This window comes from Schistocerca gregaria, chromosome 3 (genome assembly GCF_023897955.1).
Source record: "Schistocerca gregaria isolate iqSchGreg1 chromosome 3, iqSchGreg1.2, whole genome shotgun sequence".
NCBI lineage: Eukaryota > Metazoa > Arthropoda > Insecta > Orthoptera > Acrididae > Schistocerca > Schistocerca gregaria.
In genome coordinates this window covers 351,061,825-351,133,913 of record NC_064922.1, presented here as the reverse complement: position 1 = coordinate 351,133,913, position 72,089 = coordinate 351,061,825, and positions in this window count along the sequence as shown.

The following is a 72,089-nucleotide window of genomic DNA, read 5'->3' as shown; positions in this document are numbered from 1 at the left end:
TAGGGGTAACATTGCAACATCGCTTTGTACTTCAGTTATTGGCCGATGACCACATCGGCGGACGCTGCCTTGGTGCAGTCAGTGTCCCACAGGTAGTTTGTCAGGTGCATACCTCGGGATCCCGAGGCAGTGCAAAAGCAGACGGCAGCTCCAGCGCCGTTGCTGAGCGAGTCCCATCGTAAGACCAGATCCATGGGGTGGGTGCATCGCCCGCCGCTTGTTGCGGATATACGTAAGCGTGTAGTCTGAGCTAAGCTCAGGATCCATGGAGACAGTCTGGTGAGTGAGGCGATGGCAGCCACTAAATGGCCTTGTACCAGCAGATGTTACAAAGCACCGAATGAAAAGTATGCAGAGCAGGAGCACTGGACACTACTGTTCGGCGTAGGCTAGTGTTGACTAACTGTGCAGTTGACCAATCACTGGCCAGGGAACAACGCCGGTACAAGGAAAAGAAAAAAGAACGCCGTCCGAACAGGCCTAGAAGGCCCAACGGTACTGAACCGCCGGCCGCAGGTTCGAATCCTGCCTCGAGCATGGATGTGTGCGATGTCCTTAGGTTAGTTCGGTTTAAGTAGTTCTAAGTTGTAGGGGACTGATGACCACAGCAGTTGAGTCCCATAGTGCTCAGAGCCATTTTGTACTGACCGGCGGCCTCATCCCCAGCGCTTAATCGTCACCGGCTGCGGATAGGGAGAGGCATGTGGTGAGCACGCCGCTCTCCCTGACCTTGTGCCGTTTCTTCTCAATTAAGTAGCTCCTCAGTTGTCCTCAAAAGGGCTGAGTACATCGCGGCTCCTCCTGTCGGAGGTTCGAGTCCTCCCTCTGGCATTGGTGTGTGTGTGTGTTGTCCTTCGTGTAAGTTAGTTTGAGTTAGATTAAGTAGTGCGTAAGCTTAGGGACCGATGGCCTCAGCAGTTTGCTCCCATAAGACCTTACGACCAACTTCCAAAATTTTTGAGTGCACTGTGCTTGCCTACAAACAGCGCCAAACTTCGGTGATCTAACGGGAACTGGTCTTACCAGTGGGGTAAAACGATTGGCTAACGCTGGTACAATGTTGAGTAATTTTACCGCCTCCCTCTGGCTGGGTGTGAGGAGACGGCTGCCTGCCATAATGTACTCTGCTGTGGAAACGACAATCTACGCTACACCATGCAACAACACGACACATCACCGACAGCAGAACGTAGCGTTACTGGTTTTCTGGAAGCCTGAAGGAAGATTTGTCTTGCGTCCTTACGGTGTGCGGTTGTAATACTACTGACCTGCTTACACCTTGGCTGATTGCGAAGGACTAAACACTAAGGATTAAGAATGGTGTGCGTACATGGAGTGTGCCTAATATTACTGCAATTTGTCAGGTGGAGATCGCAACATAGTAGGCTCACAGGACGTGCGCGTGAAGATGCTTCAATCTTTCGTACTTTGGAAAAAGTCGACTCATTGGTGTGCACCACGTGGGAGCTTCATACCGACAAGTTACACAGAATACTGTAAGTGCTTTCTCAAGAGCGTCTTCGTTGAACGCAACCCACGCGCCCTGCACATCTAAGCGGGAGTCGTTATCTTGAAACCTCCCATCAGCGAGCCATCGGCGAGCTCGCTGTTTCATCGCCGTTTTCTCCGATGGGCCACGCTACGCATATGCGCAACTACGGGACGCTGAATTTACATGACCTCAGTGCCTGCTACTCTGACCGGCCTGCCCGTCATTTTAAGCACTTGCGCTTGGAGCTTTGACCCCATATTCAGTAGATTTTCACACTCCTTCAACCTCAGTATGAAAGATATCAGTGGGGAAATTCATAGACATGGCTAGACGCTGCTAGGAATTACTAAGAAGGCGTACTCAAAAGTAATTTATCCGAATCTTTTATGACACATCTCTTAAATCTTTTTAAGGAAAGCAAACGTTATTAATATTCTGCGACTTTAGAGGAAGGATTAGAAAAAGACTTACGGGAGAATATGGGCTTCAGATGAAGAATTAGAGTGGAGAAAGGCTAATTGAGTTCTCCGGTACATTTCACCTAAAAGTAGAGAATAATCTCTTCAAGATTCACAAGAGGTGGAGGTATACATGGTTCAAGTGGCTCTGAGCGCTATGGGACTTAACTTCTGAGGTCATCAGTCCCCTAGAACTCAGAACTACTTGAACCTAACTAATCTAAGGACATCACACACATCCATGCCCGAGGCTGGATTCGAACCTGCGACTGTAGCGGTGGCGCGGTTCCAGACTGAAGCACCTATAACCGCTTGGCCACACCAGCGGGCAGGTATACATGGAAAAGGCCAGGAGATAAGGGAACATTTCAGTTACATTAATTACGTCATCGGCAGAGATTCAGATATCAGATGTAGGATTTAAGGCGTAGCCAGGCGCAGATACAGACTCACATCACTATTTCGGTTTACTCAATCTCAAGAGTCTAGTCAGGAAGAAACATTGCGCAAAGAAGTGGGATACGAAAGTACTAAGGTATGGATAGATACGCTTCCAAGTTTTCTGAGGCTGTAAATACTACAAGTGACATCTCATTGGACAGTTCCCTTGAAGAGGAATGGACGTCTCTAAAAACAGCAATCAAATAAGCCAGAGAGGAAAACGTAGGTACAAGGAACGCAACTGCGAAGAAATCACGGGTAACAGAAGAAATACATGAGCTGTTCGACGAAAGATGGAACTACAAAATATTCAGCGAAATTCAAGAATACATACATACAAGTTACATAAAAATATAATAAACGGAACAGCATTGAAGTTAAGACGAAACGGCTGAGTGAAAAATGTGAAGAAATCAACAAAGTAGTGATTGTCGGAAAGACTGATTCAGCATACAGGAAATGCAAAACAACCTTCGATGGCCGGCCGCGGTGACCGTGCGGTTCTGTCGCTGCAGTCCGGAACCGCGGGGCTGCTACGGTCGCAGGTTCGAATCCCGCCTCGGGCATGGGTGTGTGTGATGTTCTTAGGTTAGTAAGGTTTAAGTAGTTCTAAGTTCTAGGGGACTTATGACCTAAGATGTTGAGTCCCATAGTGCTCAGAGCCATTTGAACCAACCTTCGATGGTTAGAAGCGAGCGTGGTAACAATAAGAGTGAAATGGTAATTCCATTGTTAAATACTGAGGAGAGAGCAGATACGTGGAAGGTGTACACTGAACACATCTACGAGTGGTAGGACATGCCTGACAAAGCTATAGAAGAAGAAACAGAATCTGCTAGGAAAGAGAGAGCGGATCTAGTGTTCAAGTCAGAATTAAAAAAATATTTTGACGACTTCAATAAGGCAGAAGGGATAATAATTCCATCGTAATTTCTAAAATCATTGGGGAAGTAGCAACAAAACGACTGTTCACGTTGGTGTGTAGAATGTATGAAACTGGTGATATACCATAAAACTTCCGAAAAAACATCATTCATGTAATTCCGAAGACAGCAAGAGCACACAGGTGTGAGAATTAATGCACAATCTTTTTAACAGACCATTTATCTAAGATGCTATATAGATATACAGAAGAATGGGAAAGAAAAGTGTGAGACTCTTAGACGACGATCACTTTGGCATTAGGAAAGGTAAGGGCACAAACAGGCAGTCCTGACGTTTCGGTTGATAACGGAAGAAAGACTGAGTAAAAATAAAGGTACCTTCACAGTATTTGTCCACCTGGAAAAAGTATTCGACAACGTCAAATGGAGTAAGATGTTCTAAATACTGTAAAAATAGAGGTAAGTTATAGTGAAAGATGGATAACGCACAATATATACAAAAACCATCATGGGACAACAAGAGTTGAAGACCAAAAATGAAGTGCCATGACTAAAAATGATGTAAGACATGAATGTATTCTTTAGCCTCTACTGTTCAACCTGTAATCGAAGAAGAAAAGAACGATATAAAAGATAGAATCAAGAGTGGTATTAAAATTCAAGGTGAAAGATATCAGCCTGAGGATTCACGGAAAGTGAAGAAGAATTACACAAGCTGTTGAATGGAAAAGGCAGAATACAGATTGAAAGTAAATCGAAGAAAGACGAAACTAATAAGCTCCTAATTTGAGTGAGAAGCTCCTGAGGATCTACGTTTGGAGTACAGCATTGTACAGCAGTGAGACATGGACTGTGGAAAACCAGAGCAGAAGAGGAGAGAAGCATTTTAGATGTGCTGCTACAGAAGAGTGTTGATAATTATGTGGACTAATAAGGTAAGGGAGGGACTGGCGAGGGAAGGGAAATATGGAAAGCATTGACACGAAGAATGGACAGGATGATAAGGCATCTGTTGAGGCATCAGGGAACAATTTCCACGGTACTAGAGGAAGTTGTAAAGGATAAAAACTGTAGAGGAAGACAGAGATTGGGATACATCCAGCAAATACATGAGGACACACATTGGAATTGCTACTCTGAAATGAAAAGGTTGTCACAGGAGAGGAATTCGTGACGGGCTGCCATCACGACTGATGACTGAAATAAATAACATTCTACATCTGTGCTTTACATGTCTACACATTTACTTCTCAACATGGCCACCCTGGCTACGAAGACGTTTCTCCCAACGAGAGACTAGCGTGTTGGTAGAAACATTTTATAATGTTTGACTTTGTTTACGGAGCCACATCCTCACCTCAGCTTGGAACGCTTCGTCACTATCAAAGTTAAGCCCTTGTAGGTGTACGGTAAGTTTGGGAACCAGATGTAAGTCAATGAATGCAAAACGTCGGATACATCCAGATGTAGCAGCGCTTGTGTGCGGTATGCGATCAACATGTTGAAGAAGAGAACGCTCCACGTGAGGATGAATACTTCGAATTCTAAACTCGATTACAGCACGCTGTTTCTCAAGCAGCGACGTAGTTGCGTTACACACCGCCATGTTACACTTCGCAATTATGTGACATTTAGCAGCAGAAAGCAGCCAATATGAGGGTAGCTACTATTTGTTCACAGGCAATACAAAAGAGTTACATGTTTGCACCTGTTACTGTCCTTCAAAGTAGTGACCAGCGTTGTGTAGAACCCGTTGCCAGCGATGTGGGTGTGGTAACATTCTCGCTTCCCGCGCCCGGGTTCCTGGGTTCGCTTCCCGGCGGGGTCAGGAATTTTCTCTGCCTCGTGATGACTGGGTGTTGTGTGATGTCCTTAGATTAGTTAGGTTTAAGTAGTTCTATGTTCTAGGGGACTGATGACCATAGCTGTTAAGTCCCAGAGTGCTCAGAGCCATTTGAAGTAGCGATGTGGAAGGCGTAGTATACCTTTAGCAGAGCCTGTTCTGTTGATAGTCCGAATGGAGCGGTCTACTGCCTGTCGAATCTCTGGAACAGTTCTGAAGCGAATGCCAAGAAGTGATTCCTTCATCTTCGGAATCAAATCAAAGTTATAAGGACTTAAGTCCGGGGAATATGGTGGATGGTACAGTATTTCCCAGTCCCATCGACCGAGCAGAGTATCCACAGCTTACGCTGTATGCGCCCGCAAAATGACGCCGTATGCGTGCAAAATGATGAGTGGGTTGAGCAGAAAGTATCGCCGCTTCTTTCGCAAAGGTGGTTGCAGGTGATGCTCCAAAAACGAACGGTAATACTGTGAATTGACTGTCTGCCGTGGAGCAACGTAATGCGTTAGGATAACACCATCACAGTCGTACACGAGAATCATCATAACTTTCACCATACTGAGGCTATGAAGCACTTTCGACTTTCGCGGCGACACATAATGACGCCATTCGTTGGATTGGCGTTTCAGTTTTGGCTCGTATGATGTGACCCATGTATTATCCAGTGTTACGACACGGCGTAAGAAAGCCTCTCCTTAGCGCTCATAGCGCTTCAAGTGCGTCTGAGCAGTGTCGTAACGCATCCATTTCTGCATTTCCGTCAAGTCATGTGGAACCCATTGTGATGCAATTTTTCGCATGCCCAGGCGTTCCTTCAGGTTGCGAAGCACAGTCGTATGTGCTAATCCGGCTTCGTGGGCGAGCTTTCAAACCGTATGGCGTCGATCACTGTCCACTAAGGCGGCAACAGCATGCACTACTTCTTCAGAGACGCTAGGACGACCTGCCCGATGCCTGCAATGAAGATTCTCCGCATGCCTCTTGAAGACCTTGATGACACTGTCGGGCTGTACGACCTGTTGCATATTCAATCTAGATCCAACTCCGTTGTTCCTGTTTCGGAAACATAGTGACACCGTTACGTTCGACCGCTCGCTCACAAATGATTGTGTTTCCCTCGTTTGTGCGCATGCCGGTGACGTGGGACACGCTAGTCCATTTGCTCGGCGGTAAGGTAGGTATGTCAACAACGTGTGCTACCAGCGACAATGGTAGATTCCATTGCATAGTGTCTCCACAACTGTGTTGCCACAATTTAAGCTCCAACCTACGTATTTAGATACGGAGAATAAAGACGTAGAATATTAATAACGTTTGTTTCATTTAAAAAGCTTTGAGAGTTTTCACGTAAATTATTCGGTGGCATTACTTTTCAGCATGCCGTCTAACTTGTCAGTGGCTTATAAGATTCCATCAACATTCAAGATTATTTCTTTATATCAAGAACACAATTCTCGTTGCATATAACACAGTACGAAGAAAAACTCACACACCATATATAGGGTGAGTCACCTAACATTAGCGCTGGATATATTTCGTAAACCACATCAAACACTGACGAATCGATTCCACAGACCGAACGTGAGAAGAGGGACTAGTGTAATTGGTTAATACAAACCATAAAAAAATGCACGGAAATATGTTTTTTAACACAAACCTACGTTTTTCTAAATAGAACCACGTTAGCTTTGTTAGCACATCTGAACATATAAACAAATACGTAATCATTGCCGTTTGTTGCACTGTAAAATGTTAATTACATCCGAAGGTATTGTAACCTAAAAATGACGCTTGAGTACCACTCCTCCGCTGTTCGATCGTGTGTATCGGAGAGCACCGAATTACGTACGGATCCAAAGAGAACGGTGATGGACCTTAGGTACAGAAGAGACTGGAACAGCACATTACGTCCACATGCTAACTGTGGTGTCACCGCCAGACACCACACTTGCTAGGTGGTAGCCTTTAAATCGGCCGCGGTCCGGTAGTGTAAGTCGGACCCGCGTGTCGCCACTATCAGTGATTGCAGACCGAGCGCCGCCACACGGCAGGTCTAGAGAGACTTCGTAGCACTCGACCCAGTTGTACAGCTGACTTTGCTAGCGATAGTTCACTGACTTCTACACTCTCATTTGCCGAGACGATAGTTAGCATAGCCTTCAGCTACGTTATTTACTACGACCTAGCAAGGCGCCAGGATCCGTACTGTTGATATTGTGAATCATGTACCATAAAGAGCGACGTTCTCCATTAATGGATTAAAGTTAAGTATTCCACCAGCTACGTCCGTTTTTCTCAATTCTAATTCCCTTGTCATGTTCCAGACCTCACGCCAGCCTGCGTGAGCTGAGACGCGTGCATTTCGGCCTTCTTTAGGTATACAGGGTGGATCTCCTGCCAACCACAACACTAACACCTTTTTATTGGTCTTTTTCACTGACGCACATGTACATTACCATGAGGGGTGAGGTACACGTACACGCGTGGTTTCCGTTTTCAATTATGGAGTGGAATAGAGTGTGTCCCGACATGTCAGGCCAGTAAATGTTCAATGTGGTGGCCATCATTTGCTGCACACAATTGCAATCTCTGGCGTAATGAATGTCGTACACGCCGCAGTACATCTGGTGTAATGTCGCCGCAGGCTGCCACAATACGTTGTTTCATAATCTCTGCGGTTGTAGGCACATCGCGGTACACATAGTCCTTTAACGTACCCCACAGAAAGAAGTCCAGAGGTGTAAGATCAGGAGAACGGGCTGGCCAATTTATGCGTCCTCCACGTCCTATGAAACGCCTGTCGAACATCCTGTCAAGGGTCAGCCTAGTGTTAATGACGGAATGTGCAGGTGCACCATCATGCTGATACCATATACGTCGACACGTGTCCAGTGGGACATTTTCGAGCAACGTTGGCAGATCATTCTGTAGAAACGCGATGTATGTTGCTTCTGTTTGGGCCCCTGCAATGAAGTGAGGACCAATGAGGTGGTCGCCAATGATTCCGCACCATACATTTACAGTCCACGGTCGCTGTCGCTCTACCTGTCTGAGCCAGCGGGATTGTCCACGGACCAGTAATGCATGTTCCGTAGATTCACTGCCCCGTGGTTTATGAAACCCGCTTCATCGGTAAACAGGTAGAACTGCAACGCATTCTCTGTTAATGACCATTGACAGAATGGCACTCGATGATTAAAGTCATCACCATGTAGTTGCTGATGTAGCGACACATGAAACGGGTGACAGCGGTGACGATGCAGTATGCGCATGACACTACTTTGACTCAGTCCACCAGCTCTCGCTATGTCCCGTGTACTCATGTGAGGGTTCATGGCAACAGCAGCTAAGACACCAACTGCACCCTCTTCTCCTGTGACGGGCCTGTTACGGACCCGTTTGCGTGCTACGACCATACCTGTTGCATACAGTTGGCGATAGATGTTTTGAATGTGCGGCACGTTGGATGCTCTCTGACCGGGTACCGTTCTGCATACACCCTGCAGGCTTCAGCTGCATTTCGTAGACACTCGCCATAGATGAGTATCATCTCCGCCTTTTCAGAGTTCGAATACACCATGGTCACAGTTCCTACAACACTACACTATCACAGACGTCTGGTAACACGGTGTACAACAGTTGGTCTACGTGCGGAGACGAATGCAGAATAACAATAGCAGCAAGCGCTACATGCGGACACTGCGACAGCTAGACCAAACCACAACAGTGCACTACAGCCACACTCGTAAACACGGTCGTCATCGTAAACATGTCCCTGCAGATGCTGCTCGCCGACCGTGGCCCGTGTTTGTTACAACACGCAACTGACGTCGGAGGTTTCAAGCGTCAACTTTAGGTTACAATATCTCCGGATGTAATTAACATTTTACAATGCAACAAAAGGCACTGATTAGGAATTTGTTTATATGTTCAGATGTGCTAACAAAACTAGCGTGGTTCCATTTTAAAAAACGTAGGTTTGTGTTAAAAAACATACTTCCGTGCATTTTTGTATGGTTGGTGTTAAACAATTACACTAGCCCCTTTCCTCACGTTCGGTATCTGGAGTCGGTTCGTCAGTATTTGATGTGGTTTACGAAACATATCCAGCGGTAACGTTAGGTGACTCACCCTGTATACTGTATATACAAATGTGAAGTAATCAGGGCGGCACAGGAAACCGACTTGCTATGCAGAACCCATACTTAGCAATTGCAACAGCGCCTAGTGACCTGTGTGTAGGAGCCGAAGCGGGCTGATAAAAGCTGACTTTGTAATTGTTAAAGGAACTACGTCAGAAGCATAGGGAAAAAACGCATAAATAAGCGAGTCCAGAGGCTCAAATTAGGCAGTCGTGTAGCTATTATGTCTGCATCTAGAAATGGATCAAATGACGGTTGTTTAAGTTGCAGGCCAACCACGCCCCCATTTAGTGATAGATGTCGGCGACGAAGTGGCCCGCTGAAGCAACCACCAGCCTCCGCTGCACGGACGCGTCATCGCTGTGGCGGGGAGGAGCGTCTTGGAGCTACACCGGCGAGAGGGGCTAGAGGGCTAATGGCCTCTGCTCTCTGGGTGGCATCGACGGGCGAGACTGGGGTGCGAACTCGTAGACTCCCGTGTGCAGACCTGTCTGCGGGCACTGAACGAGTGCCCCAGGTGGGCGACTGGAGCTGCTAAGGCTCACTACAATGACGGCGCTCGGCCGTTTCCCTTTGGCCCTCTAGATAGTGTCCTCGAGTAGCCCTTGAGGGAGCAGTCAGCCATGTTCCGAGCCATGGCCACAGTTAACAAGTGGCGGCCACGTAGCAGTGGCTCGAGTAGGATTCACTACGTTCGCAAGTGCCCAACGCTGCAGATTCCGGCATACGCGTTGGCGCTAACGCACGCACGGTACACGGCGCCATTGCCGAGTTCAGCTGAAGGCCCGCTTTGTATCTTCGATGCAGAAAAGTTAATGAAACACTTTCGTGTAATTCTCTGCTGTCTTCGATGTGTCATCCCTACTTCCTAAGCCATTCCTCAAGGTCGTTCCGACTTATTACGACCCCTGAGCGCTGGGGGTTGCAGCACCTTTTTGTAGACGTCTGATTGACCACCTTGTTTTTAGCGACACACCGGTAAGTAGTATGGAGATTTAGCAGAGGTTTACAGAAGCACTACATTACGGTGAAATAGGAGGATTCTTCGGTAGCTTTGACAAATAAATGGATGACAACAGCAGAAATCCGCACAGAGTGTACATGCGGCGTGTGATCAAAAACCTTCAGGAATGGTCTTCTGGAATTTTGTTAGAGATCTCGAACTGCCCTGCAGTATTTTCCGCTGGCATCATACCACAGAATTCAAATATTTGCATGGTTTAAATATAAACTAGGACATTAAGCGGCATTTAGTGGTGTTCAGTGATGAGCCTGACTTCTGTTTTTGGCGGGTCAGAACGACGCCTATTTGGCCGTGGATAACCTGGTGGATGGTCACGGGAACTAGTGATTCTTTTTTTATCTTATGCGACTTAACTACTAAGGTCATCAGTCCCTAAGCTTACACGCTACTTAACCTACATTATCCTAAGGACAAACACACACAGCCATGCCCGAGGGGGGAGAATCTCCACCGGGACCAGCCGCACAGTCCAAACTAGCGATTCTCGGGACGTCCGCCTCTCCAAGTCCTGTAATCCTGGTATGGGGATGTAGCGAATATGATGGAGATGGGAAACAGCACATTACAGCTGGATCGTGCTAGATCCAACACTGTAGTGCACATCATTAACGCGTGGAGGAATTTACTGATTCTTCGCTTAGATGTGCCGTTCCCTGACTTGATACGCATAAAGCCTGTCCGGCGTTTGTGTGTGTGTGAGTTCCTAAGGGACCAAACTGCGGAGGTCATCCGTCCCTGTTCTTACACACTACTTAAACTAACTTAATCTAACACACAGACACCCATGCTCGAGGGACGACTCGAACTTCCGACGGGAAGGCCTGCGCCACGTCTGGTATGTGACTGGAAGACGTATACTTTCTTACCACCGTCGGTAGACTACATGTACCAAAACGAGTTTCAAGTATCGTAAGAAATTCCTCAGTACAGTTCTTCGCATAAAATACTAGACTCTCATTGGTATCTTTCACAGCGCAGGTGAAACAGTTACAGTACTGTAACAATCATATAAGCCCTTTTCAAAAGCAGTTTTAATCTAATGATGATTACAACGGAGAGAGCATTGCTCGTTAAGCAGACGCGTCAGCAACTTGTACCACATTGTGCGTACAGGTACCTGGGCAACTGCTTTCTCTCCCACCGGAAGAACGACTCACTCCAACCGCCAGTTACACTGTGTACGTTTCCCACAGACCAGTAGTAGAAGCCGTCATGTTATGGGATAACATTCGGAAACTGCTCGATTGCCTCAATGAATACAAGTGTATGTGGGGATCACACTTTATATTGATGCCAATAATGGAATCAGTTCCGAAAAGAATGTAAGTTTCATTATTTAATAGCAGTCATGTGATCAATGTCCCCTATGGGTTTGATAAATATAGAAGTGGTGCTCCATGGGATAATCCTTTGCATTTCCTTCACTCTGGTACATATAGGCTTCGGAACTGTACCTCAAGAACTAGTGTGCTCCCTGCCGCCGTTGGATAAGCAGCTGTATACTCCTAGCTCATTCATTTGTTACATAGTTTAATTCTTAATTTCTTTGCGTGTTTTTGGTACTTGCATTGTTTTATTCATAAATTTCGGGCGTATTATAGTATTTGACAGTTGTAGCATCGCGATTTAGTACCTGAATAGTGTAAAATTGCGTAGTCTCCTTCAGCCGCCGAGCAGTGTGTCAGCAGTGCGCAAGTAGCAGCATTACTGCATTTACTACGCAATCTTGTATTTTAATAACCGTTTATATTTTGTGTCGATTTGTTTGCGCTCTGTAGATTAGTTCAGGCGTTCTTTGCACAACCGTTTTTAGCATGGATAGGGACTGCAACTGGTGTGTTCGGATGCAGGCTGAGTTGGCATCCCTTCGCTCCCAGCTTCAGGCAGTGTTGGCTTCGGTCACACAGCTTGAGGCTGTTGCCAATGGGATCACTGTGGGGGTCCGGATGGGGGTTTATCGGGGACGGCCAGCTCGTCCCACGCATCCCCAGATCGGACTACGACTGTGGTTGCCCGGGATACTGCCCGCATTGAGGCTGATCCCTCACCTGTGGTAGAGTGGGAGGTCGTCTCAAGGTGTGGCAGGGGGTGGAAGACAATCCGGAGTGCTGAACGGAAGGCCTCTCCAGTTTGTCTGACGAACCGGTTTCAGGCTCTGTCTCAGTCTGATACTGATCTTCGGCCTGACATGGCTGCTTGTCCTGTTCCATAGGTTGCCTCTCAGTCTGGAAGATCCGGGCGGTCGCAGAGGGTGGGCTTACTGGTAGTTGGGAGCTCAAACGTCAGGCGCGTAATGGGGCCCCTTAGGGATATGACAGCAAGAAAGGGGGAGAAAACCAATGTGCACTCCGTGTGCATACCGGGGGGAGTCATTCCAGATGTGGAAAGGGTCCTTCCGGATGCCATGAAGGGTACAGAGTGCACTCATCTGCAGGTTGTGGCTCATGTCGGCATCAATGATGTGTGTCGCTATGGATCGGAGGAAATCCTCTCTGGCTTCCGGCGGCTGTCTGATTTGGTGAAGACTGCCAGTCTCGCTACCGGGATGAAAGCAGAGCTCACCATCTGCAGCATCGTCGACAGGACTGACTGCGGACCTTTGGTACAGAGCCGAGTGGAGGGTCTGAATCAGAGGCTGAGACGGTTCTGCGACCATGTGGGCTGCAGATTCCTCGACTTGCGCCATAGGGTGGTGGGGTTTCGGGTTCCTCTGGATAGGTCAGGAGTCCACTACACGCAACAAGCGGCTACACGTGTAGCAGGGGTTGTGTGGCGTCGGCTGGGCTGTTTTTTAGGTTAGATGGCCTTGGGCAAGTACAGAAAGGGGACCCCCTCAACGGGTGCGGGGCCAAGTCAGGACATGTGGGGACCAAGCAGCAATCGGTATTGTAATTGTAAACTGTCGAAGCTGCGTTGGTAAAGTACCAGAACTTCAAGCGCTGATAGAAAGCACCGAAGCTGAAATCGTTATAGGTACAGAAAGCTGGCTGAAGCCAGAGATAAATTCTGCTGAAATTTTTACAAAGGTACAGACGGTGTTTAGAAAGGATTGCATGCAACCGGTGGTGGAGTGTTCGTCGCGGTTAGTAGTAGTTTATCCTGTAGTGAAGTAGAAGTGGATAGTTCCTGTGAATTATTATGGGTGGAGGTTACACTCAACAACCCAGCTAGGTTAATAATTGGCTCCTTTTACCGACCTCCCGACTCAGCAGCATTAGTAGCAGAACAACTAAGAGAAAATTTGGAATACATTTCACATAAATTTTCTCAGCATGTTATAGTCTTAGGTGGAGATTTCAATTTACCAGACATAGGCTGGGACACTCAGACGTTTAGAACGGGTGGTAGGAGCATCGAGTGAAATCGTACTGAGTGCACTATCCGAAAATTACCTTGAGCAATTAAACAGAGAACCGACTCGTGGAGATAACATCTTGGACCTACTGATAACAAACAGACCCGAACTTTTCGACTCTGTATGTGCAGAACAGGGAATCAGTGATCATAAGGCCGTTGCAGCATCCCTTAATACGGAAGTTAATAGGAATATAAAAAAAAAAGGGAGGAAGGTTTATCTGTTTAGCAAGAGTAACAGATCAAAACGAAAATTTCTGTTCCGACACTGACAATGTTGAGTGTTTATGGAAAAAGTTCAAGGCAATCGTAAAATGCGATTTAGATAGGTACGTTCCTAGTAAAACTGTGAGGGACGGGAAAAACCCACCGTGGTACAACAACAAAGTTAGGAAACTACTCCAAAAGCAAAGAGAGCTTCACTCCAAGTTTAAACGCAGCCTAAACGTCTCAGACAAACAGAAGCTAAACGATGTCAAAGTAAGCGTAAGGAGGGCTATGCGTAAAGCGTTCAGTGAATTCGAAAGTAAAATTCTATGTACCGACTTGACAGAAAATACTAGGAAGTCCTGGTCTTACATTAAATCAGTAAGTGGCTCTAAACAGCATATCCAGACACTCCGGGATGATGATGGCATTGAAACAGAGGATGACACGCGTAAAGCTGAAATACTAAACACCTTTTTCCAAAACTGTTTCCCAGAGGAAGACAGCACTGCAGTTCCTTCTCTAAATCCTTGCACAAACGAAAAAATGGCTGACATCGAAATAAGTGTCCAAGGAATAGAAAAGCAACTGGAATCACTCAACAGAGGAAAGTCCACTGGACCTGACAGGATACCAATTCGATTCTACGCAGAGTACGCGAAAGAACTTGCCCCCCTTCTAACAGCCGTGTACCGCAAGTCTCTAGAGGAACGGAAAGTTCCAAATGATTGGAAAAGAGCACAGGTAGTCCCAGTCTTCAAAAAGGGTCGTCGAGCAGATGCGAAAAGCTATAGACCTATATCGCCGACGTCGATCTGTTGTAGAATTTTAGAATATGTTTTTTGCTCGAGTATCATGTCGTTTTTGGAAACCCAGAATCTACTCTGTAGGAATCAACATGGATTCCGGAAACAGAGATGGTGTGAGACCCAATTCGCTTTATTTGTTCATGAGACGCAGAAAATATTAGATACAGGCTCCCAGGTAGATGCTATTTTCCTTGGCTTCCGGAAGGCGTTCGATACAGTTCGGCACTGTATCCTGATAAACAAAGTAAGAGCCTACGGAATATCACACCAGCTGTGTGGCTGGATTGAAGAGTTTTTAGCAAACAGAACACAGCATGTTGTTATCAATGGAGAGACGTCTACAGACGTTAAAGTAACCTCTGGGGTGCTACAGGGGAGTGTTATGGGACCATTACTTTTCACAATATATATAAATGACCTAGTAGGTAGTGTCGGAAGTTACATGCGGCTTTTCGCGGATGATGCTGTAGTATACAGAGAAGTTGCAGCATTAGAAAATTGTAGCGAAATGCAGGAAGATCTGTAGCGGATAGGCAGTTGGTGCAGGGAGTGGCCACTGACCCTTAACATAGACAAATGTAATGTATTACGAATACATAGAAAGAAGGATTCTTTATTGTATGATTATATGATAGCAGAACAAACACTGGTTACTTCTGTAAAATATCTGGGAGTATGCATGCGGAACGATTTAAAGTGGAATGATCATATAAAATTAATTGTTGGTAAGGCGGGTACCAGGATGAGATTAATTGGGTGAGTCCTTAGGAAATGTAGGAGGTGGCTTACAATACACTCGTTCGACGTATACCTGAGCATTGCTCATCAGTGTGGGATCCGTACAAGATCGGGTTGAGGGAGGAGATAGAGAAGATCCAAAGAAGAGCGGCGCGTTTCGTCACAGGGTTATTTGGTAACCGTGATAGCGTTACGGAGATGTTTAACAAACTCAAGTGGCAGACTCTGCAAGAGAGGCGCTCTGCATCGCGGTGTAGCTTGCTCGCCTCGTTTCGAGAGGGTGCGTTTCTGGATGAGGTATCGAATTCATTGCTTCCCCCTACTTATACCTCCCGAGGAGATCACGAATGTAAAATTAGAGAGATTAGAGGGCGCTCGGAGGCTTTCAGACAGTCGTTATTCCCGCGAACCATAAGCGACTGGAACAGGAAAGGGAGGTAATGACAGTGGCACGTAAAGTGCCCTGCGCCACACACCGTTGGGTGGCTTGCGCAGTATAAACGTAGATGTAGATATAGACGTAGAGTGACATAAATTAGTTGCAGTTGATCGTGGTATGTGTTAGACATTTAATTATTCTTTAAATTTATTTTTCGGTTTCCGTGGTACCATAAGAGCCATAGCTATTAGGTCACAGAACCAGTACGAAATTCACAGGAATTCGTAGCGGGCCGCATCAACCTTGGCTGAAGATTGGTAACTCGGAGATTGTTTTGAAATTTTGTGTTGGGCTCTCTTGTTGTTTGAGACGTTGGTCTTCAGCCTAGATAGCCCGCAAGTAAAACCAAACCCTGTAGAACGCGTCGGCACCTGTGCTCTGCGGCAACTGGTAGCGGGCAGCGACGTGAGGTTCGCTCCGGCGCGGCAGGGGCCGGCCACGGGCCCCGGGACCAATCAGCGGCGGCGCTTCTTGCCCGAGCCGCCGCCTCCGCAATCTGTCAGCCGGCCGGCGCTGATTGCCGCCGGCGCAGATGCTCGCGAGGTGAGGTGGCGCGCCGGACACGTTCCTCAGCATGTCCCTCAAGCAACCGTAGCCGCTCGCCATCAGTTTCTTTCATTCTTGCTTCTGGACTGGAATGTATATCTCCTTCCAGCAACGTCTTCCTCTTAACAGTTACCAAATTATAATTAAACTCACCTAGCACCCTGTGCTTCGCTCGCGTAGACTGTATGATTTTTATGTTTATTACAAATGGCAACATCTTCTAAGATTACTACGCTAATTAAGGCCGTATAAACTTGGCCTTTTCCGAATGGTCTTCTGATCAAAAAGCGATTCTGGTTGTTGGAGTCCAAACATTTTGTTAGTCATGCCTTTTGCGTTCTTGTGGAGATATTTTCTTAGCACCTTTGATCCCCCAACAAATATTTTTTTGTATATAACCGGGAGGTCAAACACCAATTGTCACTTATGTAGCCTTAAAACTCCTTTTGTTGTTCTTTAATAATTATTTGTTTCAGAAAAAACTTTCAACCATTATTTTACCTCCTTAGTAGTTGAATTTCCAAAAATGCTGAAACACGATTTTTTTCTTTCTCTACCGCAAAACCAAATGCCAGTTTTCGTAGTTCTACCTTCAAAATTCCCTTAACACCGTCAAACTTTCGAAAAGCCTCTTATTCCCTATTCCATCCACTTAGGAGTGGAATTTCGGACAATCCCTTCTTAAACGATGCCTACAGTGTAAGATCCACACCCTCTCCTAACTTCAACTTTCTATCCACAGTGGTTTTGCCTGGGCGATGATGAGTCAGTAAGTCAGTCACTCACTTCTTCAGACATCTGAGACAACAGAACGCAGAAGAACTCCTAGGGAGATATAAACCGCTATTAAAACTCAGCATCATAGAGACAGTATGTAACCAACATCAAATTGGCAAGAACTATACATGCTTTGATATGACAATGACGTCCATGTCAGAGCTACCGCACGATGTCGGTAGAAGCAACGCCGTCCACTATTCCAATCCAAGCAAATATTACGCGCATGTTTCTCATTCAGGAATCCCATTTGAATGTTGGTTGTTCGTGAGCACTGGAATAAAATGGCTGCCTCAGTTGCACATTTATTTTCATTTAAAATGTGACGACTATCTCTGATCCGTAAGCTCCTGTCGGTGGTTATCTCAATAACATTAAAAAGCAAAGAAACGTGTAAATGCAGCCACAGATACAGGGATTAGACACGAATATGGAAATACCTCGAGAAATACATCCCTGAACACAAATGCCGATGCTAGCCAAACACACACGTTGTGCTGTTCTATTTGCCCACTCACAGCACCTGTGCAATGTCCTCGAGACGTTGCTATTGCTGCCAGTCTTCGTCGGAACAGAGTGAGTGCTTTACGTCGGGGCTAAATGCTTTCTAACGGGGGAAAATTGTTCGTACACATATTGTTGGTACCTCTCTAACAAAACAGCTAAAGTTTATGGTGCTTCAAGAAGTGGTAAAACCAATCCATCAAGTCACACCGTGGACTCATGTGTGTTGTGTGATCGTGACAGACGCTCATTGAGGAGAATTATGACGAAAAATAAGAGGACGACAGCTGCGGAAGTCACTGCAGAATTGAATGTCGCACTCGCTAGTCCTGTCAGCATCAAAACAACACGAAGGGAGCTCTATAAGCAAGGAACTACAGGGCGAGCTCGAATTCCAAAACCTCATTAGTGATCCAAATGTCGTAACAGGAAAACTCGGCACCAAAGCCACAGAACCATGACAATTTAGCAATGGAAGAAAATCATTTGGTAGAAGGAATCTTGCTTCAGACTGTCTCCAGATTCTATTGAAGTTAAGGTTCGAAGCGTGAAACGTGGCTAGGGTTCAGCGATCATGTGGACAGCCATATCGTGATATTCCCCGTGGGCCCCACGGTTACCCTGGAAGGTCATAACTCTTAAGTAATACACGATCATTTTGGCTGACCAGGTTCATTCCATGGTATAATATTTGTTCTTCAACGATGACATCGCGTTCGAAGAAGACAGGCCCACAGTTTACACAGCTCACACCCTCTGGCACTGACGTTTGTGCACGAAGATGAATTGTTGCATCTCCCCAGTGTCACCCGTTCTCAATATTATTCAACCCTTGTTCTTGCTATCCACCTCAGTCATCCTTTCCTGAAATTGCCACGATTTTGCAGGAAGAATAATATTCCTTTGAAAACCATACACGACCTATACTTATCCATTCTGAGATGCACTGGAGCCGGGTTTCCTACGCCATGTTGGGCCTGGTAATGTGCCTTTTGTTCCCTTATTTTTTCCAAGCTTCGTATCATAATCACCAGCCATTTTATTGTATTGTGTTGTATGCATCTGGGAACCTAGGAACGATGGAGAGGCTTCGTCCCTGCTGTAGCTCTCAGTGCTACTCAACGCCACAACAGGCTACAGCAGTCCACTCATCCCACCGCCGTCCCAGGGTTCTTGTGTGGTTCGACGCCCCAGTGGTCCACCCCCGCCCCCACCCCCACCGCAGACGAGTGTAACCCCAAATGTTTGCTTGGTTGAGTAATTACGGTTTATGCGTACGCGAAGACAGAGTTCGCACAGCAATTGCTGACATAGTGTAACTGATGCGGTAAAAAGAAACCGTACCGCATTCGCCGAGGTAGATAGAAAACCGCCTTAAAAACTATCCACAGGCTGGCCGGCACACCTGACCTCGACACTAATATGGCGGGTGGATTCGTGCTGGGAACTGGCACACCTTCCCACCTTGAAAGCAGTGTGTTAGACCGCACAGGTAGCCGGGCAGTCTCAACCGCCTAAATAAAGCAAATAGTGATGGAAAACAACTCGTCCACAAACATCATAAAGTAGTAAATTAGAATGAATGATACTGTATAAACTCGTCCACACTTTATGAAGTAGTTACATGTAACATGAACTTATACGACAGACCTGAGAGATTGCATGATGACTATTGAGATGTGCGAGTAAGCAACACTTAAGATGAACTGTAAGTTACAGGGAGAGTCGGTGGAGGAAAGGAGATGAAGCAGCGAGTGACAAATAATGATACGAATATAGCTAGTTTGAAAGTAAAATTAAACACAGGACTATTTGAAAGGTTAATGTAGATACGTAGGAGAAAGACACCAAAAAGTAATATAAAGAGAGTAAGGACTCTCAGACAAGCTAAGGCAAACGACAAGTCGATAGACATACAACTACATTTTGTTACTGCATGTTGCCTATATCAGGGACAATTATGTCCTTATGGGCAAACATATTGTTTTCCTCAAATGTATTAAGGGACTGTCAATCCAAGGACAACAATAGGGTAATGGCGTCAATCAAAGGAGGACAAACAGTTAAGTACCTGTCAATCAAAGCAGAACAATAGATTTGGCCCTTAGTGCATACCTGCCCCTTATGTAGTCAACCTGCACTAAGAAAATGTGCTACTACGAAGTTTGTCTCACTACTGTCGATCTCAGAAACCAGCTATGACAACCATGTGAAGACAGCAAGGGCATCATTGCACATAAACATGATGTTTGTAGTTCATCTAAGAAAGGACACCGTTTACTAGCGTGCATCAGAAAGGAAGCATGATCATGGGCGACCGGCTGCCCGATATCGATAATTCTGGTCATGTTAGTCGTGTTCTCACAACTGTCATGAGAATACGAAATCAGGGCGTACAGGTTGCCCATAATCAAAGCAATGTTCAATCTCCCGAGAGAACAGGCGTAATGTGCTTTAGGAAATGGGCTTTTTTGCAGGAAGGCAAGTATTCACACGACATGTGGAGCCTGCTTACGGGCAGTATGATGACCACTGTTGCTGTTTCCACTGGCTCAGCTGCTGAGAAAGGCAGGCTAACAGGTCAGCACTCAGCGACTGCACTGGATGTGGGATTGGCAGCACCTCGTCTGTCTAAAAGAGTCCTTGCTCAGTGTAAAATATCTCGATGGATTTATCCATTTGTGGAGGCCCCGGGGAGAATGAACATTACTAGAAGGCATCCATTAAAGTCATAATGCTTCATCACTTGGCATAAGTATGCGGGGTGCCATTGCTTAAACATGACACTCACTTCTGCACAGCCGGCAATTCGGACAGCAGTAGTTACATTACTGACACGTACAGGTGAGGTTGTCTTTCTCCTGGTCATAATCTTCGTCAGATTTCTCATCCATGAAAAACATGAATTGCCAAGAGTGTAGTGCGTGACTAAATTCCGTTTACTAACACAGATGAACTCTGGCATACACCTGAAGATGCGTGGAATGACATGCCTGTTATCTGTCATCCATGCTCTGTTCGATTCGAAGCCAAGCCGGCTTAGAGTCATAATTGTTGCCACAGTTGGCAGTCATGGGTACCATGCGGTCCTGTCACATTAATGTGACCACCGTCTACGTTCGATTTCAACTTGCCATAACTACTCACATATGGCACCTGGCAGCACTTGAATTATGTGTGGTGGGGAAGGGGAGGGGGTGTATAAAGTGTGTCAGGTGATGTGAGGAACAGTGCAGTCATTGTCGTAATGCGAAAACGTGGCTATTTATCTCACGTTCAAAAGGCATGATCAATGGTTTTCGGGCCATGAGTGGAAGAATTTCCGAAACCACGAAGTATGTAAACTGCTCCCGCGCTGCCTTGGCTGAAGTATGCCGTACATGACAAAATGGTACTCTCCAAATCCGGCGACGAGGCAGTGGAAACCCACGAGAGGCCATAAGAAATGCGGAAATGTGTACACGCTAATACACGGGCAACTTTTCAGCAACTGTTCTAGATGAACCAAGGGGCTACCACTGGTATCTCGTCAGGGACCGTACATCGAACGTTGCCGCTTTTGGGCCTCTGCAGCAGGCGCCTGTTTCATGCTCCCATGCTGCTGCTATTCATCAGCGACGAAGGATGTAATTTGCACGACAATACAGCGACCGGACGTCCACTGAATGGCGACAGGTGGCCTTTTCAGATAAATCACGTTATATTGCTCCATTGGACAAATGGCATTTGGCATTTGGCGTGTACAGCACGAAATGTCTTAAAGCAAGCACATTGCAACACCGTCGGAAGAGTCCTGGCCGGCGAAGGGAGAGCTATATTTTGAGGAATGTTTCCATACCCTGGGTGATCTAGTCATTCTGGAAGGCAAATTGGATCAACACAGGTATGGATCTACCCTTTGGGAACATGTCCACGCCGACATGCACTTTGTTTTTCTTTAGCACAATGGCATCAACCAGTAGGACTCCCCTGGCCACCAAACTCCCCGTATTGTGACTCAATGGAGAACCTGTGGTACCACCTCCATCGGGCTGTTAGCGCCGTGGATCAGCAAGCAAGAAGCGTAGAGCAGTGGGCCACGGCACTGGAGCCAGCATGGCTCCAAATATCTTTCGAAACCTTCAGAACCTTAAATCAGTTCCTGTACATCTCGCAGCGGTTCACCCTGTAGATAGTTTTTCAGGCTTTTGACAGGTTCTAACATTAATTTGATTATAGAGAGTAAAATTTTCGACTAGTATAATCCTATATTGCTTAAAAATTTGCTCGTGAACTCTTCCTAGTATTCTGTATAGGTGCAATAAGTAAACATTTCAGTATTTGTTGTACTTCCTGACGTTGCAATGTTAATGGCCAACTGTGAAACTTTCTCATCGGTTTACACAGAATACTGCTTGGACTTAGAGCAAACTATTGGATTGAGGAGATCACACCATCTGTTATGGGAAAGTGACTGTACAGAAATGTACCTGCGTTCTGGGGCTAAGTAACAGCCGATAACTAGATTTTATGTGATGTTTTAGTATTCGTAACTATAAGTCACACCTTTATTTGACATCCGCGAGAAGAGAGAGGGAGATAAATCCATGTTTTGAAAAAGTCATTCATCTCGACGCCATTTTTTTCATCGGTGTTGGTTAATGATGCCACGTTAGATGTGTTCACTAAGAGGAATGACTGCCGAGCTAAATACAGTTTGTGACCACTGATCGACTGGGCTACCTTAGACGAAGATACAGGACTTAGTGAAACCGGGTGATCTAAAGACCGACTCCGTCACGTGGAGACTCTTTAAGATACACTGGTACCTGTGATAGCCCCGCCAACGATATTGCAGTACTTCTGGTGAGAGAGCGAGAATTGAAATTAAATCCAGTTTCAACACTACGTACCTCCTGTTGGAAATGTAAATGCCGTGTGGCTACGGCCTCCCACCGGGTAGACCGTTCGCCCGGTGCAAGTCTTTCTATTTGACGCCACTTCGGTGACTTGCGTGTCGATGGGAATGAAATGATGATGATAAGGACAAAACAACACCCAGTACCTGAGTGGAGAAAATTTCCGACCCAGCCGGGAATCGAACCCGGGCCGTTACATATGACATACCGTCGCGCTGATTACTCATCTACCAGGGGCGGACATCTCCTCTGTTTATAGGGGTCATTTTCAAATTTTTTTAATGAAATTGTTAGTTAACATACTTTGAGGGAGTTTATTCAAAACCCATGTGACTCTCAAATGGCTCTGAGCACTATGGGACTTACCTGCTGTGGTCATAAGTCCCATAGAACTTAGAACTACTTAAACCTAACTAACTTAAGGACATCACACACAACCATTCCCGAGGCAGGATTCGAACCTGCGACCGTAGCGGTCGCGCGGTTCCAGACTGTAGCGCCTAGAACCGCTCGGCCACTCCGGCCGTCAATGTGACTCTCAGCCAATAGCCAATTTTAGTACTACCTTGCTCGTTTATTTCATATACGCTTTCCCTACAATGTTTCGCATGTTTTCGTATTTGCAATGTTTCGTAAATTAGCATGCCAGCATGTTGGTTTATGTTTCTCGCCATGTTCCTTATTGTATGGTCATAAGCTGTTACTGTGATCGTTTCTCAGTTGTGTATCACTTTGAAACGCTGTCTGATAAAAAAATTTGAAGCGCTCAGAAAGGGTGGAGGAAACGAAATGAAATTTAACGAGTTAGAGGGCATACGATATTATTGGAGTGAATATAAAATCGAGCAAAATTTAGAAAGAGTTTGACAGTATGGGCCCACTTGTCAGTAGGACGCTGCACTCCTTCTGGCCTGAATGCATAAACCAATTCTGTTAGCTAGAGTGTTGTAAAGCTGTTGTAACCTCGCCTGTGGTAAGCTGTCCCACAGCTAACTGGTCCTCGATATCTGGATACTGGCAGGCGGACAGGGTTGATATCTGCGCTGGTCCCAAAGAAGTTGTGGTGGATCTTGTTGGCCACATGAGTACCTCAACACCACGCAGGTAGTAATAAAGACAGGTGCCGTGTGTGTTTGTGTGTGTGTGTTGTGTGTTGTGTGTGTGTGTGTGTGTGTGTGTGTGTGTGTGTGTTCAAATGGCTCTAAGCACTGAGTATGGGACTTAACATCTGAGGTTATCAGACCCCTAGACTTAGAACAACTTCAACCTGACTAACCTAAGGACATCACACACATCCATGCCGGAGGCTGGATTCGAACCTGCGACCTTATCAGCCGCGCGGTTCTGGACTGAAGCGCCTAGAACCGCTCGGTCACAGCGGCCGGCAGTATATATATATATATATATATATATATATGTGTGTGTGTGTGTGTGTGTGTCTGTGTGTCTGTGTGTCTGTGTGTTTGTGTGTGTGTGTGTGTGTGTGTGTGTGTGTGTGTGTATGTGTTCTCCTATTGAGAAACAGAACCAAGATACTGTCGCATGATAGGTAAAATATTACGTAGGATGTCCGTAACATACAGCCTACGCATACACGGTAATTCCCTAGTGAAGGTGCTGCTAGCTTGCGACCACTGGTGCGAGATGAGAAAAAATATTGCCTGGAGCCCACTGTTTGTTCTAGGATGGCAGACACAGATGTGAAAGGCTCCTCCCTTGTGGTGAAGCGCGACGAGGTGACCACACTCGTCATTTTCGCTCGTTTCCAGGAGCCGCGCCATTTTTTTGCAAGTCGCTCGTGTCAACTGATTTCTTCATTCACTGCCAGTATCGTTGCCAGAATTATCCCACGTTCGTTTCTGCCATGTTTGTACCGCACCACGTGACGGCAAAGTCACAAGGCGCCTCCTTCCAGAGAGCATACAACGGCTTGATGCAAAAAAATAAATAAATAAATAAATAAATAAAATAAAAAATAAAAAAACCGGCTTGAAAATCTTCTTCGAAAAGACGGAATTGTGATCAACACATCGCTGACACTGAATTTGGCTTCATTATTCGACTTCTATAGTTTAAATATTTTGGTGAAATCGTTTCAGAGAACATTACAGGAAACGAGGCAGCCGAGAGTGGCTCTGTTAAGTGGAGGAAAGCATACGGGGCCTCTTCTGAACTATGCAATAATAGAAATACGTATGATGAATACTCAATATTTCACACAGATATAGTACTGCAACATTTATTGTAGTATCGGTCTCATTCGTTAAGAGACCACTTCCTGATTCCTGCACACAGTATAAAACCAAAGCAAGACAAAGTCGTCACCACATAGATAATCGTAACTGTAGTAAACAACACATACAAAAATGGTTCAAATGGCTCTGAGCACTATGGGACTTAACATCTGAGGTCATCAGTCCCCTAGAACGTAGAACTACTTAAACCTAACTAACCTAAGAACATCACACACATCCATGCCCGAGGGAGGATTCGAACCTGCGACTGTAGCGGTCGTGCGGTTCCAGACTGAAGCGCCCAGAACCGCTCGGCCACATCGGCCGGCAAAACAATATATACAACTTATTGAAACTTACGCTCTGAACTGGTAATTAGATGTCATACGACTCATAAGCATGATAAATCATCAAGACACAGCCCAGCTAGTTCATTAAACTCCAATACAAAAGCAGATATATTCATAAATTCGTGACGAAGTACCAACAAAACAAGCGAACCTCCAGAACACGTCATCAGAGATGTTGGAGCAGCCAAGTATTGTAAAAGCTCAGGTAATGCTCGACATATCCTCCGTGGGCTGGGTTAGATACCAAAGACTACGTCTTTACACCACCGAATTTTTTTCACACTCCGTTGATTTTTATACCTCTTCCTTCATGGTCGCACTCCAACAAACGTCTGCATGTGGAGATAATCTCCAAGTTTTAGCGCACCCCCTTCTTTGAAACGACGTCTGCCATAAAATCTCTGCTCTCAAAAGGAAAAGCGCATGTCAGCGTCTCGGAACCGTTTCTATTGATGGAGTTATACGTATACTCTATGACGTTAGTAACAATATTTGCTGACGTGGGTACTAACAGCATGCAATTTTGATTTCTGACAACCAGACACTATTAACGCTAAATTATTCACTGAAGACGGCAAATGGAATGTAGTTACAGCTCTACTTCTAGGAAATTTGTCTTGTTCCTTAATTTTCGCATTATTGTTCTAATTAGGAGGTTTTGAATTCATTGTTCATGTTGCGCTGCAGTGATATGTTTCGAGTATTTTATTGCACATCACCCCTATGCATGTTATTTTTTCAGGGCGCTATAGCGCAGATCTCGAATCTCGCATTCAGGGGGCAGGGTTCGGATTCTTGTCCGATCATACGAAGTTTGAATTGACATGTTTGCTCGAAACTGCTTTAGGCAAATTCCTGAGGAAAGAAATTTTATTTCAGCCAACTTTTACATTGCCACAAATTTTCATAGAAACCCCCATTAAACCAAGAGCATCCTTTCCTCCGGCAATCTACAAGTCATTAAAAGAGAATGTTATTGGTTCCTTCGACCAATAGTCTACTAATATGTAATGTAAAAATCCATACCAATGTCAACAAATATTTGCCAGTGGCAGCTCAAATATGAAAAAAGGAATCACAACTACTAGAAATTCATACTTACTACATATTTATATAAAACAAATAAACTTTTCGTGAAACCTACAGCATCGTCATATAGTTACATGCAATGTTACTCTTAACAACACTCAAGTCAAATTCGAAAGCAAGATCGTCAATGAAGGACAACATTTAGCACTAAAAGTACGTTTATTACGAACACAAACGTGCAGACGCAACAGAGCTGACCTCCCTCAAAAGAAGGAAGTGTTGCTACTTATGCAAACTTGGACTATTCCGTAATAAACGAACGTAAGAAGTTTCGAGAACCATCCAACTGTATTGATCTGTCATGTTGGTCCTTTTCGTGTAATCGTGGCTGCAAAACAACAATGAGTAAGCTGGTAGGCGTCATTGTTCGAATGCGTTGTTACGGTCAAACCCAAACAAGTCTGACGATGAATGTGTTACGTACGGCAAGGGGAATGACCGGATAAAATATCTCAGACCGGTTCTAATTTCCGATAGAGAAGCAACTATCGGAGTAACACTAAAAGAGTTCGGTCGTTCACCCTCGAACGTTCGTCGAACAATTTCGAACGTGAGTTAAACAAGAAGACAATAAAAAATATAAAAGGGAACGCTTTAAGCTCTTCTACAGATGTCTTCGTCTTGTGCTTCTTCCGGTTGTATACCAGTTTCATCTGGACCTTTATCGGCTTCCATATAGCAAAGGATTTTTCTTTCCAGTTTTGAGTTAAAGTTACTGAAGATGCGTTTCGTCCCTTTCGAATCGTAAATTCTTTTTACGTCATCATAAAGTCTAACTTGCTTTTGCATATTGAGCTACTGAAGCGCTCAGCAACACTACAATCGGAATTTCGTGTTTTAAGCTTCGATCCCACTCTTGGCCTGACGTACTGAATAAGATTGAATAAGCTATTATGATTATACGAGCCGTTATAGTGTAGGAAGAAGTTATTCTCAGAATAAGATGTTTTTTACAGTAATCTACCTGCACTTACATTCTTTGATTAGACTCCACAAGTACATCTACGTGATTACTCATCTATTCACAATAAAGTTTCTGGCATAAGGTTCAATGAGCCACCTTCAAGCTGTCCACCACTCTCATATCCCTGAAGCAAGTTGTAAACAAGGTGTCGAATAATGTGACGAACAATATTGATAGATGAATCTTTGAAGAGAGATAATGACAAAAGCCACAACTAGTAGAGATTATTAAAATGAAATAAAAAAGTACGAAACACCACTGATTGATGCCAGCGGATCGGTAATAGTAACAAACAGCTATGCTTTACCACGAGCATCGCCGACCCATATTAATGCTCTTCGGGACTGAAGCGATGCATATGCAAAAGAGTTGACACCTCGGTGCCATAAACATATCATAATGAAATGTGTGAGACAATTTAAGAAGTATCTCAAATATCATGAAAATTTTTAAGTCACGAGCGTAGGAAGACTATAGTCTGTGAGGCACAAATAAGACAGACCTTCATCTACAAACATGCATTTTAAAGTGAGCTACCCGTTGGTAAATTTTCATCAAAATTTAATTAATCTCCAACCATTGGCCAGTTAAATTAGTAGGGCAGCTCACATCCGTTACTCGTATTTCTCTTTTAATAATCAGTGTGCCATAATAAATACGGCCAAGGTGAAAGTATTTATTTTCAAACAGAAGTAACTATCATTTCTGGCTCTTACACGCAAACTGTTGACATTATAATCCTGTCTTTCACTCACTTATTTCCATTACCATTGATTATTGCTCTAGGTACATGAAAAATTCAACGTAACACACATCGTGCATAAATCGTCATTTCGTCTCTCCACAGGTAACTAACTGTATTACATCCCCCTTAATATCTTTGACGTGACCATGCTTTCAAGATTTCTAAGTGCCCCCTGACTCAACCGGTTCTACACTCTTAACTCAGTTTTAATAAAAAGCAACCAAATTTTAGTTCCTGATAACTGATTTCGGTCCATAACTGCGTTTATTAAAATTGTAAGTACAGTCGCTACAGTTACACACTGAAGTCCGAAATTATTAATTCAACAAAATACCTTTCGGCTGGCACTAGCCACACCCCAAGTAAGAGAATCAAAGGTCACGCGCAAATGTATCCGAACGACCCGAATTGCATTCCGTCTGATTTGCATGCAGCGTACATACCATAAATGTTTTTCAGGTTCTCTAAACACTTTTCGGTACAGTCGTTTGACTAAACAAAATGTTTACCAGAAGTAACCACTAGGGAACAATGCTCCGTATGGCAATAACTCCTCATATACATAAGTATCACGGCACCACAAATATTAAGAAACACCACACTAGGGATGAGAAAATCCATAATGCTTCTAAACTCAGATATATTGCAATAAGTGGCACTTTTACAATATTACCATTCTCATTAGTATCTCAGACAAATTCTACCACATATCATTCCATAAACTTTAGTCAAAATTAAATTCATTTGCGAATAAGAGATTTTTTTAAAGAATTTTTGATTCAAAACTATGCTAATATGAAGTACTCTTCTTTTCTCAAAGGTTTTTCAGAACACCATCATTCGCTTGACGAGTGAGTCTCTGTAAACTAGTTAATGAACTAACCAGTTAGAAAAACTGATTAACAGCATCAAACGGGCTATCATAAGCATCAACAACGTATCATTAGCAATCATATTGTATTCATAATGGAGCTTGGATCTATGTCCAATTCTAAAGTCACCTATCGCACTTGTTATGTGCCACAAAATCATATTAAAAACGTAAGTTATTCATGGGCGGCTAGTTGCGCATGTTTCCAAAGGACTTGGCAAACTGTTTTGTTCTAGATTTCAATCGAAACCCAACAACTGCAGGCAATTTAACTGAGCAAAGCTGTTGTACCGGGCCGACGCGAACACAGGACTGATTTTCCTTGCTGATTAGGCATATAGAGACGTGATATACCTTACATTTAACTATCGTGAGTTAAAAAATTGGAACTGGGAACTACCTGCCGAAAATATCTGTACTATACTAGGACTCCTACCAAGCCACTATTGTCCATATTAACTAACCACGACATATGTTAAAAATGGTTTCAATCACAGCCACCGAGACTTAAATAACACGACCTAATGCTTCGTGCCGGACGACGATTGGAATTCGTCACTGAATCGGGTTATTAACTAAGCACAGTCAAATATCAGATATCGAATTCTTTCAGTGCTAGCGAGACGTTTGGAACAGAAATAACAAGATGAATGAATAATTTCTGTCTTCGTGGAAGTCGAACCCAACGCATATCGCCGTTGATTTCTAAGCACGACTAGACATTATGCATTTCTTTCAGCAGTAGCGAAAGCTGAGCATTCTTGAATTAGAAATAACGTGATGCACGGTTCAGCTCTGACTGGCAGTCGGACCCTCTTCACATCGACTCGTCTACACACAAACGGAGACGTACGAATTCTGTTTCACCAGTGTTTAGGATCGGTATATTTGAACATCAGATGATGGAAATGAGCGTATGGCGTCAGTGGCCGGGAGCTCCCAGTCAGTACTTCAGTGGATGTATGGAAACGTTAAATGTCTCACAGTTTGGCAAAACAGTCACATACAGTTATTGTCGACAACGAATGGAGACTCTTTCAAAATTAAAATCATTTCCCACCAGCTGTTAGGTGTGCTCATGCTAGACCTTGGAAGGAAATAACGAAAACTTTTTGTGAGACCAATACGTGCAGTCGTTCAGGAGTTTCGAATCTTGAGCAAAGATGGAATCGATGGAACTGCATCATTACGAAGGGATCAAATCCAGTGAATGGGATTTGCCATGGCTATTGGTTAATAAAGTAAAGTAAAATTACTAATGTAAAGAAGGTTAGTGGTACCTATCTACATTGCACCACTTCCACCTCTGTCGTGCCCCAATCTGATGTCCAGTCGGTAGCGAAGAGAAACCGCGTTAGACGTGAAACTGGAACCACGTTGCAGTCGTACGCCCTCCACTTCGCGGAATTAGAGGCGAATTTGATTTGTTAGTGCCTATTACAAACCATTTCCTGAGTTGAGAATAGAACCCACCCATTAGGTATACCAAAACAGCATCAACCCGCCAGATCATCAATTTCCATTTTTCGTAGAATTATAATTTTATGGCAATGTCGTTGCGCCACATTGTGTGAGAATTCTGATATTCTGACTCCCTAGAGAGGATTGCAACCTGTTCAATATACACATTTTTTTGTTCGGTCGAATCCCCCTTAACCAGCTGCCATGGGTAACCAGAGATTACATCGCATTGGCTTTTGTAATAAAATCGCTGAACGATCATCTAGAGAAAATGTCAGCACTGCAGAATGCGGCACATACTATGGGAGGTGTTGCGTTCCATTGAGCTACCCTGCTGACCAAACTAATTGTTCTAAACGTCAGACAGTGCAAAAGAAAGGCTGAGCTACTGCATCATATTTTTCCATAATTTAATAAACCATACCTTATTGTCTGCTAACAGACTGATATCTGTTGGAAGCTCAGAGACAATATACTGTGTTTTCAAAGCCTCCTATAATAGTAAAAACTTGGAAAACGTTCCCGAACTGTCACCAGGACAGTATGGGGTCCGGCCCACTCGTCTCTTACGGGGTGCCTAAAGGATGCTGCTTTCTCGGGTAGCTATACAACAATTCAGGCAAATCACATTAATAGCTTTTATTACAACAGAGAATTTTAAGTAAACTTTGTTTTAGAAGAACGTGTCGCAAGCGGTGGGTGTTATGCAAGCAGTCAGTGTCTTTCTCTATATACTATGTCCATACAAGCAATGGATATGGATCACTAATAACTGCTATCGTAGTGCTCTGCTAGTGCCGGCCTAGTAATGCGCCATCTAGTACTGTGCGGCCGCTGCTGGCAGGAGCGGCGCTTATGTTCTCTTCTTGCAGACGCCACCCCTGTCGTGGTTCGGTACTAGTCAGCGAGCTACTGGCTGACGCCGTCTCACAGCCTTCTCTACTCTTGTGTTCTTCGTCTTCGTGCAGGCGCTTGTCGATACGCCGAAACAAACAGTTTCTGTTCGACTGCCTGTGGCCGCCTGACGCTAGCCGGAGTCAAGCGAGATAATCACAAGGCATCATGTCTTCAGTCTATGATCTACAAATGGAATTTCTTACTCAAATTGGCAAGTGTTAGATTATTTAATATTGTAGTTTGGTTTTGAGCGTGAAATATTTTCTATGAAGAGATTGTGCACATTGCAGGAAATCAATGTCGTAACCAATGCTCACGCTGCGCAGTACACTACTGGCCATTAAAGTTTCTACACTACGAAGATGACGTGATACAGAAGCGAAATTTAACTAACAGGAAGAAGATGCTGTGATATGCAAATGACAAGCTTTTCAGAGCATTCAGACAAGGTTGGCGCCGGTGGTGACACTTACAACGTGCTGACATGAGGAAAGTTTCCAATCGATTTCTCACACATACAGCAGCTGACCGGCGTTGCCTGGTGAAACGTTGTTGTGATGCCTCGTGTAAGGAGCAGAAATGCGTACCATAACGTTTCCGACTTTGATAAAGGTCGGATTGTAGCCTATCACGATTGCGGTTTATCATATCGAGACATTTCTGCTCGCGTTGGTCGAAATCCAGTGAGTGTTAGAAGAATATGGAATCGGTGGGTTCAGGAGGGTAATACGGAACGCCGTGCTGGATCCCAATGGCCTCGTATCACTAACAGTCGAGATGACAGGCATCTTATCCGCATGGCTGTAACGGATCGTGCAGCCACGACTCGACCCATGATTCAACAGAAGAGGACGTTTGAAAGACAACAACCATCTGCACGAACAATTCGACGACCTTTGCAGCAGCATGGGCTATCAGCTCGGAGACCATGGCTGCGGTTACCCTTGACGCTGCAACACAGACAGGAGCGCCTGCGATGGTGTACTCAATGACGAACCTGGATGTACGAATGGCAAAAGCGTCATTTTTTCGGATGAATCCAGGTTCTGTTTACAGCATCATGATGGTCGCATCTGTGTTTGGCGACACCACCGTGAACATTGGAAGAGTGTATTCGTCATCGCCATACTGGCGTATCACCCGGCGTGATGGTATGGAGTGCCACTGGTTACACGTCTCGGTCACCTCTTGTTTGCATTGACGGAACTTTGAACGGTGGACGTTACATTTCAGATGTGTTACGACCCGTGGCTCTACACTTCATTCGATACCTGCAAAACCTTACATTTCAGCAGGATAATGCACGACCGCATGTTGTAGGTCATGTACGGGCCTTTCTGGATACAGAAAATGTTCGACAGCTGCCCTGGCCTGCACATTCTCCAGTTCTCTCACCTACTGAAAACGTCAGGTCAATGGTGGCCGAGCAACTGGCTCGTCACAATACCCCAGTCACTACTCTTGATGAACTGTGGTATCGTGCTGAAGCTGCATGGGCAGCCGTACCTGTACACGCGATCCAAGCTCTGTTTGACTCAATGCCCAGACGTATCAAGGCCGTTAATTATGGCCAGCCAGAGGTGGTTGTTCTTTGTTCTAATTTCTAAGGATCTATGCACGCAAATTGCGTGAAAATGTAATCAAATGTCAGTTCTAGTATAATATATTTGTCCAATGAATACCCGTTTATCATCTGCATTTCTTCTTGGTGTAAAAATTCTAATGGCCAGTAGTGTACATGGGGAGTACTAAGTACATAACCTATCACTGTGGACAAAGTTCGCCAGAACTAGGATGTTGGTGCATACGTTCGTGGCGATTTTGTTTAGGCCGTCGGTACGCAGGTTGATGTAATCGTATTCATCAGTCATCAACTTTTATTTATGTTCTAGTACTGTTATTGCGATGACATCTTGGGTGTTGCATATTTGAAGGTCATGAGTACTCTTGTGGGTTAGAAAACGAGGCGTTAAATCGAAAACAAGTTAACATGTGTGACATTTTGTTATCTTTGGATTTAACAGAGGGGAAAAGGTGGCTCGAACATTTGTGGCGCGCGCAGGGTAATTTGGTTCGAAGAAATAACGTCAGAAATTAGTTTCTTCCTTCATGTAGGATCCTTTTGATATGAATTATTCCCACAGTTTGAAAGTTCAATGACTGTAACTCTATCATGTAAGAATTAAAAAGCTGGTTTCCCTGGAGAGTAGAACCTAGAACCAATATAACCTGGGACTTACTGTGTGATGAAGTTCCACGTACTAAGTCAGCAACTGTAGCATTGCCCTAGTGACGGCTAAGACAGATAATTCGTAATAAAAAGACGAATCAAACTGCATTTTTCGCAAGTACTGAGCATCCTGAAGTAAAAGCGCTCATTTTATAGTTAAATTACACACCATAAGTGAAAACCATCAGAAAATTTAACTGAAACTCCGAGATAATATCAAGTAATTTTCACCGGATAATTCTGTGTCCTGCAGGAAGTAATTCAACTATTACAGTGTTACTAGATATATCCTAAAATGTTCCCAAGTTCCAGTAATCCTGCCCGCAGGAAGGTATATGTCACCATAGCCGATCTATTTCTTGAACGGGCTAACAATTAAAAAAAAAAGTTAGCACTTCCAAGACGTAATGGAAACACCTGAAAAATTGCCGAGCAGCTGAAATACGACGAATTTCTATGTTAAATTGAAACATGAAACTAATGTGGCGAGGAAATCAATTCGTCGACCTTCCTTATCATAGCTGTTATTACTTTACTTTTGCCTTAGTCTCTAGGTTAACAGAATTTTCATACGAGAATTATCTAGGAGTAATTTCTATAACAGACAGCTACTCCAAGTGTAAATAAGAAAATAACTTAGCGTTCACACTAATGAATGGCTCAATAATAGCAAGTCTTTAAATAAAAAGGAATTTAAAAATAGTAGCCTAGAATGGCGTTTCATCAGAGCGACTCCCAACAACATCTGACGATACGAATGCTTTGAATGTAGTGGCACAGACGGGAAGACAATGCTGGAATGTGCAGAGACTTTCCAGATACGATTGATTCGTTACGGTGAACCATCATGTTTCATAAACGTAAATCGTTGTCAACCACTTTATTATCACAACTTTCTCAACAGTGTTTGAGGGGAATTAACACTTTCTTATCCCTCACACTCCCATCTTATGTTATTTAATATAACCACGTACCTTTTCGCAGCCTAACTCAGTAGCTACTACTTGTCTAAAATACACTTTCTTATCTCTCACAGTCCCATCTTATGATATTTAATATGACCCCGTACATTTCCGCAGCCTAACTCCGTAGCTACTACTTGTCTAAAATTCGTTTGTTTACGCATTTTCAACATAGCCCATCATTTCAATATCGAATGAAAGGAATTCATCAATTTGATCTGATGACACATATTAAGCGACCTAGACAATTTTTTCCTCATAACATAATGTTGTGTCATGTGTGTCATGGTCTTATCCGCCTTGTACTTTCTATCAGTAGCAACATGTTCACCATAGCAGACCTCCACTTTATGTCCTGTCTACCCAATGTAACATGCATCACAATCGAGAAGAGAAACATTATATAACTCTGACTCATGCTAAACATTAATTTTATCAGCACCATGAGATAGCACATGTCTAAATATTTGATGGTAGAGGGAGAAACACTTACTTTGACCTTTTTAAAAACTAGAGCAGTTTTGAGACTAATTACACAATACTATGGTAGAGCCTCATACTTCTTAGCATTTTTACTTTTACCTTGGTCTAGTGCAGTACTAGTTACCTTCTTATTTGTGTGTTTGTTTGCAAATTTATTGCAATATTTTTGTATTTAACTTGAAAGATAGTAGTTCACTCTGGCAATATAATATATAATTTCCTTTTCTCTGGCGCATTCTACTTTTGAAAGTAGAGCACTGAACATGCAACATGCAACTGAAAGCAAAAATTCCAAAAATGCTTTCATGCCAAAATTTTAATGCAATAATGTATTAATTTAATGAAACATTCTTTTTTGAGCTCATAAGAAAATTTTATTTTTTGAGTCAAATATTAAATTTAGAGACTATTTCTTCAATGTCATTATCAACACCATCAACTAACAAAGGCGTATCATCGATGTTCTTCACATAATAATTTTTTTTTTCGCCAGCTCAGCGTTTTCATTCAAGAATTTACTCTCAATCTGGTTAATAAGCGAATCTGATAAAAAAACCTTGAAACAGTGTTTCTCAAATTGAGCACACCTATTTGAATGTAAACTTAATCATTCAACTTAAAATAACTGTACTTTACAACGAGTGGTATAAGATCAGTAAATTCTATTATTTCACTCCGTGGTAGTCTGGCATGAGATGAAAGATTAATCTTAATTTTATGAACTGTCTCATTCACAGTAGTATTTGTGTACAAATTGACAATGCCAACAGAAACAAATTTCGTACCTGTGACTTTTGCTACGTCCCTCATGAAATCAGTTACCTACTTACTGTTTTTCATTGTGTACTGCTTCTTGAAAATGTAACTTTTAATGTCAAAAATTTGTCGTGAAACTTTACAAAACGTTTTCCATTAACAATTGGTATCACAGGGTTGCCATCTTTACGGACCTTTCGGGCGGGAATGTAGCTTCATGTCTCATAGCTTTTGTATTTCAAATGGTGAAAAATTTCTCTATATGTTTCATGTTATTCACTTACTTTTATCTGCTTTTTCCCTGTGAGTTCATTCTCAATTCATTCATTGGTAATATCTGCGAAGAACTGCTTAATTCTGTCAACATAATCTGCTTTCCTGACAGTGACAACATTACTGCCTTTATCAAGTGTCTTATTTATGCTATCTGCAATAACATTTTTGGGTTAAAGATTCCTTCTAGGGAATCTGCTTGGAAAGGATCTCTTCTGTTGTAATAGGAAAACGATTTTGCTGAGCTCTAGTGGACTTTAAATTCCCTAACGCAGACTTTAGGTGGACCAAAGTGTCTAGCACTTTTGTTAAACTTCTGCTTCACGAAAACCTTAAGCCATAACTGTTCACGTTAGTTACATTGAATGTTTATTAGGTTCACTCTTGGTCAAAAATTGAATTCCGGTTCACTGGCTGTGACATTCCGTTAGGTGACCAGTTTTCTTTGAAACTGTCGTGCAACGTATTTCAGACTATTTTTATACTTATTTACCTTGATCAAGTAGTCGATCACTGAGATTGAATAATATTTGCAATCAAGATTCAGTACTTCCTGTGACTGTCCTTTTTATTTGCCTTCTTTCCTCTTCTCTCTTTTTAGTTCATTTAGGGAATTGTACACTAGGGAGCCTACGAACTGCCTGGCAGAATATAAGGGTCTTAAAAGGAGATGGCTACCACAAAACTGTTCAGAGTCCTGGGCTGATTTGTAGCCTCAGGTAGACAGACCAGCCTTTACGTCCAAACGTTCTATGTTCTCTATGCAGGACATAGGACTCCTTTCTGTTGTCGAGAAAACATAACACTACACGTATAAGCCTTGTGCCAAGCTAAAGAATATTTTGACTGTGTGAATTTTCGTTACCTCAGGATCGACAGGATAAAGTAACGCGCGATTTAATTTTTTGAATCAATCGTTCTGGTTGATTCTTCCTTTTTTCACGGAGAGCATGCACTTTGTCGGCATAGCACTATCCGAAAATTATACCACAGACATGAAGAGACTTCCTGCCTTAATTCTCACACCAGGGCACTATTGGCTGGAAATAGCAAAAATCCAAAAGATGAGGCGATTGTTTAACATGTTTACCTGAACGTTAGTAGACAGTACTCACAATGTCTGCCACGATCGTCTGGCGAAATCTCAGAGTCACACAGAACGTCCAAAACGAAGATACTTCACGCTGTGTGACGGAAGGGTGCTGACTTGGCGTTAGGAGTTTAAAGAGTAATGACTTGTTGTTGATCGACTGATGAGACGAACCTTGCAGCCGCACAGAAAGATGTTTTCATTTGAGCACTGAGTACAAAGGGACCTGACTTCAGGGTCTCCAGCCACTACAGCCGCTGTCTTCTACACTGTTCCACGAGTTTTGGTAAGATGAGCCTTCATTCCGTTTGGCAGTTCCATCGGGACACGACATTAATTCGCTCCCTTCGAGAGCCAGTCATTCCGTTTTAACACATCGCAGCGGTTTTTTTTTTTATTTTATATATATATATATATATATATATATATATATATATATATATATATATATATATATTTTTTTTTCAGTATGCAGTTTGGCAATCTCATAGGCATTCGAGTGTATTTTTCCGTGTCCTTCCCGTAATTTAGTAACCACGCATATTGTCACTGGACATATTTGTGTTTCACTGGAATAACACTGCATTTAGCGTAACCACCCACCTTTATCAAGGTTAACATTCATTATTGGAATTCCTTTATTCAAGTGTTAGGTGTTCAGTTGTTTATCTCAGTGGGCAATCCACATGTTTATTTTTCAATGATATACCTAATTATTTGTCTTCCTCTCATTAAAACATCTATTTACGAGGTGTCCTACCCGAATTGCCGTTTTTGATGAGGCTACCCTTATTAATCATCTCTCAGTAAGACTTTTCCAATGAACAACTTGCATGAACATATGAGGTGCTTCCTTCCTCAGTAGACATCTAGATATCACAGGCGTATGCAAAACAGTACAATCGACACACCACACTTTCTATCACCTAGTATCTAGAGTAATAACAGGCACCCAGACAGAACGTTTGGTGACAGCGAGCCAGTACTCTAAGTATGAATCTATAATCATCTCTGGTGATTCGTTACTATGACGATAAAGCATGTTAACCAACTATAGAATCAGATGTACTAGATGTACCAAAAAGGCACAAATGCGTAGTCCTGATCAACACAGAATGTTTTCTTTTGGTATATCTGTTACCTCCATATAATTAACGGAAAATGGCAGAAAATCTTCCATTACTGTGGGATTCTAGTGCATTTGTAACGAAGTATGAAGAGGCCGAAATAGGAGTACTTATTGCTTTTAGCCGAAAACTTCATTATCATTGGCTGATAATTACTCGTTTGACATACGATACTGAAATTAATTCGTAAGTTCCTTGGCAATCATCAATCATGATACAGATCGTTATGTGAATAACCATAGTCGACTGCTTTGAATACCGAGCTACTTTATAAAATTTCATCTACAAATCAACAGTAATGAATTGGTGAAGGAGCAGTCCTTCCCGATCAGTTTATTACTCATGCTTGAAAAGTGATTTCTCTCAACAATGGAGCGAGCTGTAAGAGCTTCAGTGAATTAAACGAACTGGGATCTGAGGGTACGAATGTTGGTTGCATACATTTGTATACACTCGTTAATTACAAGATGCTTCTTACGCCGCTTGTTCTCTAGTTGATATGAGAGTGGTCTGTGACGTCAACTGCACTGTTATAATATTCACGCTGAGGGAGATGGCTGAGCTTTGTACAGTAGCGCTTTAAGGGGCAAAGGTCCATGGGAGATACAAGTCGCCAATGAAACTGTACCCAAGGGTTGATTACCGAAAATGCACGCTGGTCCACCGTAAAGAAAGTCAGGGTCCGTTTTGAACACGCGGAATCAAGAAGTGAGTGGCTATACCTCCTCGAGAATAGGACGCAGGTACCAGATCTAAGAGTGTCACTGGGCATTGTAGTTATTTTCGATGGTGCACTACTTTCATAAGGGAGACACTTCGGATCCGTAGGGACTTGCCAAGCTAGCTTGGAGTGCGGCAAAGGAATTAATTAAATAAATAAATAAAAGACTTTATGTTACTGTTCTGTGTGTGGGGTGATGATTTATGAGAAATTCGCTGTAGAGATTAGTGATGGGAGAAGTGGTATATGGGGTGTATGATTGTGTGATAGTCTGTCATTCTTGTTTATCGTTTCCAAAATACTTATGTCTGCAACGAAAAAATTAAATCGTCTACAGAATGGTGTAAGGATAGGGTGCATTGCTGGGGTTAGCTATACTTTGATACGATAGTGCTGTGTGTGGAAAACATAGAGGTTCATACGCTTCACACGCTGTTGAACAATCACTTCAATGCCAGAAATTTCTTTAGTTATTCTGGCTGACAACAGCGCTGTTAAAGGATCTTGGTTGTTTCACTTAATGAATCATCAGTGTGTGGAGAGCCACCACTCATTTCATAACTGTCTGCCCATCTGTACCGTCGCAATCGTATCCCCAAATGTTGCTGCGAGTCTGTGTGTAAACGCCCCTTCAGGCAACTTTTTTTTTTAATTTCTGTTTATTTAAAGCCTTTCTGTTATTGAGCCACTCATTAGAATGAACACTTAATGTTGCAATCTCTTCTTACGTTTATCCCTCGACAATTCTCGTGCGAATATTCTGACAACATACAGACGAAAGCACAAATAAAATAATGACAGCTATGAAAGGGAGGGCGTACAATTAGTTTACCCTGCTCCTAATTCATGATATTTCAGTTGGCTTTGAGGTACCTGTCAATTTGTCACCTGTTTCCAACACGTCTTTGAGGTGCAGGCTTTACTTCTGGATGGCTATCCCATTCAAGAAACACATCGACCTTGGTGATGTATTCCATCCTGCTGCAATAATGAATAAGACTTCGCAAAGCTGTAGAATATGTCTGCACATCATGTAATAATCGTGTTACTTACTGGAGTGACACAGAATTATTATTCGTAATCCATCCGATACTATCACAGATTTCAATTAAATATTGTGAACGTTTTCCAATTTCGGTGTGTCAGTTACCTATCAAATGCATGTTTTTAGAGCAGGAAGCTCATCACTCGCGGAAAATACAATTTATTTCGGGTTTTTATTGCGAATTATCTGTCTTAGCCATCAATATGGTAATGAGGGGCACTGAATGCTGCAGTTGCTCGCTTGGTCTGTGGGAACGTCATCACAACGTACGGCCGAGGTTACATTGGTTCTAGGTTTTACTCCCGAGGGAAGCAAACGATTTAACTCTTACGTGACAGGGACACAGTCAGTGGACTTGCAGGCTGTGGGAATAATGCAGATCAAAAGGAGCCTGCGTGAAGCGAGAAAAACTATTTTCTCACGCGAGTTCTTTGATAGCACTCGTCCTATACACAGCACAAATGTTCGAGCTTCCTCCACCTCCTTCTCTCCTCTGTTAAAGCCAAAAATGTTAAAAAAGGTAAACCTTTTTTTTTCGTTTAACGCTCCGTTTTCTAAAACACAAACAACCTTCATGTATGCAGCATTCAAGATATCATCAGAAGCACAGCACTAAGACTTCAAATAAAAATGACGACTGATAAATACACGTACACCAGGCTTCACGTCAACATGCCATACTAAAGAGCCACAAATTTATATAACAATTTTCATTTTCAAGGTAAATTTTATGTGGATTACATGGTACATTATGTACATAGTATTTTCCAGGTCATTTGTCGCATGGCGGGTGGTTACAACGTAGTTGTTACTGCAATGCGTTCACACAGCTTATCGACAATATCTCACACTGACAAACAAACTACATTATTATATAATATTGTGCTGGCCAATGAGATGATGATTATGTTTGGTCTGTGGGGCGCTCAACTGCACAGTTATCAGCGCCCATACGAATTTTCAACCTTTGCTCAGTCCAATCTCGCCACATTCATGAATGATGATGAAATGATGAGGACAACATAAACACTCAGCCATCGGGTTCAGGTGATTGCCAATGATAGTCCAGAAACATCATTTGTAGATTACAAGCTCAAGGCACAATGCATCTCGATCACCTGGGCTGACTCCGGCTAGTGTCACGTGTCCACCGCGGGTAGAACAGAATATATTCTGAAAGACCTCGAGGTTTTTTCACAGATATAAGTTTCCAAGTTTTTATTACCGGCGGATTAGAAAATGTAAATTATATCTGAACTGCCAATATACCCATGTCGTTAGCATAAAATGTGGTGTGATTTATGAAATTATCGACAAATGGGGTTCAGTAAGTCAATGTTTCTTTTGCTATTCGCGACTTTTATCACGAACAGATTGTGCAGCGAAGTGGTTGAATGGGAGGCAAGACTTCCTGTGGAAACTTCTGCATCCTACGGTGTTGTCAGCTTATCTTGATGGCCATTTTGATGTTTTATTTCAGTAATTACAGAATAAAGTCGAATGTTGGAACTGAGTGGCCAATGACGCTGGGTAATGGCAATTCTACCGAATACGGAAATTAACGTATTGAACAAGATGTAATCCATTCCAGGGAGTCAGCGACACAGCATTCTCATCCAGTGTGTCACACATGTGATGTCACACCTGCGTTTCAAAAAAATCATATCCCTGAAACACGTGGAAGTTTATGTTGCGGCGGATTGATTGGTGTACCCAAGGTCGGAGCTCGATTCACATTTCAGGCAACGGTTTGTAACAGGCAATGGCTAATTCTATTCACTTCGTGTTCTGCAAAGTGCATCAAGAAAGACTGCAGTGCGATTACAAATTCACATACAACATGATACCTCTTCGGTATCGACTAGAGGCGGAAGTAGCGGCATATAGGAAGTCAGTCACAAGTACCCTTTCTTATTCTAGTAATTTGGTTTTATTTAATGAAACAAAGGCTAAGTAATACCGCAGGTCACTTATTACACATTTTATTTGAGCTGCAGATGTGGAATATGTTGGTTCGGAACTGGAATCCGAACTCGGAACTTCCCATTCGCGGACTTTGCTCCTTCGTGACGCTTCAGTTCCATCAATTTGTGTTTTGTTCAAGATTCCAGACTCCTCACGCCCTCCACGTACGGCGCGAGTCTAGGTCCTAATCCTGGTCCGGCCCAAAAGTTTTCATCGAGTCTTTCCAAGCTCTACCATGAGGACACCTAACTTCCGGTAGGAAATAATTTTGATTTTTAACGTCTCTCCATTCGTTGTCAACAACAACAATATGTAGCACTTCCGGCTCGCAGTTAGACGTTGAACTTTTCCTCACATCATACCAAGTACAAACACGCCATTCCTAGCTACTGGCGAAAAAGAATTAGATAGTTAACAACTCTTCTTGTGTAGTCAAGGACGATATGTGAGGGGTTCGACTGCCAATCTGCACTGAACTCTTTGTCATGTTATTTCTAGTTAAAACCGGTGAAAGAAACATATATTTAACGTCCATTCGTGGGTAGAAAAAGAAAGGTGACAGGTGCTGGTTTCGAGTCAAGAGAAGGCAGAATTTACTCATCTGTCTGGTCGTGTGAGTGTCGAACATTTCGCCACTTCCGAGATATCTGACATTTAATTGAGTTCATTTAACAGCAGCGGGGTTCGAATCCCCATACACCACAAAACTTAACCACACGTCATTTCGAGTTATAATTAAAAATAAGGTGTATCACGTCTCTATGCCTGGTCAGCAATGAAATTCAGCCGTGTCATCATCGGGTATCTATCATGTGCAATAGCTTTACTTAGTTCCAATGCTTATAGGGGGTGGGTTTGCAACTAAGTCCAGAAAAAAAGTTAGTCATGTCGTTTATAGTTCAATGTCGTTCACAACTAGCTGCTCATGAATAATCTGGACTTTCAATGTCACTATATGTTAGGTAACAGGGGCGACACGTGACTTTCGAACTGCACTTAGATCCACTCGCCCTAATGAATACAGTGAAATGGCTAACGATACATGGTTGATGGTGACGATAGACTACTTGAAGCTATTTAACATCGTTTTTTCTAAATGGTTGGTGCAATAATCAAGAATATTTCTTATGATATAAGGTTTTTAACGAAATATTCATGAAAAATAGCAAAATAATTTAGTTTTGAGTAATAATTACGGAATGATTTATGTGGTACAGTTTGTACATTAGTTGTCTCAGATACTAATGAGATTAGTAACATTTTGGAAGCGTCACTTATTGTGATAAATTTGAGTTAACAAGTGTTAAGGACCGTCTCATTCTAATAAGGTTTTTCTTAATATTTTTAGTATCGTGGTATTTATTCATATCGGGAGTTATTGCCATACGGTGCATTGTTCTCTAAGGGTTACTTATGGTAATCATTTTGTACAGTCAAACGACCGTATCAAAACGTAATTAGAGGACCTGCAGCATATTAATGTAATGTGGTCTGTCTGCAACTCAGGCGGAACGCTATTCAGGTCTTTCGGATACTTCTGAACGTGATAGCACATTCACCTGTCTTAGGTGAAAAATACGGGTAAGTCGTCATAAGAAATTGCAGGCAGAATCTGGAAGTACGCTTTACTGCAAGTGTGTTCCTTATTTTATGGTTGGGATTTCGTAAGGGCATTTCATATCGTTAACTTTTTACAGGTATCCTACATTTTGCAGTAATTACTTCTTAGTAGTCATTGGGATGATCAAAATTATTACTCCATCCTGACGTACCCAAAAGGTATGAAGTCTTTCTGGCTATGAAGAATGAAAAATCGTTGCAAGATGTTAGCGTACAGTACAAATGAAACGACTGAAGCCTGAGGTATGTCTTTGAAGAAGAGAAATGCAAATTTCTTTATAGAATGAAACTATGTAGCAGACAGCGACCCAGAGCCAGACCCTTGGGGTTTCTGGCCAACAGCCCTAACGCCATTTTCTTTTACTCTTCGTTGACACCTCATTTTGTTCGCAAATATTGCTGCTTAGTTGCTAACCTTACGTAAAGTTTTTACTGTTCACAAAATTGCTGATTTGGCAATAAATCAGTGAATATGCACTATGGTGTACAGATATCTTATGTTTGGTTGTTCTGTTACGATCTGATGCAAATATTGTAATTTAATTTTTAATCCTAATAAGTACTTCTCTTACATGAAAGACTTAAACGACGAGTTGTCTTATTTGATGCTTCATCACGAATGTAGAATCTTACTCGATATGTCATTATGTATGTAACACCTATGCCTTAAGCTACATTTGGATCGTATCAATTTCTACGCCTTCTGGATCTTGGTCTTCGGATCTGATTGACTTCACATACATATATTACAAAATAAATAAAAATATTACTTTTTGTCATCACTTAACTTATATTTCGACATGTAACGTGTTTGTTATTAGGTGATGCTACATTCTATAGCTCGTACTTCGGCAAAAGTACTATGATTATGTTCATGAACTTCTATTTTAGTAGTGTGCTTAATGTAATATCTAATGCAGTGGTGTTGAAACTCCTTCAGTCAAGAACCAATACTGACATTGTGGGATGGCAATTCGGGACCCATATGTACCGACCTTATTATTACTTGTTAATCCAAATTAAATGTGAAGAGTGATCAAACATATTTCATTCGAAGGCCGTACATTCCAGAATCGGAATACCAATCAGGCAAAATCGGCGCGAGCATTGAGACAATCGTCCAACTGAGGCGATACCTGTTCAGTAAAACTCCGTATAATCCAGCCCGAATAAGTCAGTCACTGCCAGCAGCACATCCTCGTTCGGCAGGAACCATCAATCCTTCAACGATTTATCCAAGAGACAGAAGGCGTGATAATGGCATGGGGTGTGACCAGGACTACAGGGCGGGTGCTCAAGTGTCTCCCACTTGAGTTTGTGTAACTTGTGTGGCAAGACAGATGCTATTATTGACGTGCGTTATCAGGGTCGTTTGTACCATTAGGCAAGTCTAGGCTGTCGTGTAGGGTGGCAAAATTTTAGGGGCAGCAAAGAGCGGAAAAAAGTTAAGAAAGCACATTGCCTTTCCTACCTCATCCAAAAGCAGCCGCTACTGAGTATGAAACGGAAACAAACATGACATTGATTCATCTCTGTCGAATGCTGGAATTGGGCACGGGCGCTAGTTTGTCGAAGATTAGCAAAAAATTTATGACCTGTTTCGTGATGGGCCAGTAAAGTTACGATAAACCTGAATCATACTTTGCATGTGAAATAAGTGTAAAATAAGGATAAAGAGTATTACAGCTGATAAATTTTAAATAATGTTACTCATAGGATGAAGCACATAGAGAACAATGCTAAATTTTGAATTCGTACTTAAATTTGGTTTTGATTCTGTACAAGAAAAAGATCTGAACCCAAAACTTTACTGTAGAGAACAAGTAACTTCGTTTCAAGAAAAGTTTAATGAATAAATGTACTTAACAAAAGGTTTTTATTTTTTACTTAGGTTTAACGACCACTCCAGCAACTCAATGGATTATGACCGGTTTCCCGTCCCTGATTTAGGGTCACCGACTCCAGAGAAGGGGAAAGAGTCAGTACCTTTATACCAACGCAACATCCATGTCCCACTGGCATTCGAATTCGGAATCGGAAGTCAATTATTTAGACCACTATGCAGCTAGTAAAAGTTTTAGAGCTCTCAAGTGAAGAAGCAAATGTGGCGTCATTAATTTATTTAATAGCAAGAAGATGGGTGCGGAGAAAGATATTTACTTCTCATTCTAAAAAATTTCAATTACAACAAAAGCGAAATTACACCACCATTATCCAGACGACCTAGTCTAATCTTCGACATGTCTCCCACTACTGTATCATAATTTCTAAATTCAAGCTAAAATTAATACCCTCCACAAAATAAGCGCACTCCTTTATTAGTCTGTTTTCTTGCAATTAAATATAATAAATATCAGCACATTCTTCCTATTGCAAATATTTTGGTAAATTTCAACAGATGAGGTCCAAAACTTGAAGACAATTATTGCTCTCAATTATTTATAGAGGAATGATGATTGGATTGTTTGGCTCTCAACTGCGCTGTCATCAGCGGAGTCCACTCTAGCCATTGCCGAAAATTATGATGATGAAATGACGAGGACAACACAATCATCCAGTCCCCGGTCAGCGAAAATCTCCAACCCAGTTGGAACCCCACGATCCAGAGGCGGAAACACTAGCCACTAGATCATGAGCTGCGGACCTTTTAAAGGAATTACAAAGCATGAAAACTGAGAATTGTCCCCAGGGGAATGAGAACATCTGGTCGCCTTAGTTCATTGTTTAAAAGTGTAACAGAGGATTTACATTGTTGCCGTTGGATTTTGGTGATGATGGAAGGGCAGGGGTTAGTGGGGGGACCGGAGTTGCATAACAGAGGTCATTTCCCGACTCCCGCCTACGGCTGCAAAACAGCTAGCGTTATCATGAAGCATTAACACCCTTTGCCTTAGTTTTCCCTGAAGTTTGGCCTTAATTATACTCCTTACAATTTCAGAGACATTGCACGGTACCGTTCACCAGTGATAGAGATGTTATAATGGATGAGTCTGGCCTCCCAGATCGACCGGCGTCGTGTGTCAAACAGCGACCAGCACGAAACTTGGTGCACCATTCCACAACGGAGGTTTTCGACAGACGTGTTGCCCCATACACATTCCTCATTCTCCGAGGGATGCCTACCGGTGATTGCCCTTCAGCAGCTAAGAAAAGAATAAGAGCACGTTGATCCTGCTGGGACGCATTTGGCAATAGCGTCGCCATAGGTCACGTTTCAGCATTTACCGCACTCACATCGGAAAGACACGAATATCACACCAATCCCTTGCCTACGTATCAGGATCGGAGTCGTGCAATGTTGGCTGTACACTGCAACATCGCCTTCAAAAGAGGAACTTTTAGATAAACGTTTATAGTATATAATGAGTCCCCAATAAACTACCTACAGTAAGGGCTGCTGGCCCCCAATTACTGATTGTTAAGTGCCGGCACTAGGGGAACATTTCTTGTCGGCATTATATGTTTCAGACTGCTACAACACTCGGCGGCAGAAAAGTTCCGACTTTTTAGTTGCCTGACGAGCTGTTATTGTGTCGTCTGCGTGATCGGATGAATAATTTTTTGTTGTTGTAGTCTTCAGTCCTGAGACTGGTTTGATGCAGCTCCTCATGTTACTCTATCCTGAGCAAGCTTCTTCATCTCCCAGTACTTATTGCAACCTACATCCTTCTGAATCTGCTTAGTGTATTCATCTCTTGGTCTCCCTCTACGATTTTTACCCTCCACGCTGCCCTTCAATGCTAAATTTGTGATCCCTTGATGCCTCAGAAGATGTCCTACCAACCGGTCCCTTCGTCTTGTCAAGTTGTGCCACAAACTCCTCTTCTCCCCAATTCTATTCAATACCTCCTCATTAGTAACGTGATCTATCCACCTTATCTTCAGTATTCTTCTGTAGCACCACATTTCGAAAGCTTCTATTCTCTTTCTGTCTAAACTGTTTATCGTCCATATTTCACTTCCATACATGGCTACACTCCATGCAAATACTCTCAGAAACGACTTCCTGACCCTTAAATCTATACTCAATGTTAACAAATTTCTCTTCTTCAGAAACGCTTTCCTTGCCATTGCCAGTCTACATTTTATATCCTCTCTACTTCGACCATCATCAGTTATTTTGCTCCCCAAATGGCAAAACTACTTTACCACTTTAAGTGTCTCATTTCCTAATCTAATTCCCTCAGCATCACCGACTTAACTCGACTACATTCCATTATACTTGTTTTGCTTTAGTTGTTGATGTTCATCTTACATCCTCCTTTCAAGACACTATCCATTCCGTTCAACTGCTCTTCCAATTCCTTTGCTGTCTCTGACAGAATCAGGATGCCATCGCTAAACCTCAAAGTTTTTATTTCTTCTCCGTTGATTTTAATTACTAATCCAAATTTTTCTTTTGTTTCCTTTACTGCTTGCTCAATACACAGATTGAATAACATCGGGGACAAGCTACAACCCTGTCTCACTCCCTTCCCAACCGATACTTCCCTATCATGCCCCTCGACAAATTGTGAACAGCCTTTAGCTTCCTGTATTTATAGCTGCCACCTTCAGAATTTGAGAGTATTCCACTAAAAATTGTCAAAAGCTTTCTCTAAGTCTACAAATGCTAGAAACGTAGGTTTGCCTTTCCTTAATCTTTCTTCTAAGATAAGTCGTAAGGTCAGTATTGCCCCACGTGGTCCAATATTTCTACGGAATCCAAACTGATCTTCATCGAGGTCGGCTTCTACCAGTTTTTCCATTCGTCTGCGAAGAATTCCCGTTAGGATTTTGCCGCTGTGACTCATTAAACCGATAGTTCGCTAATTTTCACATTTGTCAACACCAGCTTTCTTTGGGATTGAAATTATTATATTCTTCTTGAAGTCTGAGGGCATTTCGCCTGTGTCATACGTCTTCCTCACCAGATAGTAGAGTTTTGTCATGACTGGCGCTCCAAATCCCGTCAATAGTTCTAATGGAATGTTGTCTACTCCCGGAGCATTTTTTTTTGACTCAGGTATTCAGTGCTCTGTCAAACTCTTCACGCAGTATCTTATCTCCCATTTCATCTTCATTTGCACCCCCTTCCATTTCCATAATATTGTCAAGTACATCGCCCTTGTATAAAGCCTCTACATATTCCGTCCACCTTTCTGCTTTCCCTTCTTTGCTTAGAACTGTGTTTATATCTGAGCTCTTGATATTCATACAAGTGGTCCTGTTTTCTCCAAAGGTCTCTTTAATTTTCCTGTAGGCAGTGTATATCTTGTCCCTCGTGAGATAAGCCTCTACATCCTTACGTTTGTCCTCTAGCGATCCCTGCTTAGCCGTTTTGCAAATCCTGTCGATCTCACTTTTGAGACGTTTGCATTCCTATTTGCCTGCTTCATTTACTGCATTTTTATATTTTCTCCTTTCATCAATTGAATTCAATATATCTTCTGCTACCCAAGAATTTCTACTAGCCTTCGTTTTTTTACCTACTTGATCCTCTGCTGCCTTCACTACTTATCCCTCAAAGCAACCCATTCTTCTACTACTGTATTTCTTTCCCCCATTCCTGTCAATTGTTCCCTTATGCTCCCCCTGAAACTCTGTATAACGTCTGGTTTAGTCAGTTTATCCAGATCCCATCTCCTCAGATTCCCACCTTTTTGCAATTTCTTCAGTTTTGATCTACAGTTCATAACCAATAGATTGTGGTCAGAGTCCACTTCTGCCCCTGGAAATGTCTTAGTTCTAGGGGACTGATGACGTCAGATGTTAAGCCCCATAGTGCTCAGAGCCATTGGAACCATTTTTGAACCTGTTTCAGACACGTCACAAAGTGCTGAAACCGCGAAAGGAAAATGATTCCAGACAATGCTGGAATCGAGATAATATGATATCTGCGATTAAAGCAGTTTCAGAAAACAGAAGGGGTTTTTAAAAGCTTCAACACAGTTTTATGCACCATGAACGACTTTGCAAAGGCTAGTTCATCTTGGCATACCAGTAGAAGAAGCTGTGTCTAGGAAGTTGGGGAGGAAACTAATTATGTCTAGTGAAATTGATGCTGAAGCTTACATTTTTTGCTGATAATGGAACAAAAGTTTTATAAACTGACAAGAAACGATGTTAGGCTTTTGGCTTACCAGATGTGCTGCAGAAGCGGAGTAGATCATCCTTTAATTGGTGACAGAGTCGCTGGGGGAGCATAGTTCGACCGTTCTATAAAGATTTGTTGTCAATTCTAAAACCCACAGCTTCGTCGTTCTCCAGACCTAATTGTTTCGATAAGAATGCAGTCGACGAATTTTTTTTATAATCTTGAAGCTGAATAGCAAGAAAAGAAGTACAGTTCTGACCGCATTTTTCAACATGGATGAGACTGGTTTATCCGTCGTCCAGAGTAAAGTGTCTAAAGTCGTGGGTCTCCGCGGTAAGTGGCAGGTTGGTGCTTTGGGTGCTGCCAAAAGGGGATCCTTGGTTACAACTGTCTGCTGTATTAGCGCTGGTGGGACGCTTGTTCCGCCAATGGTAATTCTTTTCAGGAAAAATATGGCTGACCTTCCGATGGAAGGTGCACAACTGGGCTCCATAGAACGATGCCACCCACCGGATTGGATACAAGAGTAATAGTCTACGGAATTGTTGGATTACTATATCGATTAATTCAAGCCAATGGGAGAAAGCTCTGTTCTTCTTATCTTGGATGGGCATAGCACACATACTAAGAATATTAATGTTCTGCATCTAGCAAGAAGCAACCATACCACAATTGTAAGTCTACCATCCCACACGTCACACAAAATGCAACTGTTGGACAAGTCCTTCATGTCTCATCTCAAGATTCACTATAGTGAGAATGTTAGCCAAAGGATGCTCCATAATAATAAACCACTAGGTCCTTATGAGTTATGTGGGCCGAAGTGGCCGTGCGGTTCTAGGCGCTGCAGTCTGGAACCTCGAGACCGCTACGGTCGCAGGTTCGAATCCTGCCTCGGGCAGGTTAGTTAGGTTTAACTAGTTCTAAGTTCTAGGGGACTAATGACCTCAGAAGTTGAGTTCCATAGTGCTCAGAGCTATTTGAACCATTTGAACCTTATGAGATAGCTGAACTGTTTGGAAAAGTATACCTAAGGTGTCAGAGTGGTCAAATAGCTGTGCATGAGTTTAAAATTGTTGCATTTTCCCTTGCAATCGAAGTGTTTTACAGACATCGACTTTGTGCCCGCAAAATGGAAGAGTTGGATGTTAACGACCTCCGGACACATAAAAGAAGGAAGCGTTCTTAAAGAAATCCAACCTTGTAGCCTCTAGAAAACCATCCTAATACAGAAGGCTGGTCCCAAAACACACGACAGGCCCCCTACTGGTCTACACAAGGCTCACAGCAGAGCCACCACACACCTTGTGCCAAAGACCTAGCAGAAGCTGGCCCTAGCAGTGTGTCCCATTTTCCAATCGTAACCAAGTCAGGAAAGGCGCTATAATTACCCTACAAAATATATTTCGAAGAAGGTCAAAAAAAGCATGAAGAAAAGGAAGCTGATAAAAAAGGAAAATGCAAATAAAGGAGGAAAAAGAAGTGCACAAAAAGAGGAAGATCGAGAGTGATGCTGTAAAAGAGAATACGAAGAACATGAAACGTGGACCAGATGTCGACAAAAGAAAGAAGCATGGAATAAACAGCTAAACACCATCAGTGAAGCGAAAATTGATCATCGATCCACAAATACCATCCGAGAGCTCAGAGGAGTCATTGATAGACTCTGAAGAGTCAGGTCTAGAGCCGTGTATTGCTGTCGAAAAGTCTGGAGCTCAAGATGCTACCTGAATTTTTTTGAGGGGTTGTATTTCAAAGATTCTAAAGGAGAGCTATGGATACAGTGCCTAATGTACGAGATGTGCTCGCACAACGAGCGTGATAGCTGCTAAACAGAACATTAATTTGTGATTTCTGCCTACGATAACGAACAACTTATGATAAATATGCCCTAGTATAAAGGGCTTGCTATTTTCTAATTACTCTATAAAATTTACAGGAAATAATATTGAATTTTTATAGGGGAAGCCCATACTACCACCAAATATTCATTTTTGCAGAATATGTCAATTTTGCAAAAATATTCTCATATAAAAGTTGATTTAAACTAAAAAATATGTGTTTGGCTTTTTTTTTACACCATAAAGATAATTTTTGGAGGTTTTCAGAAAATTACGGTTACTATTTTGGAATTTATGGTTTAAAAGTAAAGTGGTAGCCCATAATATCATCTTCGCCTCTACGAGTAGACTTCTCTTGACCGGGAATGCCCTTTTTTCCAGTGCTAGTCTACTTTTGATGTCCTGCTTGCTATATCCATCGTCGGTTATTTTGCTGCCTAGGTAGAAGAATTCCTGAACTTCTTCTACTTCGTGACGATCAGTCCTGATGTTAAGTTTCTCGATGTTCCCATTTCTGCTACTTCTCATTACTTTCGTCTTTCTTCGATTTAAAATCGTTCAAATGGTTGTGAGCACCACGGGACTTAACATCTGATGTCATCAGTCCCCTAGACTTAGAACTACTTAAACCTAACTAACCTAAGTGTATCACACACATCCATGTCCGAGGCAGGATTCGAACCTGCGACCGAAGCAGCAGAGCGATTCCGGGGTGAAGCACCTAGAACCGCTTGGCAACAGCTGCCGGCTTTCTTCAATTTACTCTCAATTCATATTCTATACTCATAAGACTGTCTTTTCCATACTACAGATCATGTCATTCTTCTTCACTTTCACACAGCACAGCAATATCATCAGAGTTTCGAACATCTTGCACCATTTTACATTGTCGAAGCCTTTTTCGACAAATGCTATGAACGTGTCTTGATTTTTCTTTAGTCTTGCTTCCATTATCAACCGCATGAGAATTGAATCTCTGGTGCTTTACCTTTTCTAAAGCCAAACTGATCGTCATTTAGCACACCCTCATTTTCTTTTCCATTCTTCTGTGTATTATTATTGTCAGAAATATGGATTCATGTGTTGTTAAGCTAACTGTGCGACAATTCTCGGACTTCTCAGCTGTTGCAGTCTTCGGAATCGTGTGGATGATATTTTTCCGAAAGTCTGATGGTATGTCGCCAGACTCATGTGTTCTACACACCAACAAACTTAACATACTCACATACACCTTTACCCTTAATCCAAATAAATACAGATTCATTTACAGACACTTTCCTCTTATTACGACTATACAACACAAGTGCAGAGGGCGACATATATGCGGATTTACCAAAGTCTTTATTAGCAAGTTCAGCCATATGATAAGTACGATAGGCAATTATATGGATGTAGAGTTAATTTTAGCGTTGATATTAACGACACTTTCGGTCATGGTAATGGTTGGCTTACAGTAGCTATTGTACGAGGTGGGTCTGGTACTCCATCTGTACCAGGACTAGAAAGTTTTGTTGACAGAGATATAATTGCTTATCGTACTTATCATATGGCTGAACTTGCTAATAAAGACTTTGGTAAATCCGCATATATGTCGCCCTCTGCACTTGTGTTGTATAGTCGTAATAAGAGGAAAGTGTCTGTAAATGAATCTGTATTTATTTGGATTAAGGGTAAAGGAGTATGTGAGTATGTTAAGTTTGTTGGTGACTATACTTTGTATTTTCATAAATAAATTGATACCAATTAAATCTGTTGCCGCTACTGCTCTTGTGGATGGACCTTGTGTATTTGTTGGATGTAGAGTTAATTTTAGCGTTGATATTAACGACACTTTCGGTCATGGTAATGGTTGGCTTACAGTAGCTATTGTACGAGGTGGGTCTGGTACTCCATCTGTACCAGGACTAGAAAGTTTTGTTGACAGAGATATAATTGCCTATCGTACTTATCATATCTTTTTGTTGCCACTTCCCCCAATAATTTTAGAAATTCTGATGGAATGTTACCTGTCCATCCTGCCTTATTTGATCTTAAGTCCTCCAAAGCTATTTTAACTTCTACTGCTAGTATTAGATCCCCTACCTCTTCTAAATCGAAACTTTCTTCTTCCATTGCATCAGATAAATCTTGCTCCTCATAGAGGCTTTCAATGTATTCTTTCCACCAATACGCTCTCTCCTCTACATTTAATGGAATTGCAGTTGCACTCTTAATGTTACCACCATCGCTTTTAATGTTATTGAAGGTTGTTTTGACTTATACACTCCTGGAAATGGAAAAAAGAACACATTGACACCGGTGTGTCAGACCCACCATACTTGATCCGGACACTGCGAGAGGGCTGTACAAGCAATGATCGCACGCACGGCACAGCGGACACACCAGGAACCGCGGTGTTGGCCGTCGAATGGCGCTAGCTGCGCAGCATTTGTGCACCGACGCCGTCAGTGTCAGCCAGTTTGCCGTGGCATACGGAGCTCCATCGCAGTCTTTAACACTGGTAGCATGCCGCGACAGCGTGGGCGTGAACCGTATGTGCAGTTGACGGACTTTGAGCGAGGGCGTATAGTGGGCATGCGGGAGGCCGGGTGGATGTACCGCCGAATTGCTCAACATGTGGGGCGTGAGGTCTCCACAGTACATCGATGTTGTCGCCAGTGGTCGGCGGAACGTGCACGTGCCCGTCGACCTGGGACCGGACCGCAGCGACGCACGGATGCACGCCAAGACCGTAGGATCCTACGCAGTGCCGTAGAGGACCGCACCGCCACTTCCCAGCAAATTAGGGACACTGTTGCTCCTGGGGTATCGGCGAGGACCATTCGCAACCGTCTCCATGAAACTGGGCTACGAACCCGCACACCGTTAGGCCGTCTTCCGCTCACGCCCCAACATCGTGCAGCCCGCCTCCAGTGGTGTCGCGACAGGTGTGAATGTAGGGACGAATGAAGACGTGTCGTCTTCAGCGATGAGAGTCGCTTCTGCCTTGGTGCCAATGATGGTCGTATGCGTGTTTGGCGCCGTGCAGGTGAACGCCACAATCAGGACTGCATACGACCGAGGCACACAGGGCCAACACCCGGAATCATGGTGTGGGGAGCGATCTCCTACACTGGCCGTACACCTCTGGTGATCGTCGAGGGGACACTGAATAGTGCACGGTACATCCAAACCATCATCGAACCCATCGTTCTACCATTCCTAGACCAGCAAGGGAACTTGCTGTTCCAACAGGACAATGCACGTCCGCATGTATCCCGTACCACCCAACGTGCTCTAGAAGGTGTAAGTCAACTACCCTGGCCAGCAAGATCTCCGGATCTGTCCCCCATTGAGCATGTTTGGGACTGGATGAAGCGTCGTCTCACGCGGTGTGCACGTCCAGCACGAACGCTGATCCAACTGAGGCGCCAGGTGGAAATGGCATGGCAAGCCGTTCCACAGGACTACATCCAGCATCTGTACGATCGTCTCCATAGGAGAATAGCAGCCTGCATTGCTGCGAAAGGTGGATATACACTGTACTAGTGGCGACATTGTGCATGCTCTGTTGCCTGTGTCTATGTGCCTGTGGTTCTGTCAGTGTGATCATGTGATGTATCTGACCCCAGGAATGTGTCAATAAAGTTTCCCCTTCCTGGGACAATGAATTCACGGTGTTCTTATTTCAATTTCCAGGAGTGTATTTCTGTATTCCCGAGTTTCCCGGAACATTTTTGTACTTCCTCCTTTCGTTGATCAACTGAAGCATATCTTCTGTTATCCATGGTTTCTTCCAGGTACCCTCTTTGTACCTATGCTTTTCTTTCCAACTTCTGTGATTGGCCTTTCTAGAGATGTCCATGCCTCTTCAAACGTAGTTCCTACTGAGCTATTCCTTACTGCTGTATCTATAGCCTTAGAGAACTTCAAGCGTATCTAGTCATTCCTTAGAACTTCCTTATCCAACTTCTTTGCGTATCGAGTCTACATGAATAATTCTTAAATTAAGCCTATTCTTCATAACTATTACATTGTGATCTGAGTCTATATCTGCTTCTGGATACGCCTTACTATCCGGTCTCTGATTTCGGAATCTCTGTCTGCCACGATGTAATCTAACTGAAATCTTTTCGTATCACCCGGCCTTTTCCAAGTATACCTCCTCCTCTTGTGATTTTTTAACACAGAATTCGCTATTATTAGCCGCATTTTATTATAGAACTCAATTAGTCTTTCTCCTCTCTCATTCCTTGTGCCAAGTCCATATTCCCCTGTAACCTTTTTTCTACTCATTCCCCTACTGCTACATTACAGTCCTCCATGACTATTAGATTTTCGTCTCCCTTTAAGTACCGTATTACCATTTCAGTATCCTCATATACCTTCTCTATCTCGTCATCTCCAGCTTGCGACGTCGGCATGTGTGCCTGAACTATTGTTGTTGGTGTCGGTTTGCCGTCGATTCGGATAAGAACAACCCTATCACTAAACTGTTCACAGTAACACTCTCTCTGGCCTCTCTTCCTACTCAAAACGCATACTTCCCCCGCTATGTTATTTTCTGCTGCTGTTGATATTATCCTAGTCTCATGTGACCAGAAGTCCTTGTCTTCTTTCCATTTCACTTCACTGACTCCTACTATATCTAGAGTGAGCCTTTGTATTTCGCTTTCCAGGTTTTGTAGTTTCCGTACTACGTTCAAACTTCTGATATTCTTCGCCCTGACTCGTAGAACGTTATCCTTTCGTTGATTATTAAATCTTTTTCTCGTTGTCGCCTACCCCTTGGCAGTCCCCTTCTGGAGGTCCAAATGCGGGCTTTTCCGAAATCTTTTGCGAATGGAGAGAACATCATAACACTTCTTCAGTTACAGGCCACATGTCCTGGGAACACACGTTACGTGTGTTTAATAGAGTGGTTTCCATTGCCTCCTGCATCCTCATGCCTTTGATCATTGCTGTCGGTCAGTGTTGGTTGACTGTTGCGATTATTCGTATTAATTCTACTACTAAGTCCACTGCAACGTCTTTGGAGCAGATGCCTCCTCGTGGTGTTCTCGGTTATCGGGCGTTCATGGTAACCACGTCTCAAGTTCTTGGTGTCGGTGAAACATCGACTAATTTTTTCATTGATAAACCATTGTGTGTTAGAACCCGTAGGTCTTGTAAACTGTCCCATGATGATAATATCTGTGTCTTAGTCCGTGGTAGAGGTGTTGATATGAAATGTAAAATAGTTGGCGATATGACGGTATATAACAGTATGTAATAAAGTGGTGGTACATCCTCTGAACGTTAGACATAGAGATGATCCTTTATTTTAATAAACCATATGACAGCAAAAAAGAAACCTGTTGGGTCAGTATGAATGATCCATCCCAAACATCCCAGTTACTCATATCTTGCTGTATCTCGTGAGTGTGTGCTGTTTGGACGTCTGCCAGCCGCGCTGACTAGAGTTCATCTAAATTTTTCAACAAAATGGTTCAAATAGCTCTGAGCACTATGGGACTCAACATCTGAGGTCATCAGTCCCCTAGACGTAGAACTACACCTTTGTCTGACTTGTCAACATGTTCCCTCCTGATGTGGTCGCACCCACGGTGAGGCTATCTGTGTAACTTAGCTACGGAACCCACATTACCGGTGGAAAGCTCAGTGGGGGAGTGGGACCTAATTCTTAAATAGACTTACTTTACATCATGAAATTAAACGTTTCTAACGGGAAAACATCTTCCGCTCCACGTTTCCACGGGTTTTAAATTCCAATTACAAGCTTGTAAAACTTGTAAAGGAGAGTGAGAACATAATATTTTGAATAAAAAACACAGGTCCGGAAATCTACCGTTTTCTTTCTACGACCGTTTCAATTCACATGTTTAACTCATCCACTTGTTTTTGAGGAATTGAGTTAGGTGAGACTCAGTACAGTTATTATGTAACCATTAAAAACGTAAGGAGACATCAGTTTATCACTTAAGCACTTTTGTTTGTATTAGCACCTCAACATTACGGTGTGGCAACCACAAATGTTGTTACATACATTGTACCTGCGAAGCATGTTCTGATACACACTCACCATCCAATCTGGCGTGTTTTCAGTTTATGATGCAGCGGCCAGAACTTGTGCCAGCAGACCTTTGCTCCAGAAATCTCATAAGTTAAGCTTTGCATTCGACGTCACAAAACGAATTCCATATGAGCTCAATCCTGCGATCGCGGCAGCCACGCGGTTGAACCACTTCGGCCTGTCCATCTTTCACCACGTGGTCGACTGACATGTCTCTGAACCGCACTTTGAGAAGTGAGGTGATGCACCATCATGTAGAAACCACAATAGTGGCATAGCTCCCAAGAATGGGTTCAGTATGTTTTTTATAGGAAGATCGAGTATGGAGGACAGTTGGCTTAAGAAGAAGCAGAGATGGATGCGTTACAAATCTGAACTGAAACCGTTATAGAGCGGAATCTATTCAAAATATTATTTACTCGCTCCCCTATACAAGTCCTAGAAATTCCAAATGGAATTTAGTTACGTTAGGAAGGCTAAATTCCAAACGGGAATTTCCGATCACCTTGAATAAGTTCCAAACGAGAATTTTCGATCACCCTGTATAAATTTTTTAGAAAGGTTACTTTATTCATTTATAATACCATTTAGTACTCTCCCATTACGTAGTTTTAGGCATGGGTAAAGGGAATAAACCATCCACGCTACGAATTTAACCATTCTAACATAACTGAATTCCGTTTTACTGTAGACATAACTCAAGAATTAGACTTTTTCATTTTACTGTAAACATAACTGAAGAATTACTCTTACAAGATCACTACCACACAACACCGCCATGATGACCAACAAATTTATAGCGCAGCTTTACTTCAGTGCCTGCGAGAATTTTGTTTAACCTTAAGTTTATATATTGCAGTGCAAAATTGGCGATTCTGTTATAATAACTAGGCTTTTGCTGAAGCGGTTTAAAACATTTACTGTCCAGACTCCCTGAGTGCCCTTCACTCTCGACAACGCCTGTACTAAGTAGATAAAGTAGTTCGGAATATCCATGGCACCCTCCTGCAACTACAGAGGCTGGGAAAGGAGACGTCTTCCTGCTGAATATCTGGGGACATGGGTATTGCGGGGAATGAAAGGGCGTATGTAGCAGCCAAGGCGGCGTGTCGATATCCTCAGTTAGTTCAGCGTGCCATCTCCGTGCATGCTGTCGCCTCACTGTGGAGGTACAGAATCATGTCCCGACGGAAGACGGTGTAGCTGGCAGTGACAGACAATCGGCTACGTCTAGTTAAACTCGCAGTGCAGCCGTGATGTACTCCCTTCCAACCACGCAGGTTGAATTAGGTCCTCTTTATTTGTCTTAGCATAGGGCACAGCCCTAAGAGAGGACCTTCCGATATATGGCGCTTTTGTACAGATCACCATGTCTCACATTTTACTAGGATTTGTTTTATTTCCGCGCCAAAGGGCGGGAGCCCATTTACGAGCAGATTTGCCCTCTATCAAACAAATGTGCTGCAACTTTCAAACTTCTGTGAATTGTCCGACTTGACCCCAAAATTTGAAGGCGACATTTTTAACGTGTTATTAGTGTGGCTGACTTGTTAATGCTTTTGGGGTTTAGTCACCGGATCTATTTTAGTTTTTCTCTTGTCTCTTTTAGTTTTGCGTAACAGTTTTAGGGCATTTGAACTCTTTCAACTTTATCTTGCATTGTGGGAGCTACAGTGACTTTGCAGGTGATCGTGTATGGCATTATGTGCGAGTGAGTTCGATTTTATCTCAGAAAGGTTTTTAGCTATGTTGTCTGTTTTAACAACATTTGTTTCCACGAATTTCGTTACGGTGTTAATAGCCTCCTCTTTCAGGACCGCTAACATCACACACACTATATATATCATAGGAATGTCCTTGGACAATAACATAGCATAACGAAACATGGGGCATATTTGTGACTGAACAAGTTTCTGACAGCAGTTGCGTGTTCAATCCAGTCTAAGTGATGGTCCAGAATTGTCCCCAAGATTTTTGCTTAAGGAGAAGTTATATCTGTGTCATTTAGGATGAAGGATGGAAGACATTTTGTCAACCGATGACCAGAGTGACTAAGATCACTTGCGTTTTAGATGGGGTTAAGTTTCAAATCTATGTTCAGCGCTCACTCTCATAAAGCAAGTAAATCAGCTTTTACGTGCTTGTTGGCTGTGCACAGTATGTGGAATTTGCTCTGAGATGTAACTGAAGGTAGTCAGCGTGTAAGTGGTGGTAGCAGTGGGAGTAAGTAGTTGACACATCATTGTCATATAATGAGAAAAGATATGCGTTGAGCAAGTGAAGATGTCGGCATGACAAAATGCCAGTGAGATCCTCTGCTATATCCGCAGGACAGGACAGATAGTTTAATTTGTGGAAAGGGGTCAAAATGAGTGGTTGTCAGCGGCACTGGAACGTACTACTTTATTCATTTGAGAGACATTACAAGAGTAAAGAAAACATTAAAAACAGAGCAAGCCTAACATTAATGTTAGAACTTAATTCCCGGCTAAATGCACCATTCAATCTCACGCCTCAAGGGCAAAAAAACTTTAATTGAAATCCGACTGAAGACCAATACCTTAAGAAAATGGCTCTGAGCACTATGCGACAACTTCTGAGGTCATCAGTCGCCTAGAAAGTAGAACTAATTAAACCTAACTAACCTAAGGACACCACACACATCCATGCCCGAGGCAGGATTCGAACCTGCGACCGTAGTGGTCGCTCGGCTCCAGACTGTAGCGCCTAGAACCGCACGACCACTCCGGCCGGCGAATACCTTATCTTTAAATAAATCTCTACATTAGGCTGAAGGCGCAAACAATCTCACGACTTAAGGGCAAAACAACTTTAATTTAAAACCTACTGAAGGCCAATAACTTAAGACCCTAAAACAGGAATTTGAATTGAAAAGGCAGAAGACCCTATGTTAAAACATTTCTATAAAGTAGGCTGATGGCCCGTACAATCTCAAGCCCTAAGGGCAAAACAACTTTAACCTAAAATCGGCTGAAGGCCACTACCGTAATGCTCCCAACAGGAATTTGAATTTTAAAAGGCATAAGGCCTTATCCTAAAATTTCTTTCAATCAGGCTGAAGCCGGAAACAAACTCACGCCTTAAGGGCAAAACAACTTTAATTTAAAATCGCCTACAAGCCGTACAGAAACAAACAGCAAGGACAAATGAGAAAAGGCCGCACATCAAATGGCGCCCAGAAGTTTCCAAGGGTCGGCCTAGAATTCAAACACTAACGCTCGCTTAGGTGAGACAGGCTGTCGGCCCAACAATTCTCAATCCGAGGACAACCCAACCGACAGACAGTCAACGGATCAAGCAACAGGATAACTTCCGCTCCACCCAACCAGCACACAACAGGGAGTTTAGTGGAACAACGCAGAAGGTATCGGCGCCCACAACAAATTACACATTCAGCTGTCGAACTACACTCCGTGCTGGATAGCCACGACACAGAAAGGAGAATAGACAACCTGAAATTACGTCAATGGCCAGGGTAGGTAACCAGAACGTTAACGGCCACAAGGCAGAAGATTACGCTGGTGCACTTCAATTCACAAATAATCAAGTTAAGTTAAACTCCACAGGAGGGTTGCTAGAGTTTCGTCAACTTCAAAACACACGTCACTGCCCTCGGGAATATCCCAAGAGCCCTCAACGAAATCCAAACGACACACAGTTGGGGATGGCTGGTAGATTAAGTAAAGACTCAACTTTCGTGTTCGGAATTGGTGAGCCACGGACCAAGTAGTAATGGGAACAGCCCCTCAAACGCCGACCGCGCGTGGACGCCGCCAGTGGCCCCAGTCAGACACACACCACGGAGACTTCATCGCTGCTCCATGCCAACTGACCAAATGCCTGCACACGGCACAACCGGAAACTATCGGTGCAATGCCAAAGATAATACAAGAGTGCGAATATCGATACACGCTGCTGTGGCGACTCGATGACAGAGAAGATAACAACATAATCACGATAACTGTGGGAGACTCAATCTCAGAACAGCAACCAAGGTTTAATGCAAGGCATAATACGAGCCAACCACATCTCAGCTAGTTTAGATCCTCAGCAGAAACTGGCGGTTCAACTGAACATTTGGGTTTGCTTATTCCTAGATTTTGTTGATTTTTCCATGCGGGACGAATCTATGAATGCCTTCTGTTAGAGAATGGGCATACTTCAGTATTACAATACTCACAGAATGACTAACTCCCTTGTATAGTCACTTGTAGGTGAGATAATTATGAGAGGTCGGATGCCGTTTGTATGTCTTAGGTGCTGTGTCTCTGATACTCACAAACTGCTCGAATGATTTAAAAATGTAGTTGGGTGTTTACTGCGCACTGGATTGTATGTAACAAACTTAAAAAGTGTTAATTCATCATCTTTTGCTATAACTTTCTTGACCATAGATTTAACATTAGATTAACTTCCAACTTACTCAACTTATGAGGTAGATTTTCCATGAATATGGGTTGACTTTTGCACTCAATAGCTTCCTCTTACTCAGTTCTCAGTTGAAACACTAAAATTTCTTGACTATTACTACCTTCAGTAAACTTTATCTAAAGATACGCACTCTTGGAAGTTTACTTCGTATCTCTTTGTGATGCCTTGCCTCCTGAACACACTTATTCAGTTGTATAATTTCTACTTTGTGCTTTTTTTATTTAAACAGCATGGAATTGTACTTCGGATTGTAATTCTTTAAAATCATCAATTAATTTGTTCCAAGTAGATGTCACTTTCTTATAACCAGCATCTAACTTGAATCACATTTCCGCTCCTTCCAATTACCTTTTAACTCATTGTGGTTAACCTGTAACTTGTTAACCAACTCTGATCTCAATTTTCCATTAGTAAAAGCAAATTTGTTACGGAATTTGTTACACATTTCTTGCATGACTGTGAGCCAGTTTGGGTCTTACTCCTCTCCAGATTAACTGTCATTTTACTAGCTTCTTCCTCTTTTGATCCCACGTGTGCCTTCTTGCTCGTAACCTAATCACTCATTTCCTACACTTGCTGATTGTCTTACATAAGTGTTACGGCATACAGTATAGCCTTCTTGTATTATCCCTTTCCTTACTTTCTTCTTGAGCCGCGCGTGGCTCACGATTGTGTCCTGTCGTTCCTGCAGTTCTGAAACGGCGAGAATTTCTTTTTCACTTTTTGTGAATGTCTTCTGGCACAACTATCCTTGCTCACCTTCGCTGTCCGTGAGAGGCAGCAGCATCGTTATCGGTAGTGGGTTCGTATTACTATCTGTAGAGCGACCGCGAATATTTCCGGGTTCTGCTCTGACAGGAGGGACGGCGTTGGTGAACGGAGTCGGTGGAGTGAATCTGTGCAGTGAGTCGGCAGAGTCAATCGGAAGGCGGACAGTCACATGTTAGTCAGTCGGCTCTGAGTATTAGTCGCTTTTGGGTTGAGTACTGAGTCGGGTTTGTCGTTACTCGGCGGTTGGACGAGTTGGTAGTCAGTATCAGGCAGGCCCGCACGATGCAAGTATGCGTCGGAACCTTGGTCGACGCAGACGGAAGGTCGTTGGTCGGTCGGTCGGTCGGTCGGTCGGTCGGTCGGTCGGTCGGTCGGTGGCCTGGTCGTCGCATGGCGACATATGGTCTGCTGACCACTGACACCAGTAACGGTCGGGTCCGTATGGTGTTAGTATTCGCCGGGACCGCTGTCGGCGAAGGTGGGCTGCCGTTGGTCTTTTGCTCGGCCCATCGTCTTAGTTGACGACGTCTTGGATCCTCTGGACGAACACCACTTTCCGAGTTGGGATGTGGTTGGACCTCGTTGGTTCGCTGGAACTGAGCAGCGACGTGGTCTGCCCAGCGCGGAGCCAGGCCGGGGCTTTTGGCTGCATTTGAAGACGCTAGCTGTACGAGCGACGTTTCACTTTCCTCAGAAGCAGGATCCTTAGGACGAGTAATTAGTTACCTGTTCTTCATACTCGACTGTTACAATTTGTTCGTTATTTGTGGACAGCTGTTTCCTCAGCCGTTGGAGCGTGTGGTAACAAGTCGTGTGTTTTGTTGCCTAGAATCTGCAGCTTCCCTTAGTCACTTGACAGTTGTGATTTGTTTTTTCGGTATTCTTCAAACTTGTCTTGAGTGGTATTTGATGCCTTGATCTTGGTGAGGCCGAGTTTGAAGTTATTCGTGTGTTGGTTTACTCTTCATCGGCCGATATTTTCCATTCTAGAATTAAATTTTCGCTCTACAGCGGAGTGTGCGCTGATATGAAACTTCCTGGCAGATTAAAACTGTGTGCCGGACCGAGACCCGAACTCGGGACTTTTGCCCTTCGAGGGCAAGTGCTCTACCAACTTTTTTTTTAGGTTCCGCCAAAGAAACAAAAATTAAATATGCCTCCGAACCTATCATAAAAAATAATAAAAGGAGAAAGGAAAGGGTATAATGCTTACTATATTTTATTTGGTGTTCATTTTGTTCTTATCTTGTTCTGGTGTATTTATTTGGATTTGAACGCAGGTCTCTTGCCCATTATTGTATCTTTTTCTATACATATCAATGTGCGAAGAGTCATAGCTAATCAAGCCTGGAAAACTAAAACAGAATGAAGATACCATCGATGATATTAAACGTAAATAACATGAAAAGAAAGCTACCACGTTGTAGTTAGGCTTCCCATGCGACTGCGCCCACTAATAAAGCTTGTTCAATATATAATCGTTTGCAGTTCGTTCTGACCTCATCTGCCACTGCCTAGAACATTCCAGCTGCACGGCGGGCTGTGAAAGGCACTCCATAGGTAGTTTGCGAAGCATTGTCGATATCTGGTATGCCCGGAAATAGCATGATGTCTTTCTTGCAAACATGGCCAGAAGTCAAGGAAATTCATGTGTCCGTCACGACAGAGGTAATGGATCGCATGTCCACGTATTCAGGTGACGGAGTTGGTTCGAGTCTTGGGGTAAAATGTCTCATCCGGAAACAATAACGTGCGTGCAGATATATGCTCCGTCCTAACTCGCAAGAGATACGCCAGCATCTGCCGCACTTGGTGCCAAACCGGTTCGACCTCTCCACAGGTGAGACGGTGCTCGTCAGAATCTACTGTGTTACAACCCACACAATTGGGAGATACTGCCATGTGGATATTGTAGAGACTGTCTTGCGTCACCAGCTTCCCATTAACGACTACGTACCATTGGGAAACAACGGCGGAATCAAGCATGGCATCGTGTACAGTCTTCCACACCACGCGCCACCGTACGTCAGGATATTTTAGTTATACCACATTTAGGGGGCGGTGTTGCAGCATGTCGTGATATAGGCGTCGAGTCGTGGCCATTTGTGGTGTCGTGTGCGCTACACTGCAATAACTTTGTTCCAAATAGAAACGTCCTAAATAAAATAGGGGCGCTGGGATGTCCTGTAGTGGCACCGGCGCCCTTAGTGAAGCAGGCCGTAGCGCCGTCAGAAGCAGACTCGTGAGGCTCGTAGGACAACGGCGCAGCAAACATAAATGTGAACTAACATAGAGGGCAATGGCCCTATCATGGACGTTGACTAGGCCGAGACCACCTTTTTCCTTGGGGAGGGTAAGAGATACGTATCTGATCTTTAGTAAAATACCAGCGGTGACGAAGTATCCCAGCGCTGCCATAATGCTAATAGCCAAGGGTTTCGGAATGGAAAGCGTTTGGGCGACATGCGGTATGCGAGACGCAAGGTATACATTGGCATAATACGCCCGCTGAACGATGTTGAGACATCGCAGGCGCTGATTTGCAATTCCTGCCCTAATTTGGTGAAGAAGGCGTCGATAATTGAGCGTCGTCGCGCGTCACATGTCGTTCATGAAATCTAAGCCCAAGCAGCGGATAGTATCACTGAAGCGTAACGGGGCAATGTGTTCCTGCGATAGCCCAATCCCGATGCTCAAGGCGACAGACTTGTCAACGTTGATTTGGCTACCAGAAGCTGTACCGTAGGTTGCAATCCAGTCCAACGCCGCGGAGATATCGTCGGCTCCTCGTATGACGATCATCAAATCATCCGCATATGCGGTGCAGCGGTAGATGGAGCCGCCGAACTGTATCCCAGTGAGCCTGTCTCGGAAACCGCACAACAAAGGTTCTACGGCCAATGCAAATAACAATGTTGATAATGGACATCCCTGTCGTACTGATCGGCGGATCGGCATGGGTGCCGTGAGTCTTCCATTAACAAGAACTCGAGAAGTAGCCCCATCCACAAGACGTGTCAACACTGTGATAAAGGGGTCGGGATATTCTATGCGCCGTAGAACGGCAGTGAGGAAAGTGTGGCCCACACGGTCAAAAGCCTGCCTAAAGTCGATAGACGCCGCCAGGGCTGCCGGCAAACGTCTCACCCATGCAAGGGAGATGAGATCTCTGTAACGACAAAACGCAGTTGTGATGTTATTGGGTCCCCCCAAGGACATATGATCGCTGGACAGGACGTGCAATAGTGTGCCGCGAAGACGTTCTGATAGCAGCCTCGAAAAGATCTTGAAGTCGCTGGTCAATAACGTTAAGGGGTGATAATCGCGGACATGATTCCGTCCCTTCGGCTTATGGATGGGGACAATCAGTCCTTCCAAGAACGGTGCAGGCAACGGTATACCCGGGGACATCAATTCCTGACAAATTGCAACCCAACACGGTACCTACAGTTGTTTAAATGCTCGATAGAACTCTAATGGTAATCCATCGATTCCTGGTGATTTGTGGGGAGCACCTTTACCAATGGCGTCGAGCACTTCCTCTTCTGTCACTTTTCCCAGTAAAGTCGGTACCATGTCTGGCGGAACTGTACCGTGGACATGTGCTGAAACGGTGTCTACCGTCGCCATATCAGGAAGCACTGCTGAATAAAGTTGAGCGGAATGCCCATAAAAGGCTTCTGCTATATCTGCTTGTTCTGCCCCGTGTCGTCCGTCGTCCGTTATCATGTCGGTTACCAGTGCCCTACGGCGCCTCCTGCGTTCTAGGAGCACGTGGTGCATAGATGGCCTTTCTGATTGTATCATGTCTGGAGCACGCGACCGTATAACAGTACCTTGTAAATGATGGCGTGCTAAGGAGACGAACTGGGCTTTCGCGCGATTGACTATGATCTGCCGGTCAGGTGAGGGCTCCATAGCAAGACATTCCCGTAGGACGGTGTAATAAAAGTTTTCCGTGCTCCTCCTCCATGCCGCCGCTTCCCGGCCGTAAGCCATGAAGGTGCGCCTAAGAGCAGGCTTTGCACATTCAATCCACCAACTGAGGGTCGATCGGTAACGACCACGACGCTGTAAGAATGCGTTCCACGACTCTTCGATGGCACCTTTACACGGCGGATCGTCCAGATGGGCCACGTTCAGTTTCCAGGGGGATCTACTGCGCCACACACGTGCAGATTGGAGGGCAATGGTGCAAATATAGGCTGTGTGGTCGGTGAATGCAGTGGGCCAAAGCTCTGCTCCTCTCGTCGCCGTCGAAAGGATGCTTGTGACATAAATCCTGTATAACCGACTTGATGAATGGCTTGTATAATGGGTGTATCCAGGAGCTGGGCCATGGATGTGGCGCCACGTGTCAATCAGGTGGAGGTCACGCACTAGCATTTCCAATTCCGCACAAGGGACGTGATGTGGCTGCTGATCAGACGGAGATAATGTACAGTTAAAATCTCCTCCGATCACCATATCGTCTATCCGTCCCATAAATAGACGCGTAATATCTTCCGAAAAAAAGCGGGCCCGATCTCTCCGTCTCCCTGTACCTGAAGGGGCATATACATTGATGAGTCGTACACCGTTGACAGTTACTGCCATGGCTCTTGCACTCGGTAAGTACAGTAAGTCCGTAGCCGCCAAACCGTCCCGTAGCAGAACAGCCACACCACAATCGGAAGAAGAGGCGTGGTAGATGTGGGCGGTATATCCGTAGAAGTCAGGGAAACTAGCGACACATACTTCCTGTAAGAGGGCCACGTCGACGTCCGCTACATCAAGCATGCGTTGTAGCACTGTCAGTTTGTGTGGTGCCCTTATCGCGTTGATATTGATTGTGGCAAGGCGAAAGGTGTGCTGCCTAGCCTCTTCGCCTAGGATAGACTCTATGGCAATCAAAGCTAACCGCAAGAGATGCCGGACCCACCAAACCCGTTACAAATTATGAGTCTTGCACGCTAGGAGTGGCATCTCCAATGCCACCCCCTCCCCTCTCACCCGTGCACTCTTCAGCAAGTTCCTCAACATCGTCCGACCACAGTGGCTGCAACACGGTGCTGTGAAGCTGATCGACACCTAAATCTCTCGCACGTTCGTCGTCTTTGATAGAGGTAGACGGAGCGCCATCTATCGACGCGACGTGCTGCATCTGTTGTGCAAGAAGTAACTGGGCACTCGTAGTAGGGGCAAGTGAACCGTCTACACCACTTAGATCCTCAGCAGGCGCAGCATCCATGCCGTCTGATGAGATGTCACCTTCTTGACCGGCCGTGTGTAGGAGGCAATCGTCAGAAGGGGTCCGCAGACGTCGCTTCCGTCGTCGAGGCGAACGTTGCTTTCGAACGTGGATATCCGTATGCGAATGTGGGAGGCAATCCATCGTCGTATCACCTTCCGCTAGGAAAGCCGCGGTCGGGACAGTGTTCGCGTCCACGTCCATCGCGTTCTGAATGTTACGTTGCATCTGGAGTCCGTAGGACTGTTGCTGCTGTTGTTGCTGTGGAGGGGGCGACATATGTGTTGGCATGGGGGGTCCTTCCTCTTCCTCCCTTGGTACTTCTGGCGTCGATGGATGTGTCTGATCGCCCGTTTCGTCCTCAACTATGGTGCGCATCGTCGTCTGTGCGTACGTGAGGGGCAGGATTGTCGTCCCCGTCGGGGAAACGGAGTCTCCCACTGGTATCTGCGTAATTCGACGTTGTAAGCAGCTCGATCGAACATGGCCTTCCTGCCCACATCCGGAACAGGTACACGGTTGACCGTCGTACATGATGACTACACGACAGCCGCCGATGTTCAAATAGGACGGCACATGTTTCTTGAGCTCAAGTTTAATTTGGCGCACACCATTGTAGACATTATACGTCGAGAAAGTTTGCCACTTTTCTGCAACGTGGCTGATAAAATGGCCATATGGTCGGAAGTCGTTCTTGACAACTTCCTCTGGGACCTCGAAGGGGAGCTCAAAAACCCTCACAGTCCTTAGGCCCATGCCTGCATGATCCACCGTCACTGCACCGATATGCCCGTCAGAATGTTTGAATCTGAGAGAGCTCGAGTATTTAGACACCACTGTCGTGTAGACCTCTGCACTGGTCATTTTAACATAAACCACGCTCGCCGTTATAGAAAAATGTATTCCGACGACAGTCGCCGAATCTAAACGTAGATCGTCGCCTATGAACTGTTCTATTTCATAGGCTCGAGGACGCGCGTTATCTGGTTGGAAAGTAATTTTGATCGTATCGTGGCGCCATGTGTGTGCCATAGTCGCACTGAACGTGGAACTAATACAACTCGCGCCGCGAGAAGGTAAACACAAGCAAGCGCTCCCGGTCGCGAACGGCGGGGCGCAGCGGACGTCCTCGCCCCACCGCAGCCGAAAGCAGACTTTTTTATTTTTTGTTCGTTGCATCTGCTCGGTGCGGACGTCGCAAGACACGCATGACAGTTCGTCGTTGATCCATTAACTCAGTTTTTTTTTTATTGCTGAGTTACCGTGCAGGCAACTGAGTTAACCAAGCACGACTCACGCCCCGTCCTCATAGCTTGGAAGGTAGGGGACGAGGTACTGGCGGAATTAAAGCTGTGAGGACGGGGTGTGTCGTGCTTGGGTAGCTCTGTGGTGTCACCGCCTGACACCACACTTGCTAGGTGGTAGCATTTAAATCGGCCGCGGTCCGGTAGTATACGTCGGACCCGCGTGTCGCCACTATCAATGAATGCAGACCGAGCGCCGCCACACGGCAGGTCTAGAGAGACTTCCTAGCACTCGCCCCAGTTGCACAGACGACTATGCTAGCGATGGTTCACTGACTTCTACGCTATGATTTGCCGAGACGATAGTTAGCATAGCCTTCAGCTAAGTTATTTGCTACGACCTAGCAAGGCGCCAGTATACGTACAGTTGATATTGTGAATCATGTACCATAAAGAGCGACGTTCTCCATTAATGGATTAAAGTTAAGTATTCCACCAGCCACGTCCGTTTTCTCAATTCTAATTCCCTTGTCATGTTCCAGACCTCACGCCAGCCTGCGTGAGCTAAAACGCGTGCATTTCGGCCTCCTTTAGGAACACGGTTGGCTCTCCTGCCAACCACAACATTGGCCACGAGGGTAAAAGTGTTCTTATCTAAATTGTCCAGATTTACTTGTGTAATGGCCTCGCCACAATCTCCAGATGTACTGACCGAATTTTATCGCTTACAGAATCAGCAGACGCACGCCTTACTGGATGCTCTTGGACATCTCGTCCAGGGTCAACGTGCGATGTAAAACGATGCTGCAGCAGCCGCTTCACCGCTAAAGCAGCCACAACACGATGTTGCACCCACTTTTCGACCTTTTGATGCTCCACTGGAAAGCTGGACGGCGTGGTCACGCCAATTTGGATTCCATCTCGCCGCCTACAGAATTCAAGGTAACGAGCGGCAGCCTTTTTTCTTATCGTCAGTAGGGGTGACCACGTACCGTGTGACACTCAAATTATTTCCCCGACGCGACGTAGCAACTCTGTCCTACGAAGAAATTTTGTCTGCATTAGATGCATATTTTAAAGAATCAGTCTAAGTAGTTGCCAAACGGTATACCTCCTTTCGTACAAAACGTACGACAGGTCAGACTAATTGGGAGTGGGTTGCAACCTAGCAAGGCCTTACTAGGGATTGTGCTTTTCAGTGTGAATGTGGACTCCCTTATTCAGATACTATAGTACGTGATGCGATTGCAAAGAACGTTTCTGATGTTCGTATAAGGGAACAGATTTTGAAACTAGTAACTCCCTCCCTTCAACAAGTGATGAACACATTGGATCGGCAGGACACACTTGACATTGCTCAGGAATCAATTGAAACTTCGCCAGCAGTGTGTCACGTTAATCGTCCCGCCGGGCGAGCTGCACGGACCAGTAAACAAATGCAAGCAAATGCAGTGATCAAATCATGCCCGCGGTGTGCTACTAAACATTCGCGTGAGAGTTGCCCGTCACGCCAAGCTATTTGCTTTTATTGTAACAAAAACGGACATGTTCAGAGTGTTTGCCAGAAAAAGCTCAGGTTGGAAGCTCAAAACCGTTCCAGGCCCTTTGCTTATCGCCGGAATCGAACCAAGGATCCTCAGGCTGGCGAAACTTCGCCCATGGAAATTCATGTAGTTCACTCTACTCCGCCCAGTGCCACTCTCTCTAACAGTGACTGTGTTCGTCCCAAAAATAGCGTGCGTCGACATCGCCGGAACCCCTGTCAAGTCGCAAGTGATTATGTACCAGTGTCAGTTCACGTTGCACGAGACAGTCGCTCTTGTCGTCAGCAGGACAATAAACTTTTTGTGGACTTGGACGTTAACGGCAAAGTTATACCATTCCAGCTCGATACCGGAGCTTCAGTTTCACTGATCAATCAAGACACTTACAAACTGCTGGGCACACCTCCGCTGCGTGCCGCAAAGGTTAATTTAAGAAGTTATTCCGGTCAAGGTATCCCTGTGTTAGGACAGTGCAGCCTTCTTGCAACATATAGAGGACAAACAAAACCTCTGTCATTTTACGTCCTTCGTTCTTCTTCTGCAGTGAACTTGTTTGGTTTCGATTTATTTCAGTTGTTTAACTTGTCTATAGTAAATCAGGTCCTATCAGTGAACCAGACTGTGCCTTCAGACAGTGTTTCTCGACTATGTGAAGAATTTGCAGACATTTTTGCACCCGGACTCGGTTGCGCTAAGAACTATAAAGCACATTTGGAACTGAAAGTAAACGCGCAACCGAAATTTTTCATAGCGCGCAATGTTCCCCACGCATTGCGTGATGAGGTCGCAAAAACATTACACGATTTGGAGTCACAAGGTGTAATTGAACGTGTGCAGGCTTCTCTCTGGTCATCGCCCTTAGTAATTTTGCAAAAACCTTCCGGAAAGTTGAGACTTTGTGTAGACTTCAAGGCAACAGTGAATCCACAACTAGTGATTGCAACTTTTCCTTTACCCCACCCGGGAGATCTTTTTGACAAACTGTGCCCGGGTAAATATTTTTCGAAGTTGGACCTAGCAGATGCGTACTTGCAAATACTGGTGGACGAAGAATCCCAGCGCGTTTTGGTGGATAACACGCATCTTGGTTTTTATCGATTCAAACGACTGCCATTCGGGTGTGCATCCGCCCCTGCATTGTTTCAGCAATATCTATAAACTGTTTGTGCGTCGGTCCCAACTGCAGCAAATTATCTGGACGATATTGTGAACTCCGGAAAGACGGAAGAAGAACATTTGGCCAATCTCAGAACATTATTTCAGGTCTTGCAACAAAATGGTCTTCGCTTGCGGAAGGACAAATGTGTGTTTTTTGCTCGGGACTTGCCATACTTGGGACATGTACTCAATGCCCAAGGCATACATCCCAGTCCCACGCACCTTCGTGCCATACAAGACTTGCCTTCTCCGCAGAATTTGAAGCAGCTACAGAGTGTG